We start from the raw sequence: 70,947 nt of genomic DNA, 5'->3' as shown, positions 1-70,947 counted from the left end.
TAAAAGGTTGTAAACAGAAAAGAAGCAACCAAAACTCCACTGCAGTCTATGCTTTCTCTTTCTGAGTAACCATCCACATATTTTGACCATTTTCTTGTGTACCTGAAAATTTTGGCGATTATTAAAGATACTCCGTATTATTTTTTCTATCAGTTTCACTATGATAATCATTGCAATGTATATCTTCGAAACTAAGTAGATTTCTTTTTGATTGACTAGAAAATACTAGAAAATAATAAATTGTCAGTTGTAAATTTTGTTTCTCTATAGATAAAATAATATTGACCTTTTCAAATCCATCAATTAGGTTTGCAAAACCTAATATTGTATTGACTTTTGTTTCTAACATTGTCAATTTGGAAAAATATTTTTTACTTATAAGTATTACATAGATCTTCTTTACTCATTTTTTAGTCACCCAAAATATGAAAATTATCCAAGTTTCATTAAAAGAAAATAGTTACAATAAGAAAAATAACATTTGGAATACACAAGGGTTAACATCTACTAGGAGGAAAAAAAACATTAAATGTAGATATTTTCAAAGTCAAAGGAAATAGTTGATGTTTCATCAATTTTGCCGATTTTGTCTTCAGTAAATTCAAATTAGTCACATCTAAATTTGTCATATGAGATAGATCAAATATATCACTATTCTGGTATGCAAATTTTGTTTCCATATTTTTCTCTTTTTTCTTCAGGAATGCTTGATAAAAATCAACTAAGTGTTTTGACGTACGACAGGTACGTGACCAATGTTAAGTTATTTTGCATCGGAAACATTTATTTTCAACACTTTTTAAACTCTTATCTTGTGGAGTTTTTCTTTTGTGATATTTCTTTTGAAATTTGAATGATTAGAACGACCACCACGAAAATAATAATTATTTCTTCCTCTGTTATGGTCATGACCTCGACGACGACCATGACTTCGACCACGATTATTATTAAAATTCACAACATTCACTTCAGTGAATGGTGTTGTCCCAATTTATCGAGATTCATGATTTTTCATTAATAACTCGTTGTTTTGTTTAGCCACGAGAAGACATGAAATTAGTTCAAAATATTGTTTAAAACTCCTATCTTGATATTACTGCAGGAGAATATTTGAGACATAAAATATAGAAAATGTCTTCTCTAATATATCAGGATCAGTAATTTTCTCTCCACATAACAACAGTTTCGAACCGATTTTAAATAATGCAAAATTGTAATCACTTACTAATTTGAAATCTTATAGCCTCACGTGCATCCACTCATAACAAGCTTTAGGAATAATAACTGTTTTTTTATGATCATATCTCTTTCAATTTTTTCTACAAGATACGAGAATCTTTTATTGTAAGATACTCTATTTTCAATCCCTCGTGGAGATGACGACGAAGGAAAATCATAACTTTTGCTTTGTCTTGATTGGATGTTGTATTTCCTTATTTAATAGTCTCTCTTGTTGAGTTTTATGCCCTAAAACTCGTAGATAGTTAATGTAATTAAATGACCCTTATTAACAAATAGTTATTAATGTTTTTCTCAATAAGTGTTATTGATGTTTTATTTAGTTTTTTCTTATTAATTCTAAAATCCAATAAACTAACATCCTGGGCTGTCTTATGAGTCTTGAACTGTTTGTAGAGACATATAGGGATAGTGTTAAAGATACAGTCTAAAGGGTCTATAGTATAGGGGTAAGGTTGGTATCTTATCCTGGTAACATTATGAATGCGACCCACTTTGTATTTGATAAAAACGCAGTGATCCAACGTGTTCATGTAGGAGACACGCGAGTGAGGGTATCCTAGACAATGAGTTTGCACAAGATCGGACCGCAAAATAATAACCACTAGATGTAACTCCGTTGACTAGTTAAGTCTTTATTTCAATAGGATGACCTAGGAACCTCAGTCTTACTCTTGAGTATATTATGAACTCCTGTTCATGAGGGAATTCCCTTTGATTTGTATGGGTGAGAGTGGCAAGTTCGCCAACTCAATATGCCTACCACTTTGGGATAAGACCGAGTGGGCAACTGGGAACATAATCATACAAGATGGATTTCACTCCTTCCCAACTTCAAGGTAAGTAGAGGAGTATTCCCTTAAGTGGTATCATCGGGACTTGAATAAAGGGTCCTACCCTCTCGGGCTCTACCTTCTCACTAGCCTAAGAGGGATTTCTATTTAATGGTTGGACCATAAACATGTAGTTCATTAGATGAGCACTAGTACTTAAGGATACAGAGGTAACCCAGGGGTAAAATAGTAATTTGACCCAGCTGGTGTTACAAAAACTCGTGAATAACTAACTTGCTATTATTAGTCTTTATCCGTGGACACAGAAATATATATGTAGTAAGAAGAGTGCAGTTGTGGGTCTTTAGTAGAGTGTACTCACAATTAACGAATATTGATTGGTTAATGAGTTTAGCCAATTAATCTCACATCGTTGGAGCTTTTGATCTGCAGGTCCATTAGGTCCTTTTTCTTAGCTTGTAAAGTGTATTGAGGTAATTTGTCATTAAAATAAATTTGAAATGTTCAAATTTAGAATTGGGAATTTTTTAATATATATTGATAAATTTTAATATAAAATTTAATTTTAGACTTTATTATTAATTTTGGATATGATTCAAAATTAATAAATTAGAAAACGAAATATTTGAAAGGAGTTCAAACATTAATTTAATATGAATAAAATTCATATTGAAAACTATAGGTTAAAAATAATGTGCATTGGATGTGCATTAAAACTATAGGTTAAATGAGAGAAATATATTTGAATATGATTCAAATGAGAAATTTAAATTAAATATGTGATATTTAATTGGATGATTAATTAATTATTTATTTTGTTTAATTGAGTTTTTGAATTTAATTAAATTCATTAAATCAAAACTATAGGTTAAAATTAATTCACATTAAATGCGCATTAACACTATAGGTTATGTGGGAGAGAACTATTTAAATATGATTTAAATAGTTATTTGTTTTTATTTATTTAATTTGATTTAATAGATAGTTTTATTTAATTTCAAATAAAATGCAATTCCCCGCGTAGGTGAGTTACTTGAGACGTAGGATGAATCTCACGTCTCCTCACTTTCACACACTCTCTCATTCTCTCTATATCAAAAACAAAAGAAAAAAAACAATGAAAATCAATTTGATCGATGAGAAAATTCTCTGCATTTTTTCTTCTTTTTTCCTCCCAATTCCAAAAAAAAAAAAAAAAAAAAAAGTGAATCCCACAATTCTCATCTTCTCAATTTCTCTACAAGAATAGGGAGGACTCCAAGTGGTGGTGTCCATTCCAAATTCGTCCGAATTCCAAGAAATTTCCAAAAGCTCTGTAATGTAAGGTTTTTTTTACCTATATAATTAGGTTTTTGGGAATTGCATGCTTAATTTATTTTTCCTGTTTTACTCCAATGCAAAATTGTTCTATTTTATTTAGCTTTAGATTTACAATTTTGATATGAATGTAAAGGCCCTTGTGTTTTTTTTGACATTATTGTTGTAAATGATTTCTCTAAGTCTGGATCTAGAATTAGGGTTCGTGTCGATGAAGATCGAGACCATTTTGGCAAAAAATCGCAGTTCTGCATCCCTGCACAATTTTGCAGAGAATTAGGGCTAGCAAAACGGGTTCAGTTCGACTACGGTTCAGTTGGTGGTCCGGCTCGATTGGGTTGGCTTGGTTTATAGATTGGTGTTCCGGTTTAGGCCCATTCAGGTTGGTCTGGTCCGGTTCTAGAACAACAGAAGAAATTTTAGGATAAAATTAGCTAAATTAGGTGTAATTTATTGCTTTATTTTATCCTCGGGCTAAAAATTGCAGGTTCATTTGCTATTTAAATGCTTTGTGGATGTCATTTAAATAAATTCCACCTTAGGTTAAGCATGTTCGCATTTTTTTGTATATTATAAGTGTTATAATGTATGATATGAAATACATGATTTATAATTTTAAGATTTATTTAATGTATGTGATATGTTAAATATATAAAATTAGAGAAGCTGTTTCATGACATTAATTAGAAAATATAATTAGTTATATTTATTAATGTATATGAATATGCTTGGTCGATTTTCAAAATATTATATAAGTGTTATATTTAATTGGAAATCAATATGCAATGAGCATGACATGTGAAATGCATGTAATATGGTTTAATTTTTTAATTAAAATATGATTGTTGATTAATTAAAACCATAGTGAGCATATCATAGGACTAATCATTAAAATTTGTAATAGTTATAAAAATTAATGATTAGCAACCATTAACCTATAACAAAGAGTTGCATGCAAACATAGGATCTTAAGAAAAATATTTTATTAATTTTAAATTATTTAAAATTAATCAGATCTAAGATCACTTTTCTAATTAGATTAGAATAATTACTTAGTTTCTTTTAAATCAGTTTAAATTTGACTAAGTAGAACAAATAGGATTAAGGTTATAAGGGAACTCAACCGATACAGTTCTGTCTAGATTGGAGGTATTTAAGTTGACGGTTTACGTAACACCTCCTAACTGGGAACTGGATCCTGCGTTGAATTAACTAAGGTCCTATTAGCATGAAATATCACTAGGTAAATTAAATGTTTTAATACACCTAGAACTTTAGTACAAAGACCTTATTATAAAAGTTATAAGAGGCATAGACTTAGATAGATTCATTAGTTTAAATTTAGCCAAGTACAAAAAAAATCCTAAAATAATTAGAACATTTTAGTGGGAGAAAAATGGTATATATTATATATTATTTTTAAGCTCTCACGTCCGTGAGAGTTCACATCGTGAGATCCATGTTCAGATTCGTGTCGCCCTAGGCGCGACCTCCCTTCGAAAACTGTTTGCATGGGTCAATATCAAGGTGAATAGGGGAAATGTTCATAGTAAGTGAGAGAATGACACGTGTAAACATATCTTATGGTCTCCTTCATTAGGTTGCATCTTGAGATTCTTATGATTCGTCTATACGTTGTCATAAAGCGACCGTCCCTTTGGAAGGCCTGATCATAGGTTAGAAACAACGAAAACTCCAGAAATGATAGGATTTCTTACGTTAATTTTTAACAGTTATCTTTTCTAATGGTAGCCTGTTGAAGTGTACCTCCGAAATTCAAAAATGAAAGAGTCACACTTACAGGATGAATTAAACGAGTTAATGAATCATTAACCAAACTAACGGTAGCTAAGAGCTATAGGAATAAAAGTTATTTTGGAATTAGTAATTAGCTGAGATAGTCTCAATTCAGAGGAGGGATAGCTGATCACCCTTCGGTGGTTGTTGTCCTAAACCTCTGAAGTATCGTTGCAAAAATCAAATAAATATTTTATATAGGATTCTATAATTGCTTGTTTTTTGCTTAACTGATTGGATATTTTTTATGATGGGTTAAGGCAAAGATAACTAAAACGGTCATTTGTTTGTTTATTTTTTCCAGTATGTCTTCCTCAATTATCGCACTAATTAAAAATGAAAAACTAACTGAAGAGAATTATGCGACGTGAAAATCTAACTTGAATACGATTCTAGTTATAGATGATCTACAGTTTGTCTTAACTGAGGAGTGTCCTCAAGTCCCCGCTTGTAATGCACCCCTAAATGTTAGGGATGCATATGACCGTTGGACAAAGGCCAATGAAAAGAGCCGAGTCTATATCTCGACGAGTCTGTCTGACGTACTCAACAAGAAACATGAGGCCATGCTCACTGCTCGTGAGATCATGAAGTCCCTCCAGGGTATATTTGGGCAACCGTCCATTCAGATCCAGTACGAGGGCCTCAAATACGTTTATAATGCATGTATGAAGGAAAGCCAATCAGATAGAGAACATGTTCTCGATCTGATGGTCCAGTTCAACGTGGCTGAAATGAACAGGGTGGTCATTTATGAGCAAAGTCAGGTGTCTTTTATTCTGGAATCTCTCCTAAAGAGCTTTCTTCAATTCCACAGCAATGCAGTTATGAATAAAATTCAGTACACCATAACGACTCTCTTGAATGAATTATAGACTGGTAGGGACCGGTAGAAGGAGAGGTAATGTTGTCAATTCCATAAAGTTTGATAAGGGTTCATCCTCAAGAATTAAGTTTGTGCCCTCATTTTCTGGTCTTAAAAAGGTCTAAAAGAAGAAATGAAGAAAGAGGAAGGCTCACTCTGTTGGGAAGAATAAGGGAAATACCAAGGCAACCGACAAGGGCAAGTGCGTTCGCTACAATGTGGAAGGTCACTAGAAGTCGAACTGCCCAATGTACCTTGCTGAGAAGAAGAAGAAAAAGGAAAGTAAATGTGATTTACTTGTTTTAGAAACATGTTTAGTGGAAAATGACCACAATGCCTAGATACATGATATAGGAGCCACTGATCATGTTTGTTCTTCTTTACAAGGAACTAGTTTCTTTCAGCACCTTACTGAGGGTGAAATGACGTTTAAGGTTGGAAATGGAGACGTCATTTCAGCTCGTGTAGTGGGAGCTGCTAGGTTATTTTTTTGGAAATAGATTTTTATTTTAGAAAATCTATATATAGTTCCAAAAATAAAGAAGAAGAAAGTATCCACTTCCTGTTTAATTGAATAGTTGTATTCCATAAAATTTTCATATAACGAAGTGTTCATTTTGAAAAATAGTGTACATATTTATTCAAAAAAACTAGAAAACAACTTGTGTGTATTAAGACCAACCGAAATAAAAGCACTTTTAAATCATGAGATGTTTAAAACTGCTAATGCTCAAACTAAAAGGCAAAGAATTTCTCTAAGTAACAATAATACTTATCTAACGAAACGAGAGGTGGTCTATTCTTCAATCCACAAGAAAATAAAGTGTTTTTATCGACCAACACTACATTATTGGAAGAAGACCATATGAGAGATCATAAATCATGAAGCAAATTAGTATTAAATGAAGCTACAGAAGAATCAACAAGAGTTGTTGATGATAATGTTGGTCCTTCATCAAGAGTTAATGAAGGAACTAGCACTTCAAGTCAGTCTCGTCCTTCTCAATCGTTGAGAGTGCTTCGACGCAGTGAGAGGGTTTGTGGTACCTGACTGTTACTTGGGTTTAACTGAAACTCAGGTTGTCATACCAGATGATGGTGTTGAGGATCCATTGTCTTATAGGCAGGCAATGAATGATGTAGACAAGAACCAATGGATTAAAGCCATGGACCTTGAAATGGAGTCGATATACTTCAATTCAGTATGGGATCTTGTAGATCCACCTGAAAGGGTTAAACCCATAGGGTGTAAATGGATCTACAAGAGAGAGATGTGACTGAGAAGGTACAGATCTTCAAAACTAGACTCATAGCAAACTTTTCCCCCTGTTGCTATGCTTAAATCTATACAAATTCTCTTGTCTATAACCACATATTATTATTGGGTTTTATGCCTTAAAACTCGTAGATAGTGAATGTAATTAAATGATCGTCATTAAAAATAGTTATTCATGTTTTTCTCAATAAGTGTTATTGATATTTTATTTACTTTTGTCTTATTAACGCTAAAATCTAATAAACTGACATCCTAGGTTTTCTTATTAGTCTTGAACTGTCTGTAGAGACATTAGGGATCAATGTTCAAGATACAACCTAAAAGGTCTATAGTATAGGGGTAAGATTGAGTACCTTATCCTGGTAACACTATGGATATAGTCCACTTTGTGTTTGATAAAAACGACACTATGGATACGGTCCACTTTATATTTGATACAAACGCAGTGATCTAATGCGTTCATGTAAGAGACACTCGAGTTGAGTTTGCACAAGACCGGACCGTGAAATAATAACCACTAAATGTAACTTCGTTGACTAGTTAGGTTTCTATTTCAATAGGATGACCTAGGCATCTTAGTCTTACTCCTGAGTATATTATGAACTCTTGTTCATGTGAGATTGTCATTTGATTTGTATGGGTGAGAGTGTTCAGTTCGCCGACTCAATATGCTTACCATTTTGGGGATAAGACCGAGTCAGTAGCTAAGAACATAATCATACAAGATGGATTTCACTCCTTCCTGACTACAGGGTAAGTAGATGAGTGTTCTCTTAAGTGGTATCTCTAGGACTTGAACAGAAGGTCCTACCTTTTCACTGGCCCGAGAGGGGTTTCTTTTAATGGTTGGACCACAAATTGTTCATTAAAAGAGCATTGGTACTTAAGGATGTAGAGATAACCTAGGGGTAAAACGGTAATTTGATCTAGCTAGTGTTACGAACACTCGTAAATGACTAACTTGTTGTTATTGGTCTATATCTGTGGACACAGAAACATATCTGTAGTGAGAAGAGTGCAGTTATGGGTCTTTAGTGGAGTATACTCATAGTTAACGAATATTGATTAATTTGGTTAATGAGTTTAGCCAATTAATTTCACATCGTTGAAGCTTCTGATTTGTAGGTTCATTAGGTCCCTTTTCTAGCTTGTAAAGGGTATTGAGGTAATTTGTCATTAAATTGAATTTGAAATGTTCAAATTCAGAATTAGGAATTTTTTAATATATGTTGATACATTTTAATATAAAGTTTAATTTCAGACTTTATTATTAATTTTGGATATGATTCAAAATTAATAAATGAGAAAACGTAATATTTGAAAAGAGTTCAAATATTAATTTAATATGAATAAGATTCATATTGAAAACTATAGGTTAAAAATAATGTGCATTTGATGCACATTAAAACTATAGATTAAAAATAATGTGCATTGGATGCACATTAAAACTATAGGTTAAATGACAGAATAATATTTGAATATGATTCAAATGAAAAACTTAAATTAAATATGTGATATTTAATTAGATGATTAATTACTTGGAGAATTAATTAATTATTTAATTTTATTAAATTAAGTTGATTAAATCCAAACTATAGGTTAAAATTAATGCATATTAGATGTGCATTAAAACTATAGGTTATATGAGAAGGAACCATTTAAATATCATTTAAATGGTTATTGTTTTTATTTATTTAATTAAATTAAATAATTAGTTTTATTTAATTAAATTAAATAAATAATTTTATTTAATCTTAATTAAATAAAATGTAACTCCCCAGTAGTCCCACGCCTCCTAACTTTCACTCTCTCTCATTCTTTCTGTATCAAAACAAAAGAAAAAAAAAGCAAAAAAGATCAATAGATCGATATTCAAATCTCTTTGCATTTTTTTGTCTTCCTTCTTCTTCCCAATTCCCAAAAAAACCAAACAAAAAAACCCACAATTCTCATCTTCTCAATTTCCCTGCAAGAATAGTGAGGACTCCAAGTGGTGGTGCCCAATCCCAATTCTTAATAGAGAAATTCTACTGTCAAAAGTTTTGCAAAGTAAGATTTCTTTCACTATATAATTATGTTTTTGAATTGCATGCTTAATCTTTTTTTTTTATTCTATTCTAATGAAAAATTGTTCTGTTTTAAATTCCAATTTTAAATACGTTTGGGTTCTGTGTTTTGGCTTACGTTGTGCCTTAGGGTTTTCATCCCTTCAATTATTACTATGAAATATGACAAATGAATTTCAAGACAGCCTTTCTGAATGGCAAAATAGATTTCAAAACAGCCTTTCTGAATGGCAATCTTGAAGAAAATATCTTTATGTCTTAGCTCGAAGGGTTTATAGCCAAAGGTCGGGAGCAAAAAGTTTGTAACCTAAATCGATCCACTTATGGGTTGAAACAAGCATCCAGATCTTGGAATATTAAGTTGATACTATGATCAAATATTTTGGCTTTGACCAAAGTGTTGATGAGCCTTATGCTTACAAGAAGATCATCAACGATAAAGTAGCTTTCTTAGTACTTTATGTGGACGATATCCTACTCATTGGGAATGATGTAGAATACCTTACTGATGTTAAAAAGTGGCTAGTAGCCAAATTTCAATTGAAAGATTTGGTAGAGGTACAATATGTTCTTGGGATCCAAATAATTAGGGATTGTAAGAACAAAACGCTGGCTATGTCTCAAGCAACTTATATTGACAAGATGTTGATTCGATATTCGATGCAAAACTCTAGGAAGGGTTTATTGCCTTTCAAGCATAGAATTCATTTGTCAAAGGAATAGTGTCCTAAGACACCTCAATAAGTTGAGGACATGAGACGCATTCCTTATGCCTCAGTTGTGTGCAGCTTAATGTATGTTAAACTCTGCACTAGGCCTGACATTTGTTATGTAGTGGGAATAGTCAGAAGGTACCAATCCAATCCAGGGTTAGACTACTGGACTGCGATTAAGAATATCCTCAATTATCTTAAGAAAACGAGGAACTATATGCTAGTATATAGAGCTAAGGATTTGATCCTTGCAGGATACACGGACTCTGATTTCTAAACTGATAAGGATTCTAGGAAATCCACGTCAAGATCAGTGATAACTTGTAGAAATACAAGTTATTTGTACCACTTCTTAGAATATGCGACAATAGATAGGAAGAAAATGCGCAAAGTTTTATAAAGATATCGCAAACACATCCACTGACTGCATTTCATAGGCAAAAGAATGTCAAAGTCTATATTTTGCAGGAAACAAGAATCATCGTATGCAATAATCCTTCAAAGAAAGATGCGAACAACGCATGTCTCGGGATTTTTGAAATCGTACAGCAGATACTCTGACGTACATCCTGATCGTTGACCATGATGCAGCGCTGACATTCTTACCCACCTCGACAAATGATAGCAACCAATCAGAGTGGGATTATCAAGGCAGAAAAGTGCATGGCTCTATAAATAGAGCCTCAGCACAGCAAAGTGACATATAGCGAGCAAGATCAGAAAACCTTACTTTTGCAAGGAACCTTCTATTCCAAAACTCTAAATCCCCATATAGAAGGCCACCGGAGAATTTACCTGAGAAGGAAGTTCACCAATCCACTCCACTAGTTGATGCTTAGTTTTATGAAGTATAAATGTGAATGATATGCGATGGTGAAATTGCATTGTGCACTCAAGTTTCCTCAGCAGAATCTAAGTATAAATTCCACTAAGTTTTCTGGTAAGTCCAGGGTCAAACACAAGGACTTGTGAAAACAGATTACATTGGTAATTTTTATGAAAGCCTTGCGGTAACCAAATAAATAATTGTTGATTTGTTATTAATTGCGTTAATGAAGAAAAATAAAAAATTGCGGCGGAGTTAGAAAGAGTTGGTAAACGGGAGATGCGATGAGTATGCGGTGAATGGGTTAAGAAGGATTTCGGCTAACACTTCTTAGAATGTGTTCATACTTTGCGATCATGCAACATGCATACAATAGTAAACCACCTCTCGATGCAAATGTTACGCCTTCTAAGACTAGAACGCATGTGATAAGTCTACAGAACCTACACATAAGCCTCTATTCTTATTTATGCAATGACATGATAACACACACACACAAATAAGGCGACCACATAATATCATTCCTATCTCTAGGATGCATGCGATGTAGATGGACAAACAAAGCTTATCTCTAAGTCCCTATCTCTTGTTTATGCAGTTCTAATCTTGCTTTTTCGAGTCCAGATTCTAACCTAGCTCTCTCGAGTAATTAGGTTCTTTCTTTAGACTCTCTCTCGAGTAACTCTAAAGGGTATTTTGCACAGCATAAAATAAGACAATCGCAAGCAATGAACTTCCTAGGTCATGTTAGCTTAGTTCTTCTCAACTCATTCGACTAGTTTGGCTACTCATGCATGCCAAAAGAGTGAACAGATGTAGAAATAGAACTTCCATTGTATAAATATAAAGATGAAGTACAAAATAACAATGCAAGTATAGAATAAAAGGGCCTGGTAGCAATCTCTTGCTGCCTAGGCTTTTACACTGTTTTCTACTCGTGCTCAAAAGATAATCTCGCTCTCGCGAGAGTCGGCCCACTCTCTGTTTCTTTGCCTCAAGGTTCTCTCTCGAGCTGCCCTGAGCAATCTCCGGCGTCACCACTCTTCTCTTGCTCTGCCTAAAATGAAAAGGAATACTATGGACAGAAGCGTGAACTTGGGGAACATGAACTCGTGAACCCTTTTTCTGAAGGCTGCCCTTGGTATTTATAGAACATCCATGGTGAAAGGCGGCTTCTCTCTCATGATTGTATAGATGGGATGGCTTTAATTCCTGACTGATGCGCCGAATATTTTTCACCGAAAAGCTAAATGTACTTGTGATCGTTATCGGTTGTCAACTTAATTCGGATTCAACTGTCATCAGCTTTCTGCCCCATCGTGATTAATTAGCCTTTAACCCAGATGCACCCACCATGTTGTACTGACCAAGTTGTGGCGATCTTTCTCGGGCGAATGTTTGCGAACACAATCATCGCAAAGCCTTGCGGTGAAGTTGCGACCGCAATACTATGAAATTGATGCTTGATGGACGCAAATTAACATATTTCATCAACGCAATCCAACATTGTTTAAGAACTTAGCACTATGATAATGTGTGTTTCTGCCCGTTATCACGCCCCCAAATTTAAACAAAACTTGTCCTTAAGCATAAGCTAAAGATTTCTTTAGGAAGTCAACCGCAATGTTCTTTTCCTAGATTTCTCAAGGATACTTCATTCAAATCCTATATACTAGAATTTCCTTAAGTCTTATTCAAGTATCTTCTTAAAATATTTCTAGTACCTAGGGACTGCAAGCTTACCCTTCAAAAAAACTTTACTAAATTCTGGAACATGATTTATTTCAAAAAGAAAATTTTCCACCGGGGTGTAAAATAATTTTATCCTTGCATAAATTTTTTTTTTCATTGATATTTTTTTCTGACCTTGCGCTGATCCAAGTGCCTTGCCTTCATTTTGGCTTGCCCCCACGGGTGTCATGTGGACATCCAACTACGAACAATGCACTTTTTCTCAGACTAAACTCATACCTATTTGGCAGTGAAGTTGCAGTCATTTATTTATACGTTGATCCTGGTGACTTACTTTCGTTTTGGCTTGCCTCCACGTGTGTCATGCAGACATCCAACTAAGAGTAAGTGCCTTTCACAACTCAACTCTTATCAACATGGGTTTCCCATTGCGTTGACAGTGGAGTTGTTATTTTCAAAAACAACATTTTTTTTTAAAATAGCAAAGACGAAAATAAATACCTCACCCCCAAATTTAAAATACGGCAATGTCCTCATTGCCAAAAGATTGAGATAAGTCATGCGATGTTCTTAGAAAGCTTCGTAAAGAGAGTTTGAAAGAAAGCTAGCAAACTCCTAACTTCTAGAAATATTTTATGAGGTGACTATCTTAAAGTTAAGTTAACTCTAGTATATACGAGAGAAATGGAAGCATATTTTTCATCATTGAAATCATACTTGGCAAAGAGATATCATGCGGCGATTTACTAAATTTATCTATGAAAGATGATTGCGGTAATCAAAGAGGATGCAGTGATAAGACTTTTAAAACTAAAATGCGATGTGATAGCGCAAATTTGAAATAAAGATAAGGAAGAATACGCCCCCAAATTTGCGTTGTCGCCCGCATTTGTGGATTGACGCATCCATCTTTGCGGCGATCTATCTTCTTTAGATTGTGGTGATGGAGTGAGATACGTTGCTTCTTCGCGTAACATCTCCACAATCTAGCACCTCGATCGTTGAAGAAAAACAGAGAGAGGGTCAAATTATTTTAAACAAAATAAAACTCGTTATCGCATTTTTTTTTTTGTTGAACTAGTGAAATAAGGATAGATAAAGACTGAAAAGATATAGTGAAAATTCCGAATAGTAGAGAAGAATTGAAGAATTGATGTTTCCCAAAACTTGTGTCCCTGCTGAATTGCGATCGTTTGATAACGTAGGAACCACTTACTTCCATCTTTATTCAAAGTTCTTTAGTTCCAGGGAGTCGACTTGGCGATGCCATCCTTCTCCATGATATGCCTTTACTCGCTGCCTATTAACTTTGAATATGTTGGTTTCGTCATCATTTGATAATTCCACCGCACCATGCTGGAATACTTGTCTAACTATGAACAGTCCGGACTAACGTAATTTTAGTTTTCCTGGGAAGAGTTGCAGACGTGAGTTAACAAGTAAGACCTTTTGCCCGACTTGGAGGTTCTTACCGCATATGCGTTTGTCATGCCAGCGCTTGGTGCGCTCTTTATAAATCTTCGCATTTTTATATGCGTTAATCCTCCATTCTTCTAGCTCGACCAGTTGCATTTTCTGCACTTCTCTTGCCTTTTTCAAATCAAAGTTCAGCTTCTTTACCGCCCACAGTGCCTTATATTCCAGCTTCAAAGGCAAATGACACGCTTTACCAAATACCAATGCATATGGGGATATACCTATGAGTGTTTTAAATGTGGTCCAGTATGTCCACAATGCATCGTCAAGCTTCGTTGCCCAATCTTTCCATGAAGGCTTTGCTACTTTCTCAAGTATCAGCTTAATTTCTCTATTGTACACCTCGGCCTGACCATTCATTTGCGAATGGTATGTGGTGGCACACTTTGTGGAGAATATTGTAATTGCGCAGCAGCTCCTGGATATTACGGTTGAAAAAGTGGGACCCTTCATCACTTATGATGCCATGGGGGGTGCCAAAACGAGTGAAAATATGTTTATTCAGGAACTAAGAGACTACCGTTGCATCACTTGTGGCGTATGCTATTGCCTCTACCCACGTGGAGACATAATCAACGACTAATAAAACGTAATGTTTACCATTCGAAGGAGGGAATGGTCCCATGAAATCAATCCCCCATACGTCGAATAATTCAAGCTCCAAGATAGTGTTCATTGGCATTGCATATTTCCATGAAATGTTACCTGTGCGTCGGCACCGATCACACTTCATTGCGTAGTCAGCCACATCCTTGAACAATGTAGGCCAAAAGAATCCACTCTACAAAACTTTGGATGTGGTGCGTTGCTTTCCAAAGTGCTCACCATATGGTGAGTCATGGCATTGCGATAATATGCGTTGTTGAGTAGCATTTGATACGCATAATCGAAAAGACTGGTTCGCACCTCTTTTATACAGATTCGGCTCATCCCAATAATAGTGTCTGCATTTATTTTTGAGCTTCTTCTGTTGGTGGTAGGTGTAATCTTCAGGAAATTGCTCACAAACCAAATAATTGACTATGTCTGCATACTAGGGCAATTCTTCTATATGGAACAGCTGCTCGTCCGGGAATACGGCACTCACCTCAGACTCATTGCGGTCAACCTCAAGATTTTCCAGTCTAGACAAGTGATCCGCAACTTGATTCTCTATCCCCTCCCGGTCAATTATTTCTATATCAAATTCTTGAAGGAGGAAAACCCATCTGATCAACCTTGGCTTTGCGTCCTTCTTTGTCATTAAGTATTTGATCGCCGAGTGATCAGTGTGGATGAGTACCTTTGTTCCCAACAGTTATGCCCAAAATTTTTCCAAAGCAAAAATTAACGCCAAAAGCTCTTTCTCTGTAGTGGTATAATTTGTCTGAGCAAGGTTTAATGTTTTACTCGCATATGCGATGAGATGCAAGATTGTTTCTCTTTTGCGCCAAAGCTGCCCCCATCGCATACCCGCTTGCATCGCACATTATTTCAAATGGAAGTGTCCAGTTCGGCGCAATCAATACGGGTGCGGTAATTAACGCATTCTTCAAAACTCAAAATGCGTCGAGGCAATTGTTGTCAAACTCAAATTTTCTGTCAGCCTTTAACAACGCACTCAATGGTCGTGCTATTTTAGAAAAGTCTTTGACAAATCGTCTGTAGAATTCAACATGCCCAAAGAAGCTTCGTACAGCCCTCACGCTAGTTGGAGGTGGAAGTTTTTCAATTGCTTCAATTTTTGCTTTGTCCACCTCCAACTCATCCCAGAAGACCTTATGTCCCAACACTATGCTCTCTTTCACCATGAAATGACATTTTTCCCAATTCAGTACCAGATTCGTCTCTTTGCATCTTTTCAGTATCTTCTCCAAATTAGCTAGACAAACTTCATAAGTGTCCCCATAAACAGAGAAGTCGTCCACAAAGATTTCCACAAAGTCCTCGAGATAATCTGAAAAGATGGCCATCATGCACTTTGGAACGTGTTTGGTGCATTGCAGAGGCCAAACGGCATGCGGCGAAAAGAAAATGTCCCATATGGGCAGGTGAATGTAGTCTTGTCTTGATCTTTTGGAGCTATCTTAATTTGGATGTATCCGGCATAACCATCCAGAAAGCAGTAAAAATCATTTCTAGTTAGACGGTCTAGCATTTGATCAATGAATGGCAGAGGGAAATGATCTTTCTTTGTGCCCGCATCTAGCCATTTAATGATCTCCTTCTTGACAACCTCCTTCATCATAGGGTTGAGTCTGCATTGATGTTCAATTGTTGCTTTGTGGTCATCTTCAATACGAATGCGGTGCATGCAGTACGCAGGGTTAATTCCTCTAATGTCGGTGAGCATCCAGCTAATTGCTCGCACATGCTTTCTTAGAATACTCATCGACGTATTCTTCTAGTTCTTGTTGAGCGCAGAGGAAATGATAACTGGCAACTTCTCATTCTGCCCCAAAAATGCATACTTTAAATGGGTTGGTAGGGTCTTTAATTCAAATGTTGTTGGTTCTATTAGGGAAGGTTGCGTTGTTTTTCTTTGATCTATTGGCTCTACTTCTTGCTTTGCGATTATTTCTTCTTCCTTGCTTGTTTTTGTTATGATCGCATTGCAGGCAGCAATGGATGCGTTGGCATCCTCTTCTTCATTCTCTTCATAACACTTTTCTTCTTCAATTGAATTCTGGTCATCATCTGAATCATGCAGGTCTTCTTCATCCAAAAATTTCATGTCACGAATTATGTTAAACTCGAGCTTCTGTCCGTTGATACTCAAAGAGATTTCCCCTTTATGCACATTAATTTGAGCACGACCCATTGATAGAAAAGGTCGCCCCAGAATGATGGGCACATATTTGTTGGCCTCCTAGTCTAAAATGATGAAGTCAGCTGGCAGGATAAATTTGTCAATGGTTATCGGCACATTCTTCACCTTTCCCTTTGGATGCACCAGAGATCTATCGGCCAGTTGGAGAGTCACTGTTGTAGGCACAAGTTGCCCAACATTCAATTGTCTAAAGATTGACAGAGGCATCAAATTTATGTTGGCTCCCAAGTCACACAGAGCTTGCCCGATGTATAGTCCTTCTATGGAGCATGGTATAATAAAGCTCCCAGGATCGCTCATCTTCAGTGGAAATATAGATTTTGAACTTTGCGTTAACGCTACCGTGGCAAATTTTCTAGCTCCCCTCTTCTTAGTTACCATATCCTTCAGAAACTTGGCGTAGGTAGGTATTTCCTCAATCGCTTCACTGAAAGGAATATTAACATGTAATTGCTATAACATAGATAGGAAACGTTGGTACTGTACCTCTTTGTTCTTTTTCTTCCTTAGTTTCTGTGGCAAAGAGGGTAACTGAACTTTCACGGTTCCCGTTTCAGTTGGCTTCGAGGTTGATGCAACCTCTGGTTCTACTGCTTATTTTTCTATTTCTTCTTCTTGCATCATCGCAATCTTAGGTTTAGCCGCAATGGAAGTGGTTTGACTAAGCGCTTTCTTTTCTCCCTCCACAGTCTTCCCACTGCGCAATGTCACAACTTGACATTGCTCTTTACCTGATCCACCTGAGTTGCATGTAAGTCCAGTTGAACTCGGCAAAGCCCCTTGCGGTCTATTCTTCAGTTCACTCACAATCTAGCCTATCTGTAATTCGAGATTGCGGATGGATGTAGCCTGACTTTGAAGCACGGTCTCGTTTTTCTCTATGTATTACTTCAATAGGCTCTCCAGAAAAGAGGATTGTGGTGGTTGTGAGCTACTTGCTTGGTTGCTTGCTTGACCATTGTTGCGTGGGAAGAATCCTAGTGGCCCTTCCTTCTACGCCACGGGTTGGTAATTTTGTTACTGATTCTTCCAAGCAAAATTGGGGTGGTTTCTCCACTCGGGGTTATAGGTATTCGAAAAGGGATTATTTTTTACAAAGTATACAGATTGTGGATTTTGCGGGCAATCTTCCATCGCATGCCCATCACCGCAAGTTGCACACCTTGCGGTGCTTTGACTGATTGCGTTGATTTGCCCGTTTTGCGGTGTGGGGTTGCTGATCGAAATTCCTTGGATTAAATTCATCATGCAGTCATCTGGTTTTGTAGTGAAACAATAGCACCATTACTTGTGTCATTGTCTTTGAGTTTCAATCTTTGGTCACTCTCTCTCCAATCTTCATGGTTCTTGGAGATGCGATCCAAGATATTCTTCACCTCGTCATACGTTTTATCAAGCAGACCATAGCTGCTGCCGCATTGACAACGATCTGCGAAGTAGGATTCAAACCATGATAGAAAATATCAATTTGAAGGCAGTCTAGCAACCCATTGTGTGAACAGTCCCGGACCAACCTCTTAAACCTCGCCCAGGCATCGCTGAGCGATTCGTCTATGTCTTGTTCAAAATTTGTGACAAGTTTCCTTCGTCTGGCATTCTCAGTAGGTGTAAAATACCTCTTCATAAACTTTTCCACGACCTGTTCCCAAGAAGTGATCTCTCCCGACTCAAGAGAATATACCAATTTTCTAGCCTGATCACAAAGAGAAAATGGGAACAACGTTAGTCGAACTTCTTCGACAGAGATGTTCGGGAATACAAAAGTATTACAGATTTCAATAAAGCTTCAGAGGTGAGCATGTGAGTCCTCGCCACGCCTTTCTTCGAATTGACCTGCAGTCTGGATCATCTGCAGCATCACCGGTTTCATTTCAAATCGGCTTCTGTCTAGGGTAGGCCTCATGATTCCTAGGGAGAAATCATAGAGGTTTAGCGATGCATAGTCCCTAATAGGTCTATTGCGATCGTTTGCCAACAGAATTGGATTCGTCATAACATTGTTATCATTTTGTGCTCATTTTCAGGTTGCTCCGCCATCTCTTCTTTATCTGACTGTGGTTGCTGTTGGCGGTCTCTCAGTCTCCGTCTAAACATTCTCTCAATCTCTGGATCATAAATTTTCAGAGATTGAGAGCCTGCAAAGAAACAAGAAAAATTACCGTTAGCACTCTATTTTGCCAAAGTCCCCGGCAACGGCGCCAAAAACTTGATTCTTAGTTTTATGAAGTGGAAATATGGATGATATGCTATGGTGAAATTGCGTTGTGCACTTAAGTTTCCTCAGCGAAATCCAAGTGTAAATTCTACTAAGTTTTCTGGTTAGTCCTGGGTCAAACACAGGGACTTGTGAAAACAGATTGCGTTAGTAATTTTTATGAAAGCCTTGCGGTAACCAAATAAATAATTGTTGGTTTGTTGTTGATTGCGTTAATGAAGAAAAATAACAATTGTGGCGGAGTTAGAAAGAGTTGGTAAACGGGAGATGCGATGAGTATGCAGTGAATGGGTTGAGAAGGGTTTCGGCTAACATTTCCTAGAATGCGTTTACGCTTTGCGATCATGCAACATGCATATAATAGTAAACCAACTCTCGATGCGAATGCTACGGCTTCTAAGGCTAGAACGCATGCGATATATGCGATAAGTCTACAAGACCTACACATAAGCCTCTATTCTTATTTATGCGATGACAGGATAACACCACACAAATAAGGCGACCACATAATATCATTCCTATCTCTAGGATGCATGCGATGCAGATTGACAAACAGAGCCTATCTCTAAGTCCCTATCTATTGTTTATACAATTCTAATCTCTCTCTTTCGAGTCCAAAATCTAACTTAGCTCTCTCGAGTCATTAGGTTCTTTCTTTAGACTCTCTCTCGAGTAACTCTAAAGGGTATTTTGCACAGCATAAAATAAGACAATCGCAAGCAATGAACTTCCTAGGTCATGTTAGCTTAGTTCTTCTCAACCCATTCGACTAGTTTAGCTACTCATGTGTGCCAAGAGAGTGAACAGATGTAGAAATAGAACTTTCATTGTATAAATATAAAGATGAAGTACAAAATAACAATGCAAGTATAGAATAAAAGGGCCTGGTAGCAATCTCTTGTTGCCCAGGCTTTTACACTGTTTTCTACTCGTGCTCAAAAGATAATCTCGCTCTCGCGAGAGTCGGCCCGCTCTCTGCTTCTTTGCCTCAAGGTTCTCTCTCGAGTTGCCCTGAGCAATCTCCGACGTCACCACTCTTCTCTTGCTCTACCTTAAAATGAAAAGGAAAACTATAGACAGAGGCGTGAACTTGGGAACAAAAAAAAGCTGAACTCGTGAACCCCTTTTCTGAAGGCTACCCTTGATATTTATAGAACATCCATGGTGAAAGACGACTTCTCTCTCATGATTGTACAGATGAGACAGCTTTAATTCCTGACTGATGCGCCGAATATTTATCACCGAAAAGCTGAATGTACTAGTGATCGTTATCGGCTGTCAACTTAATTCAGATTCGACTGTCATCAGCTTTCTGTCACATCGCGATTAATTAGCCTTTTACCCAGATACACCCACCATGTTGCGCTGACCAAGTTGCGGAGATCTTTCTCGAGCAAATGTTTGCGAACACAATCATCGAAAAGCCCTGCGGTGAAGTTGCATTCATCCAAAGATTTCCTATTATCGCAATTCTTGCATTGCGTCAACGCATATTCTGCACAAAAATACAAAATCAACTGTTCTAATGCAATGAACACATGCGACCGCAATATTATGAAATTGATGCTTAATGGACGCAAATTAACATATTTCATCAACATAATCCAACATTATTTAAGAACTTAGCACTATGATAACGTGCATTTCTGCCCGTTATCACTAGTCACATCACGCCGGCAAGATTTCACCATCACTCCTTTTTTTCAAGAGATTGACATTAATCTCGCAACCATTCCATTCTCTTTGTATTATTGTTTTGTAGAACATCGTTAACTAAGATATTAGTTAAATTTGTATCTGAACAATTTATTAATTCAATATTATCATCATGTTCATCTCCATTTTTATCCATGTTCATCCATCTTTCAATTCCTTGCTCATGAGTCACTAAACGGCCATGGTATGGGGGAAGGTTAATCGAATGTCTTGATCCATGCCGTGAGATGTTATCGAGTTTGCTTAACACAAGCTTAAAAGCATACTCACCTACGAAAGCAGAGTTGAGTATGATAATCAACTTCTCCGAATAGAAAGGTGATAGAACTTGTTAAACAAAACAAGAAGTACTTCTAGAGATAGAAATAACCTTGTGTTCAACACTTCCCTTTTTCACATCATAGAGATATGACTAGTGTGGTAACCACCGAAAGGTGTGAGCTAATGGGGAGTAAGAACCATGATCGCATCTTCTATATGGATTAATGGTTTCCAAATAGTCTTCCCCCCAACCCATTCATCTTCATAGATTCTGTTAAAAAACTTGCCGCATTACTCGTCCATTCATTTACTAAGTTTTCTAAGACATCATCTAAACTCATTTTTATTATTGCATTACCAACATCAACAATCATTATTTTCGCATGATTCATCACTTTACAATACCATCACATCAAATCCTCGTGTTCGACCTTAGGTCATCCTAAGACACTCGTTGCTAGGTTATACTTGACTTATCAACGAGAAAACTTGTGATCAGCGCATGACTCTTGAAACTATTTGCACCCAACCATTATTGCATACTCTCATTAACTACAAGAATAACGCATCCATTTACGACACAACAATCAACGTTCACCCTAAACAGGGGAGTTGTAATATGGCGTAGCATCAAGCAAGGATGTATTGCAGACTCAACATCAAGGATGAGTATGTAGCTACTTGTGAAGCAACAAATAAGGCAATTTGGCTAAGGAAGTTCCTAAGTGATTTGGAAGTTGTTCCAAACATGAACTTGTCGATCACCTTATACTGTTACAACAATGGGGTTGTGACCAACTCGAAAGAACCTTGTAGTCATAAATGAGGAAAGCACATTGAGAGGAAGTATCACCTGATATGAGAGATTGTGCAACAAGGAGATGTGATCGTCACAAAGATAGCTTCGGAGCACAACATTGCTAATCCATTTATGAAAGCTCTCTCGGTTAAAGTGCTCGATAGTCATCTATAGAATCTAAGTTTATGAGATATGTACATTGTGTAATCTAGGGCAAGTGGGAGATGTGTAATGAGTATGAAATGATAGAGTATGTAAACATGCAACGGAAGAAATCAAAATCAATAAGCATTCTAATTACACTGAATTTGGGTTTAAAAGCATGCATGAAGAAAGTTTTCAAAAGAGGGTTTCAAGTATATATTACCTTTGATGAAAACTCTTCCAATTATTGCTATTCTTGACGAATTTGCCCTTCAAATTGATAGTAGACCACCACAATGATCTTCTCTACTATCCTCTAACTTAGATTGTGTGGTGGAGACACAGAATTGAGCTCAATTTTGTGAGAGGAGTTTAAAGGGTTTAAGAGAAAGTGGAGAGTTTTTTAATTTCGTGAAATTCAATTTGCATCCATGCCTCAAGCTGAGAGATTGAACATTTTATGTGTTCAATTTATGCAAGCACTCAGCCTTAATACAATTTGACACTTCAAATTGCATTAAGACAATGGGCTTATATGTTTCAATTACTGGATTAATCCAACAAAAATTGGATTAATCCACTATGCCATTTTTTTTAATTTTCTTTTTTTAATTAATTTTAATTTCAGAAAAATCCAAATTAATAAAACTCAAATATGAATTTGAATTTTAAAAAATGAAAAATATTCAACTTAAATAATTAATTAAATAAATTTAAATAGTAATATAATATCAAATATTAAATAAATCAAACACCTAATTGATACATGAATTCTATTCATGTAATTCAATATTGAAATTGATATTTAAATATTCTAATCTCTTCGAGTTCGTTCAATTTAAAAAATTAAACGTCTTAATTATATCGAATATAATTAATCAAAATATAATTGAATTTGAACATTTCAAATTCAAAACCCTAATTTCGAATTTGTACATTTCAAATTTGCTTGATTCACTAATCCAATATTTAATTTAACGAGCTAGTAAAGGGATCTTATGGACCTACAGATTATAACCTCCAACCATGTGAAATTAATTGGCTAAATTCTTTAGACCAAATTAATCAATATTCGTTAACTACCGACACATACCACTATAGCTTGATAATTGCACTCTCCTTACTGTAGATATATTTCTGTCCACTTTAACCATAATCAGTAAGTTTATCCTTCACATGTCGTTCATATTTGCAGTTAGGTCAAAATTTCTGTTTTATCCTTGTAAATGCATATTGCTTCTTAAGCTTCCACTGATCATCTATTGAACAATTGGTTTATAGTCCAACTAATAAACCATGACCCTTTCAATTATGAGAGGGTGGGGCCCCGTTACTCAATAAAAAGAATCAATACTTAAGAGAACAACCTATCTATTAACCCTAAGTTGGGTAGGAGTGAATTTCATCTTGTTGAACTATGTCCCCAACTATCTATCCGGTCTTATCCCCGAAATGAGAGCCTTATTGAGCAATGTTGTTGAACTATTCTCACTTATACAGATCAAAGAATAATCCCGAATAAACAGAAGTTCATAGTTAACTCAGGATTAAGATCGAGTTACTCTATGCCATTGAATTTGAAATAGTCATTTTAACAGTAAACGATCGTTATAAAGAAAAAATAACTATTTCCAAGTCCGGTCTTATGCAAACATCCTTTACATAGGATGTCCCCCTCGCATGTCTCCACATGAATGATTTTGGGATCACATCATTAATAGTATACAAAGTGGGCCACATCCAATACTATCACCAGGACAAGGTACCCAATCTCATCCATATACTTATAGACCATTTTGGCTATATACTAAAATTTGGTCCACTTTTATGTCTCTACATAAAGTTAAAGTATTCATATTATAGCCACGGATTCATTTATTCGATTTTTATAATAGAATGCAATATCAGTAACAATTTATTGAATGAAATCCTCAATAATACTTTTATTGATAAATAGAATATGTTAACATTTACAAACTGCGAGTTTTAGGACATTCCTAACAAATGTCCTAGTTTATTGTATTTTGCTTTGTATTTGTAACATCTATGTTGTTTCGTGTAATGTACATCCCACTAACTAGACTTTTAGTTCAAGTGGGAGTTTGTTGGGTTATATACCCTAAAACACGTAGATAGTGAATGTAATTAAATGACCGTCATTAATAATTAGTTACTAATGTTTTTATCAATAAGTGTTATTGATGTTTTATTTAATTTTGTCTTATTAATCCTAAAATCCAATAAACTAACATCCTAGGCTGTCTTATAAGTCTTGAACTGTATGTAGAGATATATAGGGATCAATGTTCAAGATACAGCCTAAAGAGTCTATAGTATAGGGGTAAGGTTGGGTACTTTATCCTAGTAACACTATGGATATGATCCACTTTGTATTTGATACAAACGCAATGATCCGACGCGTTCGTGTAGTGGGGGTATCCTAGGCAATGAGTTTGCACAAGATCGGACCGCGAAATAGTAACCACTAAATGTAATTCCTTTGACTAGTTAAATTTCTATTTCAATAAAATGACCAAGGCAACTTAGTCTTACTCCTGAGTATATTATGAACTATTATTCACGAGGGATTTCCCTTTTATTTGTATGGGTGAGAGTGACCAATTTGTCGACTCAATATGCCTACCATTTTGGAATAAGACCGAGAAGGTAGCTGGGAACATAATCATACAAGATGAATTTCACTCATTCCCAAGTTTAGGGTAAGTAGATGAGTGTTCCCTTAAGTAGTGCCTCCGGGACCTGAACAAAGGGCCCACTGTCTCACTGACCCGAGAGGGTTTTTGTTTAATGGTTGAACCATAAACAGGTTGTTCATTGGAGGAGAGTTGGTACTTAAGGATGTATAGGTAACCCAGGGGTAAAACGGTAATTTGACCCAGCGGTGTTATGAAAACTCGTGACTCGCTGTTATTGGTCTATATCTGTAGACACAGAAACATATTTGTAGTGAGAAGAGTGCAGTTGTAGGTCCTTAATGGAGTGTATCCACAGTTAACGAATATTGATTAATTTGGTTAATGAGTTTAGTCAACTAATCTCACATCGTTGGAGCTTCTGATTGCAGGTCCATTAGATCCCCTTCCTAGCTTGTAAAGGGTATTGAGGTAATTTGTCATTAAATTGAATTTGAAATGTTCAAATTCATAATTGAGAATTTTTTAATATATGTTAATATATTTCAATATAAAGTTTAATTTTACCTTTTATTATTAATTTTGAATATGATTCAAAATTAATAAATGAGATAACAAAATATTTGAAAGGATTTCAAATATTACTTTAATATGAATAAGATTCATATTGAAAACTATAGGTTAAAAATAATGTGCATTGGATGTGCATTAAAACTATAGGTTAAATGAGAGAAATATATTTGTATATGATTCAAATGAGAAATTTAAATTAAATATGTGATATATAATTGGATGATTAATTAATTATTTAATTAAATTGAATTTTGAATTTAATTAAATTGAGTAAATCAAAACTATAGGTTAAAATTAATGTACATTAGAAGCACATTAACGGTTATATGAGGGAGAACCATTTAAATATGATTTAAATGGTTGTTGGATTTTATTAATTTAATTTAATAAATAGTTTTATTTAATTTTAATTAAATAAAATGCAACTCCCATGGAGTTACCATCTCTTCATTTTCATCTCTCTGGATCAATATCAAAAGAAAAGAAAAAATAGTGAAGATCAATTTGATCGATGAGAAAATTTTATGTTTTTTTTTCTTCTTTCCAATTCCAAAAAGAAAAAAAAAAAAAAGAATCCCATAATTTTCATCTTCTTCAATTTCCTTGTAAGAATAGGGAGGAATCCAAGTGGTGGTGCCCATTCCCAATTCGTACGAGTTCCACCGAATTCCCCAAATGTTTGTAATGTAAGGTTTTTTTTCTTGTATAATTAGGTTTTTGGGAATTGCATGCTTAATCTACTTTTTCCTGTTTTATTCCCAACGCAAAATTATTCTGTTTTAAATGTCAATTTTAAATATGTTTAAGTTTTATGTTTTGGTTTCCGTTGTGCCTAGGGTTTTCATCCCATCATTTACAAGATTCATAACATCCAAGTGGATTTCGGCATCAAGTACCCATGACAAATAATTACTATCGTTAATTATAAAGGCAACAAATTCTAATTTTGTTAGATTTTTCATGACAACACTATCATTGAATTTATATTAGGAATTTAATAGATATTAAATATGCAAGATAATATTAAATTTACTAATTATAATGAAGAGGGAAAACAACGTATTTTTAGGACCTACCTTTAATGGAAAAAATAATAGGAGTTTGTGCTGATAATGTATTGTAAATTTGAGGAGCACAACGACATACAATGAGAATACAAATATAAAGAAAATATAATCTAATGATAAAATAAATAAATATTAAAATAAATTAAACATAATATATAAATAAATAAAATAAGAAAATTTTCTAAATTCTCCACTTTCTCCAATTTCCATAGACTTGGCCCGATGTTGTCTTCCAAAACCCACCAAATGCCACTATTTATAGGCAATTTGGCAAGTAGGAACTAGATTACATGGACACTGTGTAATATTGAGATACATGGATAACACTTTGGAAAATAAGGATATGATACATGGTCAATGAATCATCATAATATTTATAATAAAAAGTATTATGGTAATATTTATAATAAAAAGTAACTATTATGGAGTTCAAAAATCCATTAAAATATTTATGAACAATGTTTTAAAAACTACAAGTAAAGCCCTGAAGACAAAAAGACTAAATCTGTAATTGAACTGGAAAAAAAAAACATGAATTTGAAAAGGTGTTGGGAGATGTAATGTAAATCAAATTTATTAATCTCAAGTAAATTATAACTACAACGGTTTGTTTGGTTGTCAATCTCAATTATTTTTTATGTTTTTATATTCACATAAATATGTGTTTGATAGATAATTTGAATTATGTTTCTAAAAACTATTTTCGATTTTTATAATTCAAACTGTGTAAATTCTAAAAAACAACATTTTTATATTTCATTGTATCCAGATTTTGAATTTTAAATTTTAATGTACGAAATTATATTAAATAAAGATAAAAACATTAAGAAATATAGTATATTAGCCTGTTAGGTTAGAAACTCAATTCATTTTTTAAAAATTAAATATGTATGATGTAATATATCATAAAATATATAATATTACAAAATAATAATTATACAAATTTTTTTTAACATAAAACATGATTGAGTTTTTTGTATGCATAACTCATTCACAAGTCCCTTTATGATTAATGATCCCTCAACAAACATATAAAATCTAACCTTTTACTCATGTTAGAGTGCATTACTGCATTTTATAATATATTATATTACTGATGACCTCTATCGTAGTCCTAACACGATGGCCATTTTTATCACGATTTTTATTTTTCTGTTGTATTTTCTCCATTTTTCTCATAATTTGTTGTTTTTTTTGAGAAAAATGAAGACCGCAATAGAGATAATCATCGTGTTAGGGCTATGATAAACATGATCATCCCTAATGTAATAGTGTGTTTTGACGTAATTAGAAAGTGAATAAATCAATAACAGTTTGTTGTCAACTATTAGTAACTATAAGTAGTTGTATTAAACAGATTTTATACATTTTATTTAAATTAAAATACACTTTGTATATGAATCTATTATGAAACAGATGTCTGAATTTTTTATTGATAGACAGATTTGTTTGTAAACTAAAAAGTAGTATGAAGAAGATGAGTTTCCACAGCCAACTAAGCATCCCATCAGAAATGATAAAACAGAGAGAGCATGGGGATGGGCGATGCCCTCCAAATTATTGCCTTCAACCCTAAACTAAACACACCATAAGCTTTTAGTTTTTTTACTGTCTTTTAGCCTCCCTATCCCTATATGCCTATTCTATTTCTTTCAACTCTAGTTAGGGTTAATTTTTATATCATACGGTATTAATTAGTAACTCAATATTGTAAAAAACACATTTAAGTTTTTACTTTATAACATTTTTTTTTAAATTCGTAAAAATAATTTTTCTCGATTCATCTCTGATGAGATTGATCACGAGATTTTAGTTAAAAAAATCAACTTTTTCCAACTTATCGATTGTTTGGAGTTTTCTCGGTATATCTCGTCAAATAATACATAGAGATTATGTAATCTGGGGCAAAATAATACCAAGATTCTATATATTTAAGTTTTTTTGGCGAAATCTTGGATATAATTAACACCGAAATTTATATATTTGAGCTTCCTCGGTGGAATCTCAAACTGCGAGATTCAGTATATATTCCAGGTATAATCTTATCCAATTTTTTGAAAATTTTGATCTTTCACAAAATTTAAAAATGTTGAATCAATTTAGAAAATCTATTTTGATAATTGAAAACCCCATTTGGAATTTGGAAATTCATATAATTGTAAGAACATAAATTATGCTAAAAATTTTAAAAACTACATAATAATTTGATACAATATTTAGTAAACATAACCAAATTTGGAGAAACTTTGAAAATAGTATAAGATTTTTTTATAAGATTGGGAAGATTACATAAAATTTAAAATTAAAAAAAAAAAAAAAAATCTTGGTGTGTAATTAGGCAAGATGTACCGAGAAAGTCCAAAATAATCGATAAGTTAGAAAAAAATTATTTTTAACTAATTCTTAGTGGCTGATCTCGCCCGAGATAGATCGAGAAAAACTATTTTTATAAATTTCCAAAAAAAAAAATGGTAGTTTTGTAAGGTAAAAACCTAAATGTGCTATTTTTGACAATTTCCCTGGTTATTATGTGTGTTTAGTTAATTTGAAATTATAATATTAAATTTTTATCAACATATCGATATTTCCACGTTTCTATGGGTTTGACGTTAGCATAAGGGGTAAATTAATATTTCAATTATATCGTATAAAAAATCCATGAAACAAAAAATAAGTATCAAAATGTCACTAATATAAATATAATATTAACAATAAACATGTTAACTTGTTTAAAAATTCATTTTAAAAAAAAAAAGTTTGAAAATCATAAAATGTCTATTTATTTAAATTTATTTATTGAATTTTTTTATTTTTATAATGTTTATAGAAATATCCATCGAAATCAACATTTTATCGATATTTCCATCGAAATTTACTTAAAATTAAAACTTTAATATTTTCATCGATATTGATATTTTAAATCTTTGTCGAGGCTATATTTTTTGGAGATAGACACAGGCGGTAGAGAGGTCCCCCACTTCGATTCCCGCCCCGTTAGCATCTCCGATCCGAGATAAGGGATTACTCCGTTAGGTCTTTTCGGTCCTCCGCCGGCCGGTAATGGACCTACTTACCTTGCTTGTGGACCAGCAGCTGGACATTTTATCCTGTTTAGGGGGAGGACTTTCTTGATCGCCGTAGAGAACCATCGGCCACATAAACTTCTATATTCCACCCGATTCGCCCCATACTGTCACTCGAAACCAAGCTGCTCAAACTAATGCTAGCTAGGATGTGAACTTTTAAGGGGTAGATAGCAATCCAAGCCAACTACCCTCACCTCAACCAATAGAAATGTTGCAAATAACTTGAGAAGTGCCCTAACATGTTTTACCACTCGAATTATACAAATTCGAGAGTATATTAACACTCCAACTAAAGTTGATCAACAAAATGAAGGTTATATAAAATTCAAAGTTTCTATACGCTACACATTTGATATAATGTTATAGTTGTAGAGGGGTATAATTGTAAACACCTTAAAAAGTCTAGGATTAAAGTTGCAATTTGTTTGGTGTTTGAAGGCACCGATCTTCCTAACCTTAAGGATTAAACAATCCCAACAAAAAGATTTTGTAGATTCATTTGGAAACATGTTTTGTTTTCAAAAGCTTCAAAAGAAGAAAAATTAGAAAAACGTACTATATGAATTAGAAATCAAATATTGATTGAAAAAGAAAAAAATACACATACATTAGAATGACGGTCCAAAGTTTAGGAGGAACAATGTCACAACGAGTCATTCGATCACAATTTTAAGAGGAATCGATTGGATCACAATTTTTCAAACAAGTCCCTTGTAATCTAACTAAATCCATTGTGTTGTGTTTGTGTAGACAAGGCAATGAAAAAGTGAAAAGTCCTTTTTTTTTTCTTTATCCTCTTTTCCCTTTTTTGGGGTTTTGGGATAATGCAATAAAGTTTTTGGAGGCTCAAAGAAATCTGCTGGATTTGACCTTTGCCTGCCCTTAGGGAAACTGACCCACCATTAATTAATACTTAAAAGAAATATATTACTCTCTCACCTCTCTTTCTCTCTCTAAAATAACATTTTTTTCAAACTCATCAATGCTCCAACTAATCATTGCCACGTGTCCTGATTAGTCTTATATGGGTTGTTGGGTCCTTAATTAATCCACTAATCACTCCCCCACAAACCCCATTTTCAAATCATTCTTCAAACTCAAATTTTCAAAACTTGTTTTTCAATTTACTTTTGAAATAGGGATCTTGTTTCCAAAATCTCTACCCATATTTTCAATTCAAGCTTTTGAGCATTCCATCAAGTTTTTTTTTTTTTTTTTTTTTTTTTTGGTAAAAATTGGTAATTTGATCAAATAGAATGATACATTGTGTTAAAAAAATAAAAAATAGATAATATGTTACACGAGTAATTTATTTTGTGACTTACTTATTTATTGGTTCATCAAATAATCTTGTGTTTCAAAATTAACTAATATTTAGTTAATAGACATGTTAAAACTTGGATTGAGTTAAACAAACAATATAGAGTTGTAATTATTTGAAAATCTTTAAATGTTAAAAAATTAAACACATAATGTATTATGAAAGATGAATGTATGAACTTTTCATTTTAGATCTCAATCACATTTTGAGGGAGAAGATTCAAACTTATGACATTTTGGTTGAAGATATATGTTTTAACGAGTTGAGATATGTTTAAATTGACATTTAATAACAAAAGTTTCATTTGATTAGGAAATTACATGAGGCTTCATTGTTTGTAATCAAGTTAAACATTAGTCAAAACTCAATAGATGTTTACTCACAATCCAACCCAAATATTGCTCACCACATTTGTTCATCACAACGGCAAAAGCTACCATCCACTTTCAATTTAAGGGAAAATTACTTTTTTGAGGTAGTTCTTAGGTTTTAAATGTTACATATTTAGTGCTTAAGTTTTGTTTTTAGCTTTTTAGTCCATAAATTTCAAAATTCTACAATTTTACATTTGACATTTGAATTTTATTTCAATTTGGTCCCTATGTTTCAAGATTTATACTTTTAACCTCAATTTTTTCACTAAATATTCATTTTTCATCTTTAGAGTTAATTTATGTTAATAAATTAAAATTCGTTAAAAGAATTATAATTAATTTAGTTTCACTATTTTTATCACTTTTAAAATTTCATTTCATAATTATTTTCAATTAGTTAATAGAAATTGATTAAAAATGAATATTTAATGAAAATTTGAGGTTAAAAATGTAAAATCTTGAAACCTATAGACTAAATTGAAAGTAAACTCAAATCTCATGAGTAAAATTGTAACATTTTGAAGCTTGGAGACTAAATTGAAACAAAAAAACTTAAAAACTAAATATGTAATATTTTAAAATCTAAAAACTAAATAAAAACTATAGCTAAAACTACGAGATCAAAAATATATTATTCTCTAAATTTTACATATGTCCGATTGAAACTATGAACACAATATGTGTTTGACATATACACGTGCATTATTATTATTCTCTGTGAGAATGGACAAAGAACCACCATTTTGTGTGGCATTGGATACCTTAGCTTGTTTGGTATTTTTATTAAATGAATTCTCCAATATTTGAAATTTTATTTTTATTATTTTAAAAAAAAAAAGAGAAAAAAAAAAAACAACTCAATTAAATGGAGGTATAAATTTCCCAACCAATGACCCTTCTAAATTCAGTTTGATTGAATTAAAATAGATGAGAGATGGTTCATTTCCCAAATACAAGGTAAAGGTTAAAATTTCAATCTAATTTTTAAATATAAAGTAATAAAAATTAAATTATAGATTTAATTCCTATAATTTAGAAAAAGTTAGAATATAAATTTCAAAATAAAAATTAGAATTCTTCCCTATAATCAAACCTCGATAAAGACTATTTATGAGCATTAAATCATATATACTATTAAGGAAGTTTTATCTAATCATAAGAATAAAATTTCAATTTTTATAATTGTATGATTTAAATTTGAAATTTTTTTAAATTATAAGGATCAAAACTATAACGACGTGAAATAATAATAATAATAATAATTAATAGTTTTTTTTTAATTGAACTTGATTTTTTTGGAGAAAATTTTTAGTGTCTCGTGTTGATGATTGCGATGAGCGATATGATCGAAAATTATCTAATTAACTATTAACAATCAAAGATTGTGATAACTTCTCATCAACACTTATTATTATTATTATGAAATAAATATAGAAAGTTACCAAAATGATTTGAATTGGTAAAAAGAAAAAGTAAGAAGACTAAATTATTTGTAATGATGCTTTGTTACACGATGTAATGATCATGCACGACCATGTATTAGTTATTATTGAAATTCAAGCTTTTGAGGAAAAAACAAATTATTTAAATTTTAGCTCATCTCCATCGAATTAATCAGTTCATAATAGTCCGATTGCACTTTTGCCAAAAAGAAAAATATGGATTTATTTGTGTTCTTTGAGGGTCTAAGTACTTAGGAGGTTGGGGAAAAGTGCCATCAATAAAACTCTTTGGACCATAGCCCATGATCAAATTAAGGAGTTGGTTTTTCCATAGCAGATAGTTCGAGTGTGTAAGTTTAACAGTAAGGAAAGTTAGCAACCAGTGATTGAGGAGAAGATAATGCTGAAAGAGGATTTGGTAGTTGACCATGGGGAAGGTTGGGGGCAAACTGTGGTATTTGGGGTGGATAGAGAAAGTTTAAGGGAGAGCCAGTGTACATTGGAGGATAAGGGTGTGGTGAAGGGCCATAGTTAAATGGAAAAGAGGAAGGTATTTGAGAAAAATCGGATTCTGAATAGATGACGATAGAATCTGTTGGGTTGCGGTGGGGTAAAGGACAGTGAAGATACAGAGAGAGTGATCGGTGGCAGAGTAGAAGATGTGGTACCTAGGAGAGTCGTTACTGGCTGGACATATTCTTCCTCTGATGTTCCTGAACTCGACACCATAAAAAAATTGACCTAAATCTTTGATACCATGTTAGAGCAAAAAACACAAAATGCTAATAGACAAATTCACAGAAGGTTCAACACTCAAACCAGAGACCCAAGCAGTAGTATTTAATTAATCATGGAGCACCACCTGGCATACAATGATAGAAAAATAAAATAAAGAAAAACAAAAGAAGAACAACAGAGAAAAGGGAATAATTGAGCGAAAGAAGGTGCAGAAAATGGAATGCAAAGATCAATTTATCAAAACCTATGTTCGGAAGTGATTTTGAAATGTTTAAACATTTTTTTAATCAAAAATTATTTTAAAACTTGTTTTTCGTTCTTTTTTCTGAAAATCATTTTTCATAGAAAGTTTAAAACTATAATAAATCAAATTTTATTTATTTACTCAGAGACATGGATAAAAAGTTTTTTTAATGTATAAAAGAAAATACATATAATAATTTTATTTTCTAACATGGGTACCTTGAACCTAATTTTAGTCATTGGTACATACTTTATTTCATTTTAGTTTCAATGAAATAATATTTTATTTTCAAACTTATTAAACCATATAATTTTTATTGATGAACTTTATATTAAGAAAAATAAAAGTTGTTAGCTTTATTTGAAGGAAAAAAAAACTCTCACATGATCCATTATTACACATGTGGCTTCAAATAATTTAATCATGTAGTTTGAGATGACTCTCAAAGGACAAATTTTTTTTCTTGAATAAAGTATTTTTTTCTTTTTCTATAAGTATTGTAAAAAAAAAAACTAATGAATCCAAATGGTCTAAAGTTAGAGTTACTATAAAGTGTTTTTAAATGGAACAAATAAGGGAAATCCATGCAGAACTCTAAAAAAAAAAAAAAAAAAAGTTTCTATTACGAACCCTAAATTAGTTATTAGTCTTATAAGAAAATATGAAAATAATTAATTAAACACTAATTAATTTAAATTATCAACTAAACTACATATTAACTAAAATATATTAATTATTTTCTGCATTTATATATTAGTCATTACTAGTAAACTTAAATTATGATTTTTTTTTATAAAAAAGAATTGACTTGAAAAATATTTCAAATTTCCCCTATTATAAGTTTTTGTTAAAAAATGGATCAAAAGAGATTAGGATTTTAAAACAATGTCATAGTGCATACAAATTCATATACTTTGAGAAAAAGGCATTGTTGTTAAATTTTAATTTTTGATAAAATTAGTGAGTAATTGATAAAGTTTTTTTTTTTTTTTTTTTTAATAGAGTGAGTTTTGACAAAGTTATTGCATCAATCAAATTAAAAATAAATTAATGAATTAGGAAAATTGTTACATTATTGTATTTTTCGTCAAATTAATATGTGAAATTTAGGAAAAAAAACTAGAATGGTAGATAAAAGTTACAAAGTTGATCGAATTCTAAGGTTTGAATACAATAAATTGATTAATAAACTTTAGTTTAAAATTAATTGTAACCTTACAATTTAAGGGTAAGAATTAAAATAGCTGGAAATAGTTTAAAGATCCATTATCAAGATTTAGGTAGTTAATATAAAATTAGATAAGGTATGAGTTAGAAAGAGAGATAAGAATGGAGTGAAAAATAAGATGGAAGATTATTAGGACAATGAAGAAGCATAATGATGGAGGAATGTAATTATGTACACTTCAACTGAGACAAAATAATGCATATAAGAGCCACAATCATCACATTACATGAAAATTTCCATATTCTTACAAAATTTACTTTCAAAAACATTTGAATTATGAAACTTCCCATAATATATATATATATTATATATATTATTCCACTTGATTTAGGGCCTGGGTGATGGATAGCTTCAATCATTGTTCATTATACATCAATGTAGCACTCTTCATTTAAACCCCTTTTTAATATAATAATAATATTAATGCATCACATAAAATTCCTATCCTTTAATTTTTATAAAACAATAAAAACTTGGATGGTTTTTCTTTAAATGGCAAAATTGCATGTAGTCTCCATCATATCCAAGGTTTACATAAACCTGCCTTCAAAACACTGATCTCAAGTTTTCTAAAACCCTTTCACTTAAGTTTAAGATGCCAAATGTAGTATCCAACTTAATACTCCATAAAGATTAGTACAATTTAATTAAGTTCTTCTCTAGTCCTTTAACAATACAAATATATCTAATTAGTTTATATTTTATACCATCACATTTAAGTAGAATTCAAATGAGATTAAATCATATATATCATTGATTAAAAGATCAGAAGTTCAAATCTTCATTTTTATACAATGAATGGAAATGGAAACAAAAATCCTATGAATTTCAGGATAAAATTTAAGTTTCGTTTCTTGGCTTCATCCTCTCATGATTGTTTTCTTAAATGCAATGAATAAGGTTCTCAATAATTCTTTTGCTAATGAATACGGATCATAATTCTCCCACCTTTTTTTTTTCGTTTTCTAAAAATAATGCAATATTTCATGTTTTGACTTCATCCACCTCCATGTATCTCTTTCAATGAAAAAAGTATTTTATAAAAGATTCTGTTTCAGAAAGAAAATTTTGTTAGTGGTAATTTGTGATTAAACACGTGACTAAATTATACAAATATATGTGTAGAAAAGAATATATGTAAGTGTGGTCTAGAATGCATTTAAATATAAAATAAAATTATAAGAAAAAAAAAAAAAAGAAGCTAAATATACTTTTTCTCTTCTTTCTAATCAAAAGTTTTGCAGTCTTTCTCTCTTATAAATTTGATTGATCCATTTAGAATCTTTTCCTTGTATATGTGTGTTTGAATGGAGTTGGGTTTGAGATTAGGAAATGATCAAAACCCTCCTCCTCCTCCTTCTTCTTCTTCACACCCAACACCTCTTCATTTTTCCCTTTCTTTTTCCTCCATTCTTCAACCATGTAATGAACATCAACCCCACAATCACAAACACCAAAACCACCTCCTTCCCCTTTCTCTTAATTCTTCTCCGCCGCCCGCCGCCACCTCCCGTCGATCTTCTCAAACCGGTATTACTTCCTACCTCCAATGGAAAACCAATTTTCCTTTTTAATTTTGGTTTTTTAGGCTCTGATACCATATTAATGATGTGATTGGGTGTATTGGTTAATGACAAGTAAATAGAAGGATCAGAAGGAGCAGGTGTCTTTACAGAGGTGATAAGCGGAGCAGCGGCGGACGACGAGGGTGGAGGAGAATTGGGAAGATCAAATGGAATAGTTTGGTCAATAAGAAATAATAGGGAAGAAAGAGAGGAGGAAGAAGATGAAGAAGAAGAAGAAACGAATTTGGGTAGCAGAAAAAAATTGAGGCTTACAAGACAACAATCGGCGTTTCTTGAAGAAAGCTTCAAACAACACCATACGCTTTACCCTGTAACTTTCTCTCACATCTTCTCCTTCTTTCATTAACTACTACTTCAATCAATATCAATCTCACTTTTTTTTTTTTTCTAATTTTTCTATAAATTTATTAATATGTTATGCAAAATTTAAACTAAAATAGTACGGTTGTGATTTAGAACAAAAATACTATTATATCCATTTTAAGTCTCATTTTTTAACCTTTTTTTTTGAAATTTTTAGAAACAGAAAATAAGAAAGTAAAGTAATTAAAAACAAAATTTTATTGTTTTGTGTTTAATTAACTATGAGTAAATGATCATGGGATTGAAATTGCAGAAGCAAAAGCTAGAAGTTGCAAGAAGACTGAATCTTCGTCCTCGTCAAGTAGAAGTTTGGTTTCAAAACAGACGAGCAAGGTAAAAAATAAATAAAAATAAATAACCCACCAACCTGCTCACACTCTTAATTTCATGATTTTCTTTGAGGCAATCGTTAGAATATAACTCTTCTAATTATTTATTATTACATTATTATTATTTCATGTTTGGACTATCAATTTTGTATTTTCTTAGTGAAAATCCTAGCCACGATTAACATTAATAAATAAATAAATAAAAAACAAATGATCTTATTTCAAATCTTTTGACTTTTATGTTGGACGCGGTAAAAGTGAGAGTGTTTGGTCACTAACTTCAAGTGAGTGTATAGTTCATCCATGTTTATAATTATTAGAGTTTTTAATTAAAATATTACTATTTTAAATTCTTTTTTGTTACAATATTTACTATATTCTATTCATCCTCTATTTTCTTTTTCTTTTTATCTAAATAATATTTGATAATTTCTATTCACACTCAAATAGTCTGCATTTTAAATACAAACTATTATAATCTATAGACTATAATAACCAATTCAGCATCCTAAACACTCACTAAATTTTGATATTATAATTTAGGTTCATTGTTTCTTTGTTGGTATTTATTCTGGTCATGATTTTCATCGAGAAAACACAAAATTGGTAGTCCGAACATGCGATAAAAAATAAATTAAGGCTGAGATGGTATCAATACTATCTATTAAAAAAATAGCAAAAAATTATGGTGTTATTTGTGAAAGGTGATTGAACTTTTTGTGCTATTTCTTAGCTTCTTTTTTTTTTTTTTTTTTTTTCTTTTGGGGGCAGAACGAAGCTGAAGCAAACAGAAGTAGAGTGTGAATACTTGAAGAAATATTGCGCAACATTGACCCAACAAAACACAAAGCTTCAAAAGGAACTTCAAGATTTGAGAGCTTTAAAAACTACCCATTCTCTCTTCATGCACTCTCCCGCCACCACTCTCACCTTGTGCGCGTCTTGTGAACGCGCCGCCGCAACCCCAAACTCCCGCTGAATAACACTTCCACCCCCTTCCATTTTCACCAACTCACTAATTAATTAGTATCCCATTATTAATATTTTTTCCCTATTATTTTTCTCGATGAATTCTGAAGACTTGAACTTTTTTTTCTTTAATTATTATGTTGATGACATTTTGTTTATTTGATTTTAATTGCTGTAGTTTTTCACGGATAGGAATTAGAGGGAACCGAGAAAAAAAATGATTTTCATTACAGGGTCAATTACTCAGCATATTACGTATATTATTTAATAATTATTTATATGTTTTTTTTTTTCTTTTTTAGTTATTAAAAGTATATGTTTTAATTAATCGGATGATTCTTTTTTTTCCCCCCCTTAAATTATGAATGTCAAGGTTTGAAACTCACAAGCCAATCTTGGATATAACTCATCCATGTAGAGGCATTTTCTTTACAACTGGGTCAATAGTTTTACAAACTTGTGTATCTGGGAAGAGTCACATTTGGGTTGAATTTGAAATTTGATTGTGAAGAAAGAGCTTTTAGTCTCTTAAGGAACTTGTCTATGAAATGACTTGAATCAGCAGGATCGAACATGGCGCCATTGATGTTCACGACTCCTGGATTCTGACTATTATACACAGAGAAACTTATGGCAGGCTCGTAACCTGAATTCAAACAGAAGTGCAACAATCCTTTTGGAAATACAATCACATCGCCTGCTTTTAGAATAGTCTGAAACAGTTGGTTCCTGGTGTCAATGAATCCAGCTAAAACAATACCTGTGAATCATAGATCCCAAAAGATATGAGAGCAAACACGGGACGTCCGACTCTGAAATCGTGTTAGATCACCACTGGACCTAAAAGTTTGAGTTGATGGGTTTCAGCGTATTGAATCTTATTTAAGTATTTTGAGCATACCTACCTTGGTTCAGAAAGAACATCTCGGTGGCTCTCGGGTGTGAGTGAGGAGAAATGATCGCGTCTGTACCCAAATCAGTTCTAGAAATAGAAAGCCCCAATGTATTCAGACCAGGGAAATCAGCAGCAGTGACGATCTTCACCAACAAGTTGAACTGATCATCGGAGTTGATCGGTCCGGTTAACTTTGCTGAGTTGAAGTCGGAAGTTGTAACAAGGGTGGGGCTTTTGCAATGGTAGCCATTGATGAACTCAATTCTGTCTGTGGCTGTTGGACAAGTGTCAAAGACATTATTAGAATCTGCTACTGAGATTCCAAGACAAGCAAACAACACAAACAGGAGAAGGAAAATTAAGGAAGAAGCTGATGATGGGTTCTTCATTGTGTTATGTGTGTGTTGAATTGAGAATTTTGGATGAGACATATAAATATCCTTGAGTTGCAAGGCTTTTGAGGTTGCCGACAATGGAAGAAATTAGTTTCCCAATTCTTGGAGTTTACTACTGGATTTTCTATTGATTATGCACTAAGAGAACTTCATTGCTTAAAGCAAAATTTGACAAGAAATTTAGTTGTGTTATATTCATTTAGTAGAGAGAAATTGTTAATACGAAATTATTGTCTGACCTTTGAACCATTTTATGATTAGTTTAACCACTCTATTATCCCATGCTATAATTATAGTTAATTGGTATTTGTTATTAATTCTACGACTTGATGTGTATTATAAACCATTTTGTACCATTTTTGTCCTTTTTTTTTTTTTGCTCTATTTTCGAAAACTATACCTATTTCCTAATATTTTTCTTTGGGTTCTAGTTCACTATGAAAAGATACGTTGAATCTAAAATGAGGATAGTTTGATTGACATAAAACTTGTACTATCGACTTCGAGATTAGATATTTGATTTTCTTACCTCCCATATTGTTTATATATATTTCCATGTTGAAATAATATCTAGATTTCAAAAATTGAAAGAGTAGCTTCTGAAAAAGAATTCTTTTTCTATTTTTAAATTTTAAACTTTTTGTCAAAAAGTAAAAAATTACACTTTAAAGTTGAGTACTCTCTTAAGAGAGAGAAAACTCTCAAACCGAGCTTGTATTTCTTGTAGGCCAATTAGTGTAAGTACTCAATTGATAAACTAATGAATATCTTTTTTAGTACAACAATTATAAGGATAGATTGAATATCTTATTTCAAGGGAAGGAGTAAATGTCAATTATAAGTTTACTTTGACAACATAACTTGTTTACTTTGACAACATAACTTAATTGACACATAGATGTACTACGAATTAAGAAATTTGTTATACTTAAAAAATTATAATAATAGTTGGGTGGGGAGAAAAATGCATGAATGTATAGCCATTAGTTTTAAAAGTTAAGGCCCCATTTGGTAATCATTTGATTTTTTGTTTTTGTTTTTGAAAATTAAGTTTATTTCATCCACATTTCTTATAATGATTTGTATCTTTCTTAAGTACAAAAATTGAAGCCTTAACCAAATTCCAAAAACAAAAACAATTTTTTTTAGTTCTCAAAAATTGACTTGGTTTTTTAAATCATCAGTAAAAAATAGATAAGAAAAAAAGAAATTTGGAGGTAGAAGTATTTTAATAGGCTTAAATTTTAAAAATAAAAAATAAAATAAATAAAATTGTTATCAAATGAGGTCTAAACTTTTTAATCGGATGAACTAAAAGAAATAAAGAAGAATACTATCTATTAAAAAACATCATAAGTTTGTATCTTCTTAAATAAATAAATAAATAAATAAACTGTTGTTTAAAACCATCATTTTGTAATGCAAATTTCTCAATCATTTTACTTGCAAAAGTACTCTACTTCATGGCTACTTCTAAAGCACAACTAAAAAAAATTGTCTTAATATGCTCACAGAATGGATCACAAAAATATTTATTTATTATTATTATTATTATTTTATTTTGTTAATTTTCAATTTTGGAAAAGAGGACTGGAAAATTTGAAAGAGACAACCTTACTCTTTGCTAAATATATGGTTGGAAAATTAGAAGGAATGACTATATATATATATACATACATACATACACCCTCGTTCTAATGAAATTTGGTCAAATCGAAATTTAGGTTTAAATTCGACTGATCTTTTTTCTTTTTTCTTTTACCCTTGTTTTGATCTTTCAACCTTTTCATTTCTTACCTTTTAAATTTTTTTTTCTTATTCTAGTTTCACGATTATGACTAAAGTGATCTATTTAATCTTGAAATTTATTGAAAGTTGTTGGTCTAAAATTAAAATTCTAAAAACTAATTAAAATTATGAAAAAATACATTTTTGGTCCCTAGGTTTTGAGTATAGTTTCTATTTAGTCTTTAGGATTCAAAATGTTACACATTTGGTCCTTAAATTTTGAGTTTGGTTTTAATTTAGTCCCTAGGCTTCAAAATGTTACAATTTTAGGCTTAACATTTGAATTTTGCTTCAATTTGGTCTCTATGTCTCGAGGTTTACACTTTTAACCTCAATTTGTCATTAAATACTCACTTTTTCGTATTTTGGAGTTTATTTATGTTAATAAATTAAAAAATGTTAAAAGAATTATAATTAATTATTTATTTTTAATTTAAAAATGTAAAATTGATGTTAAAAATGTAAAATCTTAAAATCTATGGACTAAATTGAAACAAAATTCAAATCTCAAGAGTAAAATTGTAACATTTTGAAATTTATGGACTAAATTGAAACAAAATTCAAAATTTAAAGACTAAATGTTTAATATTTTAAAATCTAGAGACGAAATAAAGACTAGAGTCAATCGTTAAAAAAAAAAAATAATAATAATAATAGTGATATCCCCTTAAAATTACATGAAAACATGTTGAGAAAATATTAGAAGGTGATAATATCTGCTACATTTTCCAAGAAAGGTCTTGGAATTTCATCATCAAGCCCCTTTGGGACTTGGGAGCAAGCAATTTGCAATGTGTACCATATCATTCATGGTTATTAATGTATTGTCAAAGGACACAAGAGAGCAAACAATTATATTCACTTTACACAAAGGGCCTACTCATTGTGTAGTTTTCTTTCTAAACCTTGGAAAAATGGAACAGTTTTGTTATGTTATTTCAAACAAAATAAAAGAATATCTAATATCTTCAAATTTAGTTGTCATTTATTTTATTGTCATCATTAATTATTATTTACACGAATAATACAACTAACTACAAAATTACATCACGAGATTTAAGAAGCACAAACCAATTGAGATAAGGTGTATGACGCAGAGAAAGAATCTTTTCTCTCAATACCTTGGAGAAAAGAGACATCACCCAACTGTTGCATCGTAGCCAACTCTTTTTTTATTGAAAAAGAGACTTTAGTAATGTCCAGCAGGTTAATGACCTCCAGATAGTCGAATTCAACCCAAACATGATGAATAATGAGGAAAATAATACTATGATGACCATCACAAATAGCTATTTCTTCAAGAATCTTGAATTTGTTGCATCTTGATATATATTTAAATGTAGCATGTCGAACTTTGCCTAGATGGTCTAGAAGTACCCACCCTAACCCTGTTGCCTTTCTCTAAGGTCCCAAGTTACATTATATTTAGCTTCCCAATGTTTATCGAAAGTGGGTGCCATCCACTAAGGGTAGAGTGTAGACAGACGAGGTACTAAGCAATTCTCCACAGGTATTTTTTCATTAATATCCATGCAAAAATGACTTTTGTCATCTAGGATATACATTTTTATTAAAACACTAATGGAATCCATAAGAGTTGGCACTTTTTGGAACGACAAATTATTTCTAGCTTCCTAAATCTGTTACGCAATGACCATAATCATATCAAAATTCTTGACAGAGACACGATCAGAGATCCAAGACCAATGAACCTGATTACTCTATCGCTTCCTGTCATCGTACACGATTTCCACGTTAGAAGATAGAAATTAAAGTCATATTTCTTTTGTTTTACCTGACATTTCCACATAAGATAAGTAGATGTCAAATTAACTTCTCTTGAAGAACTAAATTTACTCTCTTTTTCTTTTTAAAGAGAATTAACTTCTCTTAAACGTGTTCATAATTAGGAAAAACACCTTATCCTAATCTTATGAAAAAAAAAAAAAAAAAGTTAATTCTGAGTCATTCTAAGTCTATAGGAGATAACCTCAATTTTCATATGAACTTCAATTTAAAAAACATAAAACAAAATTCATGCTGTTCTGCCTTAAAGAATTTTGTGTCAACCATTTGTTGTTTAGATAGTTGCTTTATAAACAGATCCATTTTTTTTTTTTTTAAAAAAAAAATAGAACTTTAAAAAGAAAAAAGGTAATTTCTTTTTAAAATATAGTTAAATTACAAAGAAGTAATCATTTTTTAAAAACAGTTCCAATTTAAAAAAAAATAGTCAAAAAGAAAAATATCAATTTACACCCTTGAAGATGATTGTTTCAATTTAAATCATATACTAATAATTGTATCAATTTAAACCTTAAATTTCATAAGTGTATCAATTTAAACCTCAGACTAATAATTATATCAATTTAAAACCGAAACTTTCATAAGTATATCAATTTAAACCCTACACTATGTTTTATTTAGATAAATTTATGAAAGTTTAAAGTTTAAATTGATGAATTTATGAAAGTTCAAAGTTTAAATTGATACAATCACTAATTTAAGATTTAAATTAATACTACTCCAAAATTCAGAATTTAAATTGATACAACATTAGATTAGATTTAAATTGGGATATAAATTAATATTTGACCTTTATAATTTAACCTTAACAATAACAAATTAGAAATATGGTAATTGCAAGTGCACAATAATTAACATCTCTGCACTTCAAAAGTGACTTTAAGCACTTTTCTTGTTCATCTTCTTTGTTAAATTATGACACTAGTTACTTGAATTTGGTATATTTCCAAACAGTTTCCTAAATGTTAAATTTTTTAATAATGCTAATAATTTCCAAAGAACACATAACAAAACAAACTTTGCTTACTACCTTGTGAAGATTGAGATTCAGACATCTAAAAATAAAACTCAGTGATTCCTTTCAACAACAGAAGTTGAACTTCAAGAAGCCCAAGAAAAAGTAATGGAGATAGGTACAAAAAAAAAGGGAAAAATATGTGATTTACTTCTCAATGTCCTCCATTTCTAACCTCAGTAAATGACTTGATTTTCTTAACCTGATTCAGACCATATTATACAATTACAAATTGTCAAAAAGGAACTGATAGGAAGACAAGAATTACTAATATCTAATCAAATATCTATCTGGTGCACCTACATATAATCCTCGGTGCTTCCGTTGAATGTTTCTTGAGTTCATCTGTAGTTGGGGAAGAATGATTTGGACAAAAGTCCACAGTGAATTTTGAGGGCGAGGATTCCAGGATGCATATTCAGCTTCCAGTAACATTATCCGTCCGCAACTGCTCAACTGGAGGAGGAAGGAGAAGAGCGAGCCTGGTTTTGTATCTTTCAATACGTTGCAACCGTTCTTCTCTCAATCTGTAGGAATTATACGAACAGAAAGCAACAAAACTATCTTGAATGTGAGAATGTACAGATATCCAACGTCATAACTTTGTAAGAGAGCAATAGGATACAATTTGAATCAAACTGACCAAATATCATCCGGATTTGCTGAACTACAGAGATGAAAGAATAATAGAAATTAAACTGGGAAAATAACACGCACCGTGATCGGACTTTCTTTGCACGTCTAACATGTCTTTTCAATAACTCCTGCGTTGACAAGTGCTCAATGGATCCCTCATCCTACAAAGCAGAAACACAGGTAAAGATATGTCCAATAGTTCTTGCAGAACTTGGATAAAAATGCTTCTGAGAAGAATTTAGTTTGTTGATAACCTAGAGGATTTGGTTAAGAGTGCAGACAAGAAACAACCCAGAGAACCATAACAAATGGTGATATTTAAGTACGATTTTAAGTCAAGGGCTTGAGGTCCTATATTTATGCTAGCAAGCAAGCAGTCCCACCCCCTCTGGCCTCTTGACAATGGTACAAAGTGGATGTATATACCTTTCATCGTTACGGTTTATGTGATTTCTCCCCTCAAAATGTATGGGTTCGTCAAGTAAATGTCTTGCATTGCATCAAATTCATTATCCGAGAAAAAATAATTGAAATTCATCAAAAAACTTATTGCATATAACTACATACCCTTCATTATATCTGGATCTATTGTCAAGACCCAGAGATCAATAATACAACTAAATGATTGCGAACAATAGAAAAACCTTTAAATTATGAAGAAAACATAAAATCAAAAGAACATGCTTCTCACCAATGATTTGCATTGATATTTTATAGACGTCTGAGCTTAATCTATGAGTGCAAACTGGACTGTACTATTTCCCCACTGTAATTTTTATTCATCAATTTATTTTGATTTCAATACCAAATCTTAAATTCACTGCACAAAAACCAACCTTATCTTCCTCATCAACTTCTTCTTCGACAACTTCCTTCTTCTGTGATGGAACAGCACCAGCCGCAGCAATGGGCAGTGGTCTCGGAAGTGACCTCAAAAAATTTCCATACTGTGGCTGCCAATAGAAAAAGTTATCAGCAAGCATTTTTGAAATAAAAAAAAATAATAATAATAGCAAGCATATGTTCCTTTGTGTGAATATATTACAAAGAGCAACAGCAGAAAAAGGAGAGGAGATCTTATCAGCTAATATTGCCTTTTAAGAACAGAAAATAGGAGGGTGTATACAGCAAAGAGTAAGAGCAATGGTTTTTAATATACTTAAAGTTTCTATTGGAATGGGAACTCTCCACAGAAAGGGAATGCACCAAACGATAAAGAAAAGAACTTTGTCTAGCAGAAAGAATGTATCGAAACATACCATTACTAGTTAAGCAGGAGAAGATTAAGTAACCATTGAAAATAAGGGCATAAAAAAGACATAGGACTTGATGAATAAATTTGCATGCAACTAATGAAAGAACAGGGGAAAAGATCGAAGCAGGATAATATACACTCTTCATCAAGATTGTTTAACATTTTAAAACCAAAGATAAAGTTTCCCCGTCTACTTCTACTCAAGTTATTGACTCATCTATACCAGAGATTATATGAAAGAATACGGAGGCACGCAAAAATATTTGCCCACAAAAAGGAGCACCCAAAAGAAAGGGACTTCAATCGAGCAATATAAGACTAAATGAATAATTACAAAAGGAACTCATAACGGACCTCCAAAGAGAGACATTAAATCTCACAAGGGACCTAACATCGAAAGAACCCCACCCCCGCCCACCAAAACACACCCTAGCTTTCCATTAAAAAAAAACTTTCCCTCCAACACAAGATAAAATAGAAAGGCCCAACAAAAGACGGTAACTTCCTCAGTAGTCTATCCGAAGCATTGATTCTTCCGGACAAAAAACTTCACCTTATTTGGGATTTTCATCTTCCAGAGACTAAAAATAAAATAAAATAAAGGGACTCCCTAGCAAGGGAGGGGCCACCAAATGAAGAAAAAAGGATCTACAAGAAAAGCCCTTGGAGGGACCAAGACTGCAAAGTCGAAGGACTCTTCTCCCCTGCCTAAACTCGAAATCACCCAATAGAGAAAGGAGATCCATAATCCAACAGACAACAGAGCTTGAACGAATGAGAAAGTGAGCTCCCTGACTGTATCATAATATCAGGAACATTACAATTTTTCATAGCATATAAATGGTAAAGGTTAGAAAACATATTGCATATCTATCCCGCAACCACCTATCCACCCAAAAGAGAGTACACTTTCTATCACCTACCATACATTGAATCAGATCAAAAAGAAAGAAAGCTCATTAGAAATTTCTTTCTACATGTTTATGAATATGCCTTTAACACCATTCGAAATCCAGTCAAAAGTATGAGACTGTACTTGGTCACGGTAATCCTATATCACAGGGAAGAGGACTCGAGGGAAACACACCATAACCATTTGGTTGATAATGCTTTGTCATGAGGCCTTAAATTCCGTAACTCCAAACCTCCCAAGTACATAGGCTTCTTGAAAATTGCCCAATCCACCAAATGTCCACCTTTACCTTCCTCCACTCCTTCCCACACAAAAGTCCCTCATGAGTTTCTCCACTCTTTTACACACCAGGCTTAAAGAATTTAAATAAACCAAATTTTGCATCAATGATGATGAAGAATCCAATATTGATATGTGCAAAATATGAATGAGAAAGATACACATAAAGGCCAATCCACTGTAGCGTTGACACTTAATCATAAATCTAATCCTATAAGGATCTGACAAATAGTATGTTGTCATATTAAAAGGACCAAAGTGCAGTTAAAATCCACCCAAAGGAAAGATCAATCAGAACTGACACAGACCTGGCTTTCTTCTTGAGAACCATTCCTCAGCCATGATCGACAAAGTGCATAAAGGGAAGCCCCATCAGTTATTCGAACCTAACAATAGTTACTATATTAGTATGCCATGAAATGGTATTTGCTACATTTATAAAAACAAAGTGGTAATCCTAAGCAAGTATTTATCAAACGGAATTGAGTATCTGATCATACAGAATGCAAATCCATCTTCAGCAATCAAGCACATAAATATTGAATAAAAATGAAGAAGACGCCCTTTATTTCATACAAAAAAACATATAAAACATCTACCATCACAGTCAAATTGATCCCTCCCTCCGTTCACTAAGTCACATTTTCCCCAACTTATGAATCAAATGAATCACTAGGTCCTTGGTAGAAGAATAAATATGTCAAAATTTTCAATTTTATAAAAAGAATTAAACAAAACTTATCCACAAAATGACTGAAGCTCCAAAAAGGCAAACTATTTTACACATCATACTCGAAATGTAAGTTCAACCTGAAACTAGCAGTAAAACAAGGTAAGGAAGATTTGCAAACATCAAAATCACATATATAAGTGATCATCATTCAAACAGAAATGAACCTAGGAACTTTTCCGCGCCACAAATCTTTGGAAAAAAGAAAAAGGAACAAACTTCAGAATTTTAGAGCTTACTTTTCGATCTCTAACCACGCAAAGAGCATCGTCTCTAACTCTGTCCCCAGACAAAAAGCACAATGTCACAAGTTTAGAAAATCATGAATGAAAGATATGTAACATAAGGAGCAACCCGTTACCTCATTTCTTTACACCCATTTGACTCGCAGATTGTTGATGGAGAAAAAACCTAGAAAGAATGATAAAATGAATTTAAGCTATGAAAAAGATCTAGGGAAGAGCGTGGGGGACACAAAAAACTCATGGGGTTCGATAAAAGGGCAACAGGATCGATTAAAAGAGATTTGGGAATTCAAAAAATGATATGAAAGAACCGACCAATTGAAAAAAACAATAACTCCACAAAACATAATTGAAAAACCACATGTTGGTTAAACTGATAACATGTAATTACTATCCCAATAGTTAGAACAGAAACAAGTCTACAACTACAAGCATCCAACGGTCACACAATCTCAAGTTCAAATGTCAACTCAGCTGTTCAAGACTTCAAGTCACTATTCAACAGAAGAAATAGAAATTGATGGGCAAAAAGCCAGAGAACCAACTGAAAAGCAGATTTCAATCTCGCAATTCTTGTAGCTAACGAGCCAAAACCTGAACTCTTTTAACCCATCAAACTAACGCCTCAAAAGCTAAATCAAATTACTACCCAACTAACCTTTGGATCAGAGGAATTGGGGACACCTTTAATCGAACCCGAAATGGAGGACCCAGAAAAGGGAATAAGCTGCTGCTGCTGCTGCAAGTTGGGAGGTCGAGCCATGTGCATTGGATGGCTCATGGAGTCTAAATGAAGCGACCCAATCGGCCGATGGGGGAAAGTGACGACGGGGCGATATGCGTAGCCGCCAGGGTTAGCCAGCGTGACGGTCTGATCGGCGGGAAGGGGCCGAATGGGGCGAGGAACGAAGCCGCGGCCAGAGGAAGCGACAGGGTAAAGAATTGCCTGAGATGCATCCTGATGAAGCTTCGGCAATTGGTTGTTGGGAGTTCGAACGGGGATGGACTGCGCCGCGTAGAGGGCTTGAGGAGGGTAGTGGAGATGGTGGGTTTGAGGAATTGAAGAAATGGGTCTGGATGGCGCTTGATTCGCAAGCGGACGAGCAATGGCGGCAACGGCAGCGGCGGCGGTAGTGGTGGCTGCAGCTGTAGTTAGAGTGAAGGAAATCGGAGTGACGGTGGTGGTGGAGGGGGCGGCGGCCGTCGTATTGGTGGGGATGAGAGGGGAGTCGACGGGCATGGTGGCGGGGAATTTGGGAGTTTGTGGTTTGATTGTTTGAATATCAAATTCGCCAAATAAAACTTGAATTTCTGTGAATTGACAGGATTGGGGGTTTGGACTCGTGGGGGCCGTTGAAAGGAATCAATTCAATTTTAAATTATTGTTTTGATTTTTTTTTTACTTCACTTAAATTATTTTTATTACTTCAAATATATACTTTGTTGAGTTTTGTACTTTATTGCTTTCATTCTGATCTTGAATTCTTTTGAAATTTGTGTTTTAGTTTATGTGCTTTTGTGATTGTGTTTAAGAAAGACAAAGACTTTGAAGATATTTTAATACTTGTCTTTCTGAATTAAGTCGATAGGTTCATCATGGAAGACGGTTAATAGATCAATATAGAATTTATTCTAGATATTTGGAAAGTGAAATTTCTTGAAATTATGACGATATGCTCTTGTCTTGAGAACATGTTTTCCATCCATGTATTCGAATATAGTGGTTGAATCGGATTGCTTTGAGGTCATAAATTTGTTCAATGATGGAGTTGTTGATTTGATTGAAGTCTCCTTCGTTAGTGAGGAGACTAAGGATAAGGGAGTTGATTTGAGAGTTGTCTTATTCTCTCATATTCGTCGGGGTCAGAATGTGCTATCACGTTATGTTGTGCATAAAGCTTTGGAGTATTGTGTCTTCAACTCTTTAGTCTTCTTATCCTTAGTAGTTTACATTGTCTTTATCGCATGATTTTCTTGTATAGTTGTTTGGTTGTATTGTATCATTTCTTTTTTTTTTTTTTTTAAAAAAAAAAACTTACTTTATATAATATACATCCTTAAAAACCTACATACGTAGATATTTTATATTTATGAAAGCGAAACATGGTTGAAGAGTGTTTGAAAAATATTCGAATTAGATAATTAAAAATGGAGAATGTGTTACGATTTGGATATATCTATAATCATATATAATGAAAAAAATTTAACTCATTTTTCTATATGAATAATGGTAAGGTGGGATGAGTATGAGTAGAAGAATGATAATCTACTTTGTTGTATTGGATTTGAAGTTTATTAGACTTATTCCTATCAAACAATAATGAGAGATCCAAAAGGCAAAGATAATGATGAAAGTAGTGAGATAGGTGAAATTAGAGAAGGGTAGAGGGAAACTTAGGTCGATGGAGTATTGATGTTGAGAAAATTGTAGGAATGACCCATTTGACACAAGGCCAGAGCGAAATTTGACTCACTTTTTAAACTTTAATTTTATAACTTTTTACTTGTATCATCACGAAGTGAATTGTGTACATGTGTGACTCTCACTTTTGTTTCTTAATTCTTGGTATCATTACTAGTTGACTTTTCTTTTATTCATTTTTCTTTTTTTGACATTTTTCAAGTTGTTATTCCTTTAAACATATTGACTAGTGGAGTATTGAGTAACAATCATTTAAAAAAAATGAAAGAGGAAAATAAAATTATAATAATGAATCACAAAAGGAAGAAAATAAAATTATGAAAATAGTGAGCAGTGAGTGGTGAGAATTGAGAGCAAGAGTCAACTTTTTGTACGAGGTTGATTCTGGAAATGTTATTTACAAAAGGTAGGTTAGATTTCATTTGGGTTTTAATGAAAAAAGCCATGACTATACAATATTTTTTTTAGAATGAAAAACAACGTATAAAGAATTACATCTTCACATAATAAAAAAGAAAACCACTCCTAGATAAGCGGAGGACAACCAACTTAGAGGAAATTTCATCGTTCAAGGCCTTGGTTGCCAGCTTATGAGCTAAAACATTATGTGACCTTTGAACATATGATTACACTTATGGCAATTGACTATAGTGATGACGTTTTTTTGATAATGAGTTTTTTTTTTTTTTTTTTTTTTGATAATATGTAGAGTGAATTAAAATTCAAATGTCAAGATTGATAATATAAATTCATGTTAATTAACATTCACTCATGTTTGGCATTTTTCAAGTGATGTTAATGGTGTTTTTTAGTCATAATTTTATTAATTATTTAAGTTTGGGGCTAAGGATGAAACTAAAATTTTAATACAGAATTTGGACTGATTACCTTGGTATGGTATGAACATGATTTTAAAGCAAAGAAAACCCCCTGAAAACCCATTTTTCCTCTCAAACAAACCATATCATATTCCATAATTTCCATTGATTGGTTCCTTCTCCTTGCAAATTTCCCCTTCTACTATTCTTCTCTCCCCCCCTGTGTTCCTTCATCTCTCATCTTCTTCTAGCTTCCATACAAGAACCATGATTTTCGTCGATGGAGCACCCTTCACCGTCGAATCATCTTCATCAAATAAGGTACCTTCCCACCTGAATCTTCACTGTATTGCATTTTCTTCTCTCCCCAATTTTCACTTGAAACTCCTATTTCAAACATTCTGATGAACCCTTCTAGCTTATCTTTACAGTCTCCCGTTTTCCCATCTCTATATTTGGTTTTTTTGTGAAAAACGATTCGGAATTCCCGCACTTTCTTGTTTAACGATGTGGGTGTTTTCAATCTCTTCATGGGAACATGGATTTTGAGCTATTCAATAATATAAGTTTGCTATTGTCTGCTCTCTGATTGTATTTTCCACGATCAAGTCTCTGTACACACTGTTTGACTGTCAGTGTTTTAACTTCTGTTAAGGGTGTTAAAGTTTGTAATGATTCATCTGCTCATATTTGAATTTATCTGGAGGAAAATTCCTGAAACGTAAGTCTGTTTGCCCTTGATCATTATCATGTTCTTGATCTTTTGATCTTGTGAACGACATTTTTTACTGATTAATTTTCTGGATATGACTATATGAATGGCTTGTGATAAGGAAATAAGTGGCAATGAATTGAGCTAGAGCTAAAAGATTTTAAGAAGGATTAAATGCTTGCTTCCAAGCTAAGTTTTCAAGTCAAAGTGAAAGAGTTGCAACTTTTCATCCATCAAAAGCCACTCTTTCATCCAAGAGTCACTATGAATCTAAAAATCCAGATTCATCCACGTGTTTAATGAATATTTGATGTATTCAAGTGATCTGTCTTGTTTGTGGAGTGCTTTGAAGATCAAGGATTGATGAGAGTTTCAAAGCTTTGTCCAATCCTTGGTTTATTAGATCATCTAAGTAATTTGTTATCTAGCTTATCTTAGAAGTTGAGATCAAATTGGTTTTGAGGTCTGTTGGGGTTGAGTTCTTTGGGTCTCATTTTTCAACATGTTCTTAGATCCGACAATCAAGGTTCCTTAACACTTGGAGAAGATATTCTGTATGTATGATTGACATATTAGCATCTTATGTTTTTCCTTTTAAATTAGATCACAAGTTTTTAGGTGTCCAAAACCATGCTTGGAAAAAGTTGTACGTTGTTTAATCATTAAGAGAGAAATGCTTTTTCTGAACAGGGAGCTGATGTCCTGTATGCTTTAATGGAGTGCCATTACCTTGTCAATGCCACAAATTCATTCAAGGGTACTCCAGAGATGAGGTTCACAGTTTCTGAACAGTCTGGCGTGGAGAGATCAACTATGAGTAAATGGATTTATGTGTTTCAGAAAGAATATGCCATTGTAGATCCTGCATTAGTGGATGTGATTTTTTTTTCCCTCTCCCTTTCTTTGGTTAAGCTGCTCACTCATGAATTTCAATTATGTCCTTTCCTAATTCTCTTACTGGATAATTGATATGAATAGCTGCAGAGTAACTGAAATATCTTTTAACAGCTATACTGAAGTCAGCTATTGGATTAAATGGCTCAAAGATTGAATGATCTGTTTTCCTGCATTTTTATGCTTCAAAACCTAGTTGTGTTTCCAAGACTTTATTGTGGCCAAACATCTAATTGCTCTTGTGTCACAACCACGACCTTGCTTAAACAGGATCAACTTTATAGGTTGTACAACTATATCATTGGGTTCTAAAATATATGATTCTTATGTGTCCCATGAGATGTCAATAATACTCTGAAGATTAGGTTTTTGAGATCGTGAAAATCCTCTGAAAAATGCCAAAAGATTATGATATTTATCCTTAGGACTTCAACAAAGAACCAAAAGCAAATTTGTTCCCTTATTCAACCATAAGTATTTTCAATTGCATTCCGAATAGAAGTTGATGCTTACAGAGTAAGAAGGTATTGGACCCTCATGTAGAAGTGTGCACTTTTAATAAATCTATTAAAGTAAATAGTCTACTTCTCTAGAATGCAGATTGCTGTTCTTGTCTAACTGTGTCTTTATACCCCATAATGCATAACTAAAGTTTGTTGGCACTGATGAAGCAACAACTTGTGTGGGCATAGCTATTCGGAATCGAAAAAATGGAATGTAAGAATTAATTCTGAAAAATTATATATATTCTTCTGCTAATCTTGCTATTAGGTCACACTTATTGTCAACTTATGCATCCTAACCCCATTTCCTGGATTTCAGGACATCTGTTGCACATATGGATTTCCCAGACATCATCAAAATTGCTCTCTCGCAGATGTTATCCCTAGTTGTTGATCCCGCTTCTGATGTTGAGTTAGATGTAATTTCAGGATGTCAATCCCCCTTATCTAACAAACTAATTGCTCTTAGAAAATGCTTGAGGACTGATTTTGAATCTATTACCAATGCAGGTTCATTTAGTTGGAGGTTTTGAAGATGTTCTACTCGAAGTCTGTCCCAGGACCCATAACTTTGTGATTGATTTCCAAGGATGCTATCCACAAAATCAGTTGAATTGAATCGAATGAATTGGGCTTTGATGCAGGAAAATAATAATATCACCCGGACAGGAGATCATAAAAAGATGGAGGGTTATTCATTTCCACTGTGTAACAAAATTATCGAGAGTTTGTGGACAAGACCAGAGAAATTTCATCTTCAGACTCTTTGTATTCTTAGGCATAACACTCGCCGAGACTCTGAAGGGAATGCTTACCCTATCTTCAACGGATTCGTGGTCAGCCTTCGCTCCATCCAGTTTCATGTTCTGTTTATTTGTTCTCTTTTTGGGTTCAGTTATTATTATCATCACAATTTATGAGCAGATTTACAAACTATACAATTTAACAATAAACATGCCAAGAAGATCAGCAGTGTTTGAGTGTGTTTGGGAAAACCTTTTTCTACCTTTAGAACAAATATTTAATTAAATATGCTCGATTAACTACTTTTAACTTTCATTTCCTTTTATACTGTTTCACTGGTTACTTTTCTTCGTTCCAAAATCATGTGTTTGTGAATAGTCATTTTAAGCATATTTGGAGATGAAAATTGTACTTTTCTGGATTTAATGCAGAAGTGGATGTTTTTCTTATCCTAGTGCTAATTTCATTTTGCATAATGTGATTTTCTTTTTGCTAGTTCAGGTGAAAACTTCTGATGGATCTGTGTTCCCTGCTAGCTTTGATAGTACTTCAAGATGTCCAGATGAAGTTGTTCGGAGAATTCGACTATCATCTTCGTACGAGGATCCAAGTTGGGAGGGCAGACTGTTGGAGACCTATGAAACTCAAACTGATCAGTTCAAAATCGAACCATGCCGCTGGTAAACTGTCAACCTTTAACTGGAAATTCTCCCCCTGATCTCTTTTTCCCTTTTCAAATTGTGAATGTTTTGTTACAATTTACTCAGCTCGACAGCGAATGATGTTCTTGTGATATAATAGGTCGCCATGGAAACAACGCATTGCTTTGTCTCTACAATGCCTTTCCGATTCCGAAATCCTTCAGTCATGTTCTACCTCCCCTTCTGCAGAAGGACCGGACTTCGTGGAGAGTGCTAGAAGGTATCACATGTCAAGTACACTCCAAATAAGATACATTTACATGCTATATCATCTGCAATCACCTAAATTTCGAAACATTCTTCCATCGAATTATATACTTCCTTCCTCCAAGAATGTTTCAAGAGATTTTTTTCTCGTATAATTCGATTTATAATAACCAAATACCGCTCGTAACGTATATGTGGAAATGAATATTCTCTCCCTCTCTAACAGGCAGTGGGCTTATTTAGTCGAACACCCAGATTGGAGAGAGACCTTCCCAAAGAAAAAGCCAAGAATTTTTAGAAGGGCTGCTGATGGAAAATGGGAAAGGAACTTTAACTGACTTCTTCTGTGCTGATTTCTTTGTATTAATCCCCTATAGTTATCCTTTTAATGATCTGTGACATTGTTGAATATATTTCCATTTCTTTTTCCATTTTAAATAATGAGAGAGTATATTGTTATCTTCACCCAAATAAATTTGAGTTTATGAGTTTTTAGTCCATTCACTGTTTTTTTTTTTAACTAACCAATCCACAAAACATAAAATTGAATTGTCTTCAGTTTTTGTCCAATAACTTTGGAAATTTTGAGAAGTGCCCATTGATCCACCTATGAGATTCAAAAATGAATTTATTGGACACAATTTAAAATTTAAAGACTTCTCATTTTTAAAGGTTACAAACCTCTTAAACAAGAAAAAAAAATCTATTTAAACATTTTTAATGTTTTGAGACTATTTGACTGAAACTTAAAAGTTTAAGGATTGAACGAAAACTTTTAAAAATAGTAGCAACTGGCATTACATATTGTTGAAGAAATGACGATTATTTTATTGTTATATGAATGCTTGCATTGCTAATCACTATGATAAATGCATAAATTTTTTTTAAAGTATTTTTTCCTGTATTTTTATATAGATTGCCCTTTAAAAAAGTGTTGTTTTTAAAAAAAAAAAAAATGAACCAACTTATTTACAAATATAGCAAAATATTATCGAAAAAGTATTGACAAAAATAGGGTAGCAAAATTGTGTACCCGATACACGATTTTTATGTCAGCTAACGGGGGTCCACGAGTTCCATATTTTTATTATTTTTTTTATTGCTTTTTGATTTAAGTGGATATAAGGCGGAACAAATCTATTTGAATAATCTATGTGAAAAAATAGATTTGATTTATTCGTGGCTAGAAATTTGATTCAATTTTTATTTTACAGGCCTTTAAAAATTTGAACTTCACAATAAAAAATTCTACAAAAATACAAAAAAAAAAGACAGAAGTTGGGAAAAATGAAAAAAAAAATAGATTTAGTCTTAATTCATGGGTAGAAATTTGATTCAATTTAATTTTTATTTTAGCCTATAAGAATTTGAATTTCACAATAAAAGATTCTCCAAAAATGCAAAAAAAAAAAAAATACTAAAAAAATAAAATAAGAAGATGGAAAAATAAAAGAAGAAGACAAAATTTGGAAGAAATGTGAAAAAAAAAATTAGTCGTGACTTGAAATTTGATTCAATTTTTATTTTACCGTAGGCTTTTAAGAATTTAAATTTCACATTAAAAGATTCTCCGAAAATGCAAAACAAAAAACACTAACAAATAAAAGAAAAGATAGAAGTTGGGAAAAATGTGAAAAAAACCGATTTAGAATTAATTCGTGACTAGAAATTTGATTTAATTTTTATTTTACTGTACCTTTGAAAATTTGAATTTCACAGTAAAAGATTATCCGAATATGTAAAAACGCAAAAAATATCGTGGACGGGTACACGATTTATGTGCTGAGTCAAAACTCATGGACCTCGTTCACGATTTCACAACTCTATTTTTGTCAAAAATTTCAAACCAACCCTATTTTTGTTAATAAATATTAAAATAACGTTATTTTCTAAAAAAAAATCAATATTTTACTATATTTTAAAATATTTATAACAATTTTATCCTTAATAACAATTATCTTTAAAAAATCTATTTTTATGTCGATATTATGAGGTTTGTCGTTGTCGTTTTCAGGCAATTGCGCGTCAACTATGAATCGAAACAAAATGGCCATCTTCTGTGCCATGTAAGTATTTCAAGCTCAGAATTACGAATATACCCTTATATAAACGTACGAATTCAACTCTAATTGAGTCGACCAAAAGGGTAATATTCTAACTTCCTCATTTCAAATGTTTTGATCATCATCTAAACTCTTGCTTGAATTATTCATTTACAAAATAGTTAAAAGTTGACCTTGAATGACAAAAGGAGAAAATAAGGTTGTGTTGCAACTTTATGCATATATTTCATATTGAAAGGTGTCACACCATTCTTCTCATAACGTAATATTATTTTTTGTTGAATTTTAGGAGTTGATCATATCTTCGTAGGAGTCGAGGATAGCACCTTAAAGCATCACTAATAAATGCTAAAAGTTGCTGGATGTTGCAAAACTAAAGGTCCTAGAATTCTTACAAACATTCACAATTTATGATCAATTTAACTTCGTTTGAAGATGAGTAACTATTAACTCCAACATAAAATCTATAATGGTCACTTTAACATTCTAAGACGGCTCTCCTAGAATTAGATTGATCAAGACTAATTTAATGAATCGATTTAACTTCAAATCTAAACAAAGATTTGAAAAAGGCTACACCAAGTGTTGAAGACACTTATGTTTTAAGATAACAATAAGTTGCCATTAGCAAAGTATTATAAGCCATTTTAAAGGTTAAATGGACCAAGAATACAAAAGTATTTTGAAAGCAAACAAATGAAAATTTGAGAAAATAAGATCTAGGAAATGAAAATTCAATTGCACATCAATTGAGACGTTTAAATGCAGAAGGAAAAAAACATGGCAACACTCCAAATCGCCTTAAATATCTATTCTAGAAGACGCTAGGTTTGATGAGCACTTCTGACAACATCATGAATTTCCATGAGATACAATCTGACTGACACCCCTATATAAAATTTCTGCATGGTTTTCTTATCCATCATGTCACCTTTCAAACTATAAACATTTTCCATGTCATCTTCATTTTATTCTCTTCTTGATTTGTTGCATTAACATTATAAATAAATATGGACTAAAAGATTTATATCTTCTTTTGCATTAGCTAGCCTTTAAAGATGTAGCGTGAAAGCTTTATGAATTTTCTTTGTCTTGCATCTTGTAATAGCTTCTTCTGATACATAGAATGAATCAATGGTTGAATTCACATCAATCACAAATGAATATAATATTCTCATAGTTATGTGAACTTTGCTCAATTAGCCAACTTAATTGGATTAATAATATTTAAGTTTATATTGATAAATTAAAACGCTATATTCTTACTTACAAAAGACAACTTTCCAACCAAGAACCTATGGAAATCGGGGCTACCCCTCCTGAAATGCAGTTTCTAACTCGGAGCAGAATCTTTCAGTGCCATAACCTTCACGTTAACTGACGCTGCAATGGAAAGCTTCTGGGGAAGCTTTTCTTATGGCCTTCACCTCTTTGGGATGCTCACTACAACCTAGCTTCGAAGCCCTCTCCTACTTGCATCGTCAAGTTGGATTTTGTATCATAGGTAAGGTTCTCCTCTCGTGTCGATCCGTGTCTTGTCCCTTTGTAAGTATCCTATAAGCCATGAGATTTTCCTCTGGAAGTCTCTAGTGGCTACATTTATGTTAAGTCTGATCACTCGGGCCTGATTCTACTGTGTTTTTTGCACTTGGTTGGGTGGACATTCGAGTAGCTAAATTGAGCCTCGTGTCTCCATCGACTTTAAGGTAGAATCGTATGACGGCTGGAAAGAAAGATGACTTGTTAAATTAAAAAGGTTGTCATGGGTCAGTATATAAGAATTACACAACAAAGAAAATGAAAGTACATATACTACAATATTGGAAAAATGAGGTTAAAATATCATTTTAGTCCTTGTACTTTGGATTCTATTTTATTTTAATCTTTGTACTTTCGATGATCTAAAATTAGTCCTTATACTTCCAATAAATTTCAAATTTAGTTCTTTAAAATTAGTTTTTATCGAAACTGGTTAAATAATAATTATAATTTATGAAAAAAAAAATATGTGAATATATTTTCAAAATTTATAAATGGATGTTGAATGTTAATACATACTTAAAAGAAAAACCAACAACAAACTTATAACATAGACTAAATTTGAGATTTATAAAAATTACATAGATTAAATTTGGATAAATGAAAGTACTAGAATTAAAGTACAAAAAAGATCCAAATGGTATTTACTCAGAAACAAAATACAAAAACTAAAAATTCTAATATGACTTTTTAAATGAATTTTTTGTATGAATGACATATTACAGTGAAATTTGACGAGTAGTTGTTGATCAGATTGACCACCTCCCTAAAATCATATTCAACCTTAATAGAAGAGGAAGGGGAGATCAATTACAAAAAAAAACTTTAATCCCTAGATAATTTAGCTTTTAGGTAAACTTTCCTAAAACCAACACCCGATTAGAGATTTACTCACATTCATAGGGCTTCTCTTTGTTTCACCGACCATTGTCTAAACTCAAAAGAGAAATATAAACAAATATTTGACTTGCATACATAAGAGGGCAAGCTCGGCGAACTGATTTGTTCATTGAATCAAACGAAGGCGAATCCATTCCAATTGTTTGATTTTCATCCCCAATTTCGAACAATTTCATCTTCATCACATTACTATGAAAGCTTCCATCATCTTCCGCGATGATCAAAACCCTATTTTCAGAGCCAAAATTCCTCTTAATTTCTTCGGCTTCCCCTTCCGTTCCGCCATTCATCTTGCAGAAGCCGACAATCTCTCCTTCACCTTCGCCACTTTCTTCAGATCCGGCCCTTCCTTCAACCTCTCTTACCATCCCAATCATTCTCTCAACCCCTTCTCTCTCGCCGTCAAGGCCGGAATCGGACTCTTCGGCTCGCCTATTGACTCTCCCATGACTGTCACTGCCGAATTCAACCTTCCAGGTAACCAACCCCCTCGATTCTTCCTTCACTTCAAGCCTCAACTCGGCGATTTCACTCTCCGCAGATCTCTCCAATCGCACATCGCGAATTTCAATTTGCCCTATCGAAACTCGATTTCGCAAGTCGATTATCATGTTGCTGCTCTGAGTAGAGGTAAATCAGTCGATGGCGGCGAAACTAGTGACCTACGGCTAGGGCTTGGAAATGCGGTTCTCTCCAGCCAGAGAATCGATTGCTCCGAGGTATGGAATCGTGTCGATGATGTGCTCTCCACCGTGGAGATTAATGCGAGATCGACGTTTAAGTTAAGAGACTCGGCGGCGGTGAAGTTCCGATGGAGCATGAGGTTTCCGACGAGCATGAAGAAGGAAGACTTCTTGGCCAAGATTCCGCCCTCCAAAATGCCATATCTAGCATTAGGAAAGATCAAAATCGAACGCGCGATGGCAAGCGACAGCGAACGAGAAAGCAATGAGGCTGGCGGAGCCGGAGAGTTTTTAGCTTTGAAGAAGCATTTGGACGATTTATGGACAGAAAGCCGGTGGTTGAAGAAGAACATAGAGGAACTTCAGTCGGAGATCGGTGACCAGAAGGCTGCACCGGCGACTCCGCCGGTTGAAACAAGGAAGAAAAAGTGAGCTTGAAAAAAGTGTAAACAGAGTCCACTTTTTTGTGGGCTGAAAACGGAAGTCGCGTGATCTGGCCCAGGCCCGTGATTGTTGGCCCATTGGGCTTTCCGATGGCGATAAATGAGGCCTGTGACTATGAGGGACCGTTAAGCAATAATTGAAGTGCCAAGGGTGGAGTTGTAAATTCCTTTTTCTAAAAAATAAAAAAGAAAGTTACTTTGGACAAATTGCAATATTATGCCTTTTTTTTTCTTTTTTGGGAAAAGTTTTAATTAATTTAAAATTCAAATATTTGTACTGTATTTGTAACTCTTTTTCCAGGTAAAGAATCTTTTGAGGAGCTAATTATATAACTATATAAACAAAATGTTATTTAAAAAATGATGGTTAAATTGTCGTTTTAGTTGGGATGATTTGAACTTCCATCTCTATAGTTTTAAATGTTTGATTGGGTCCCAACGTTTTGTTAAATTTCTCCTAACATCCTAATATCTTTTGTTTAAATATAACAATTAAGGTAAATTAGAAAGAACCGTGAGAATTAAATTGCAGTAGTGCTTTCATTAAATTTGACCCATTTTTTATCTCCTCCTCTTCCTTTGGAATGAATTACTTAGATAGATTTTATAGCTATAAATCACTAACAATGTGTCAAAATTGATTTATATTGATTCCATCGTTAATTTGAAGTTTTAATTGATAACTCCCGAAATAATATATTGACCTTAAATTGATTGATTGTACTACGTTTTTTTTTTCTTTTTTTCTGTACACAATAATGAAGATGAAGATCAAATCTTAGAGAGGGAATTATATCATGCATATCAATTATCGTTGAGCTACCTTGACTTGGGTGGTTGGTTATATTTAGTTTAGTTTTGGAATAAAGAGAAATGATTGGTTGTATAGGGTCATGTAGAATTTAATATTTAATAATTTTTTATATACTCAAATGTTGTGGAGTTAGATAAATTGGCTCGAAAAATTAGTTGAGGTGCACATTGTCTAGATACTCACCAACATTTTTAAAATAATCATAAATTGTGAAAAACAATTAAAACATGAGTCTTGGAGACTAGAGTTTATCGATGTTAGCAAAGCCAAACTACTAGAATTATAACTCAAAATTACTTGTGAAAGTTGATACAATTTTATAATTTTGTGCTACTCTCTTTTTCTATATATATATATATAAAAGAACTTTGTACAAATTGTACTAATTCTTCCCATCAAAAGACAAAAACTTTGTACTGTGGGGAAAAGAAACCATAAGAAAGAAGAATAAAATTTTAGAAATAGTACTCCATGACAACACTATGTCCTTACCATTACAAGAAAGTGGATCAAACAGCCTCACATATAAACATTTAGTTGCTTTGCATTTGCTTGTATTCCTTCATATGATTATGCTATGAACTTGATGATGAATGACAACAATGGGTTTTATCCACTCTCTTATTTGGATTCCCCATTTCATGATTTCTATGTCTTTGAAGGATATCAAACTTTTCCAGAAACAGAGTCTTCATTTGCATCCTCCAACACTAATGATCATCACTTTCATATTTCATCTTCTTCTTTTCATTCACTAAACCCTCAAGAAGATCAACATCAATCAAGCTATTCCCAAGAGTCCAATGGTGACCACTGTTCTTTGTCATGTGAGGAGTTGATGCAATGTGATAACAAAAAGGTCAGTCTTAACAGTACTTTGCTTGCTTTTCATTCAAAAAATTTTGTATATTGATAAAAGCTCATCTTTTTTTCCTTTTGTTTAAATACTACTTACTTTGGACGAAAGTACTTTTAGTTCAGGTACATTTTAGTTTCAAAATGTCCATTTTGGTTTATGTTTGCGACCATTTTGATCCATGTTTTGCAAAAAATTAGAGAAAAACAAGACAAAAGTAAAGATAAAATGACTAAAATGGTCATTTTTCAAAAATACAGAAACGGAAATGTACATTTTGAAATTACTGAAACCAAATTGAACCGAAAGTACCAAGACCAAAATAGTATTTAAACCTTTCTTGATTCTTGTTCTCGTATAGTCAAAATCAAGAATCGTTTTTAAGACATGAATAAAATGAAATTTTAAAAGTACAGGTATTAAATTGAACCTAAGGTAAAAATTCAAGGATCAAAGTAGTATTTAAATTTTTTTTTGTTTCAAAAGCATAGAAACAATAATGTAAATTTTAAAAGTAGAGACACCAAATCGAATTAAAAGTAAAATTACTGGAATCAAAGTAGTATTTAAACCTATTTCGGTCCTTGTTGTCATGCAGTCAAAATCAAGAATCGTTTCTAAGACACGAATTAAATGGAGTAAAGAACTTCACCAAAAGTTCATCGATTGCGTCGACCAGCTCGGAGGCGCTCAAAGTAAGTAACGTATATGGTAAATAATCAGGATATGGCCATCTGAGAATTAGTAATTCTGTGTTTGTTGCAAAAGTGCAGAAGCCACACCAAAGCAACTCTTTCACTTGATGAAAACTAAAGGATTGACTCTTATCCATATAAAAAGCCACTTGCAGGTTTGTTATGCAGAAAAAGCTAACAAATTTTCACTCTCAGATTGTGAATCTTTTGATTTAGTTTTTGACCAAATGTTTTTCCATTTCAGAAATATCGCATTTTTCAACATATTCAAGAATTTTCAAAAGGTGTAAGTTCTTATCTTTATCCTAAACTCTATCAACCTAGAAATGTAAGTTAACATAAACTCTCAACTAAACCAAAATTTGTTTGTGAAGCAGGGAAAGCTGAGAGAAAAACTAACAAGAAAGAACTGATGCAGAGTAACCAAAACATGTAAGTTTGTGTACTTGGTTTGCATTAACATTAATCACAACAAAGAAAATGTTACAAACTTTGATCATATCCAAGCAGAGGGAAGCAGCTGATGGAAGCAGTGAGACAACAACTTGATACTCAGAGTAGTTTGAATGAACAATTGGAGGTCTGATAATCCCATTCCAGAATTTATTGATTTTAATGTTTTTTTTTTTTTTTTTTTTTCAACTGTGTTATCTTCCCATCTATTTATATAATGAAATTCTTTAAAAAAAAAAAAAAAAGAAAAAGAAAATGGAGAGGATGGTTCTTATCTCTCTAAGGAGGTATTTGAGGTAAGAAGTGGAATTGTGAACTTAAAGAGTTATGAACTCCTAAAACCTGTCGTGTAAAGAGTTAATAAGACATAAATTTGATATTAATTAGTTGTGGGGCTCATAAACTCTTTGACCCAAACAAGGAGTAAAGTTTCACTTTCCGCAACTCATTCGGTCAAACACCTCCACCTCCTAAGTAGTTAAGTAAATCAATTTCAACTTCAGCAGTGTGTTTAGGCCACAAGTTTAGAAAGCTTGTAATTGTCATTTGGAGATGCAAAGTCTTGATTTGTAAGGGGTTTAGATTGTGTGAAGAAATGAGTTTTAGAAGTCAAGATTTAAGTTTAGCTTATATCTCGTTTGTAGGTTTAAAATTCATAAAGAGGTGGTGCATAATTTAAGAGGTAGGGTTCACATGTTAAAGTTTACAAAACTTAGGTTTCATATTTTGTTTTTATATTTAGGAGTGTTTGAAATTACTTATATGTATCCTGAACATTTAAGTATTTTTACCAGACAATCATGAGTCTACTATATGTAGTTGTCAAAAAAACTGTTTAGATATTAAATCCTATGTATATGATCCATTATAGTTTGAGAACTAATTTCATTGCTAGGTTTTATATAGCAATTGAAACTAACAAACCCGTGACCTACGATAATTGAACTAACATGCTAAATGTTTCATTAATGCCAAAGATGCATTTGAAGTTTTAATTTCCTCCAAACATACTGCCATTGATGCTTGCTTTCTGGGTACAGGTTCAGAAGAACTTGATCTCAGCCATTGAAGAACAAATGAAGCAACTAAGAGGAGTTTTAGAACAAAGAAGGAAGCCTATTGTGTTTAGAAATGACTAATAGAGAAAATAAAATGGACTTGGATTGGATCAAAAAAGTGTGTTCTTGTTTCTACAGCCATCTTTTCCTGGGAATATCTCTTCAACCTGATTTTGCATCTCAGTTTTGTGTAAACAAATCTTAAGCAGACTTTATTTATATATCTATTCTTCCATTTTGAATCTTAAACAAAAATAACTCACATTTAAACACATAAATAAAGGGTATAGCAGAGATTCAAACAGAAATTCATGAGAGATAATCACACAGAGATGGTATACAAAAATGGTTTCAAGTCCGATGTTTGGTAAAAATGGTAACTTATTATATCATATTAGACCAAAAACAAGCAACAGATGCAGAAGTACCACCATATAACTTGATCTTATAAACCACAACCACAAATACACATATATAATGGATTTTAATGAAAACATCTCTATCAGTATTACTCTTTCAAGCCGACCGCAAATTTGTATCCTTTTTGGAAAGTATTGCCACGAAACAAAAAACTCCACGCAAAGATCACGTTCAGCTTCCTACCATGGCTGGAACTAGAAACCAGCCCAACCAGCAGGTTGTGAAGATATGTCATTGTTTTTTGGTTCACCACCAGTGCGTTGTTGTGAACTATTCCTTTCACCAGCTAATCCAGATGTGTTAGAACTTCCAGCAGACACAGCTGTGAAACTCTCTGCTCCAAAGCCCCAGCTTTCGAATCCAGCGTCTTCTGGAGAAGCCTGCTTTCTCTGGAGGCTTCTAGTTCTCACAGATTTGACACCCTTCTCGGGTGAGACAGACTGCTGATTTGGGGATTCTTCTGCAAAGGCCTGCCATGGCTTTGCATCAGGGCTAGGAGTACTCAAATCGGCCTTTTGTAGCTGAAAGATGAAATTAACAGAAATCATTTTACATTACATAATGATGGTGGTTTTCCTTGTAAATATAATGCAGAAAACCAAGTCCACAGGATGAAAAAGAAAGTGAAGGAATACCCGAGGAACGGCTGAAGATTGGACGTCCTGTGAATTATGATTTTTTATTTCAGGTTTGTTTGGTGATGGACTCCTAGCAGCAAGTGCTTGCTTGAGCTCCTGTATCTCTTGCCTCTGAGAACGGCAGATAGCAGACAGCTTTTCAAATTTGGATGTGATTTCGGCTCTCTCCAAATTTGCTTGCTTGAGTTGCTCCTTCAACTTCTCCACCTCGGCCTCCAATGCTATTTTCTTTCCCGGTCTGTTGTTAGTGGCCTCAGAACTGAATTTGGCGGTATCAAACTCAGCAACAAAATTGTTAAAAGCTTTGTCCTGGAAAGTCGCACTCTCAGTTTTTGATGCTTTTGATCCACCAGAGCCATGTTCTGCTTCATTCTGGAAAAATGATAATTCGAAGTCTCTGAATGAACCACTATCTGTCACAGTCTTGTTTGGCTTTTGGTTTACATCCCCAGGACTAGCATTCTTGTGCGCAGAATGATTATTTGGATTAATCCGATCTTGTTTTGATGTACTACGAGAAGTTGATTCTTCATCAAACCTAATTCTATTTGTATCCTCGTTGACTGTGTCACTGGCATGTTGAGTAGACCAGAAAGCACCCAGCGGTCCTCCACCTCCACCTCCACCTCCCCCTGCTGCCTTAGGCATATGTGACGTTGCTTGTGACGAACTTTTAACTGATGGAGGTGGGGGCGGACTTCTACGAGGCATAGGAGACGACTTGTTCATAGGGTTTGAAGTGCCTGGTAAGATATCATTCATATCAACAAAATTCAACAGCAAATCATAATTTAAAACCTTTGCACATTCATCCAACTAGAGATATAAACTAAATCTATTTTTTCTCAATGAACTAGATAACATATAACATGTAAATGCTCCTAAAGAGTAAGATTTTATTTGATGCCATCATGTATCCTATCTGAGACATCCATTAAAGTTCCTTTAGAGAAAGAGATCTAATCGTACAAGTGAACGCTAAAGCCCCTCACCCTCACCTTCCTGTTTGTCTGCAGAGGGCATGTCAGGTGGCTGATCAGGTAATGACTTCTGTGATCCAACAGGTAGCAAGTTATTAGCACGAAACCAAACCTGTAACAGCACAAACAAACCCCAAGATTAGGAAGAAATTATGAGAATCCCGACACCTACTATTGTCATGGACATGAGCAATCTAAACTAACCTAAATTCATGGAGATGAATGGCCAATCAAGCAAAGCGCTTGCCTGCGTGATGTCTGGTCTGTCATTTGGGGAAGCTTGGAGCATATCTCTGATTAGGTCTGTAATCGATGAGCTATATTTTGGTAACTCCGGAATCCTATAGTTCCCATTTAAAATTTGAAGTTTTGACTCTCCATCAAAAGCACTTTTGAAGTAACATATGCGGAAGAGAAGACAGCCAAGAGCCTGTCATGTAATAAAATTTAATTCTCAATTACGAAGAAACATCAAACATCTAAATGTGTATAGAATTTTTGGGATAGATAAATTGTCTCAAAATTTAGCTTAGATATTAATCTTGAGTGATTTGTTAAAATTTTTAAGAGTAGATGTCTTGTGCAAAAATGGTATGCATTGTCTATCTTCCTCACTTCAAGATCAATAGTTAACATGGTAAGCCACTTTGTATTATGAAAAATCAAAGTTGAGTTCATGAGTGAAGGAGAGTGCTAAGAATTAATATAACCGCAGACATAAATTCTATATCACAATTTAAAAATATCAGTGCATCTTGATGTTTTGAATAAAGAGGAAGACTTCACATACCCATATGTCAACTTTCTCATTTATAAGCTCTCTCCGGAATAGATCCCACATCTGTTCCATAACGGTAAATAGATAAAAATAAGTAACATATTGACAACCAGATATCACAACTGCAAGTTGCTTTATAGGATATAGATCTTTTGATACCTCAGGGGCTCTATAAGCAGGTGTAGTGTACTTCCTGATGTTATCTTCTTCAATTCCCATTTCCTCAGGCTTCTCAAAACGCTTGTGATTTGTAGAAGTGCTTCCAAAATCACATAACTTCCAGATGCCATCTGAGCCTAACAAAAGATTTTCAGCTTTCAAATCTCTGAAAATTGCACAAAGGAAAATCATTAATTAACAATGCTACAAAAGAACAGCAATAGAAAAAACATTCAAGATTTAGTTACGCAATTAGACTCATTAACAAGAAACATGGATCATACCATCATTAGACAAAAACCATACACCAGTGACAACTGTTTCTAAACATGGTTGGATTAGATCAGCTGAAACTATATACCACAAAAAGTAGTGTAGACATGACTCCAAAGCTATTGAATAGATATCTTTTTTCTCCCTGAATGAGAAAAACTACTAGTTCTAGCTACAAAAATTATGCTGGTTCATTAACTCTAGTCATGGAAAATGACAATCAAGAATTTGAAAACCAGTATAGCTTAAAAGATCATCATATTGCTGGATATAGATAACTAGCTACCATGTTTACCTGTGAGCAATTGGCGGGGAATGGCAATGCATTGCAAATACAGCATTACAAATGTCTCTGAAAATTAAGAGAACTTGATTTTCATCGAAGTATCCAGCTCCTCTACTCTCCAGGACATTGACCAAAGACTTGTCACAAAATTCCATCACAAGTAGAGCTTCCTTTGTGCGCCCCATATCTATGATAGTATGAGCATAAAGTGTAACAACATTGGGGTGGCCTCGGAGTGATTTCATGACAGAAACCTCCTTCAACACCAATTCAAGAGATTCCTCATCATTGCATATAATGTGCTTCAAAGCATATTGCTTTGAAATGTGTACGGCATCCTTGGCTAAGTACACACAAGAGAATCCTCCTTCAGCAATGACGTTTCTTACATGAATCTTAAGATTGCCAACATCGATCGAGCGACCCTCGAGACCGGATGGTTCTTTGTGCATGAAAGGCTTGAACCTCCACATGGTTTATAAATATACAAAGAAACTGATAGGGAAACGTACAAATGAAACCATTAAAAATATTACAATACAAAAAGTCCCTTTTTTGCGGATTTAAAAGGGAAAATAGGAGCTGAATCACCCTTCTTAAATGAACAACAAAAAACCATTCACAATCGATTCCTCCATCACACTGTAAACTAAACCCTAAAACCTCAATCTAAAGCAGTTCAAGAAAAAAAAAAATAGCATTCACATTCACTCATAAAGCAGATCCAACGCTAGTTAACGAATAGCAATGCCACTACTTTATGGATCTTAAGGTACAAAACAAAAATATACATAAAAACTCACGATCCAATCCAAACACCCTAAAGATCACACTAGGCAAGTCCAATCCAAACAACCCAACAAAGCCCTGGGATCTGGGAGTGCAGGGCACCCAATAACCAGAGGGGCGACAAAGAAAAACTAAACCGTAAATCCAGCCTCAAACATCACTAAAATGGGGAAATAACAACCCAATTCGATTCCATATGCAAAACAGAATTACAAGGAAAGATAATAATCTGTAATCAGCGGGACTTTGAAACAACAAGTGGGGATGGGGAAGCTTACCTTACCTTGAAGGGGGGAGTTGTGGGAGAGCAAGGAAGGGATCAGAATCCGATGGAATTTAAGAAGGAGGAGATGAGTGGCGATTAAGATCTGGGAGTTTGCTTGTGGATCCAGAAAAATGAAGAGATGAAATCTGAAGCTATATCTCACCACCTGACGCAGACGGGAAATAGAAAAGGGTGAAAAAAAAGATGGAAAGCCCTCTCTCAAGATTGTTTAAATGTTTATATACATACAATTAAAACAAACTTTTTAGGTCCTATGATTATAGAGGTTAAAAAAATATTTTTTTTTTCTCAATTAAAATAAGGGTGAGAAGATTCAAAATACATATGTATTAGTCAATAATAAAAACGGTATATCTTATCAATTGAACTCAATTTGATAACCGTGTATTATATTGACCAATAAGTAGACACAATCGTATAACATGACATATTTTGGATAAAATATACTTTTAGTTGTTGATGAATTTTGGAAGTTGTATTTTTTGAACCCTAAAGATTGAAAAATGGTTTTAAATAGTCGCTCAATTAATTTGATCATTACTTGACTAACGAAAAATGTGTGGCATTTTGAGGTGACGTATTTAAAATTAGGTGGATTTTTTAGTACAACATTTATAAGGATGAAGACTCAAATCTCCGACCCATAACGAGAATGCATACTAAGTATCTAAGCTCACCTTAAAAAGTATTTAGTTTTTTTTTAAAAAAAAAATTGTCGATACCATGTACTCAAAAGTTTAGAGAGAATGATAATTCTTATTCACTTAATCAAGCTAAAGAGATTCGATTCGGAACTATTATATGTCTAAGGTCCAATAGGTAATTAAGAAACCCTAATCTAGGAGATATGAAATTACAATAAAGGACACCTAATCATATTTACAATATAAATACAAATCATAACAGACACATCAATAAATGATATATTATTTTATTTCATAAGTCTCACACACTTCATAAATACTTATTTTATGTTAAACAAGGATTGAAGGTACTATATCCCTCTCTAATCACATATACAAGATAATAATAATATTGATAATATTTTAAGAAAAATATAGTAAAAATTTGTCACATAACAAATAATGATTAAACAATTTAATAATTTAGTAAGATGCACGCGGATAAATGTAACCTATAATGAACCTCTAAGTATTTTTCATTTCACATTACCTTTTTTAACATTATATGGCTTGCTTTATGTTCTTTTTACTTTCTTCATCCTTTTCACTTTCTTCCTACCTCTTCCTCTCTCCCATACCTCTATTTTCTTCATTTTGGAAAATTTCTAATTTTAACACAAATGGTTTTTGGTATTTCAAAATTGACCAATTTTAAAGCACTAGGTTAGCTTATTGGGAAATTGGAATAATGGGTCCTTAACCCTTTTCCTTTTTTTATTTACTAAATCTCTATGTAAATCTTCTAGATTTTCTATCTGACATTTTTAAATTTATAATTTATTTTTCTTATTTTATCTAAATGTATATTTTCTTCAATTTGGTCATCATTTCACAATAAGCATGTCCCTATTTGAAATGCACAATAATAAAATGGTGAAGGAAACAAAGAAGTGGTGTGGTAGGAGATCTCTATCAAGGTTAAGTATGGAGAAAATTGTCTTTAATCAGGTGTTGAATCAAAATAAAAGATCCAGTGTTCGTAGTGTCATAGTATATATGTAATTAGGGAAATTTATTACTCTTTTGTCCTTTATTGCATAATTTACTATTCTTAATATAGAGTTTCTATATATGTCTATATATTGAACTCATATAGAATGATAATGAGTTCAATCATATTAAGTCTGACATTATTATGGTATCGAAGCAGGAAATCCTGTGTTCAAGCCACTACAATCCTCAATTAATATTAATTTCTATTTATTGAGTCTTTT

At 33.2% G+C, this 70,947-nt stretch overlaps 7 protein-coding genes across 10 annotated transcripts; 4 read left to right on the top strand and 3 right to left on the bottom strand.

Annotated features, from left to right (window-relative positions):
• The first annotated feature begins 36,039 nt into the window (after positions 1-36,039).
• LOC120091640 (homeobox-leucine zipper protein HOX11-like) lies at positions 36,040-38,009 on the top strand. Its single transcript, XM_039049743.1, has 4 exons — positions 36,040-36,262; positions 36,378-36,628; positions 36,935-37,014; positions 37,782-38,009. Exons 1-4 carry the CDS (start codon positions 36,040-36,042, stop codon positions 37,987-37,989), a joined length of 762 nt encoding a protein of 253 aa, XP_038905671.1. The 3' UTR covers positions 37,990-38,009.
• A 293-nt stretch (positions 38,010-38,302) lies between these two features.
• On the bottom strand, positions 38,303-39,328 carry LOC120091639 (germin-like protein subfamily 3 member 4). Its single transcript, XM_039049742.1, has 2 exons — positions 38,885-39,328; positions 38,303-38,739 (listed from the first exon to the last, which is right to left on the bottom strand). Exons 1-2 carry the CDS (start codon positions 39,303-39,305, stop codon positions 38,429-38,431), a joined length of 732 nt encoding a protein of 243 aa, XP_038905670.1. The 5' UTR covers positions 39,306-39,328; the 3' UTR covers positions 38,303-38,428.
• Positions 39,329-43,868: 4,540 nt separating this feature from the next.
• Positions 43,869-49,259, bottom strand: LOC120089997. The gene is made up of 7 exons (XM_039047459.1): positions 48,595-49,259; positions 48,053-48,102; positions 47,931-47,970; positions 47,270-47,347; positions 45,351-45,467; positions 44,596-44,675; positions 43,869-44,405 (listed from the first exon to the last, which is right to left on the bottom strand). The coding sequence occupies exons 1-7, from the start codon at positions 49,174-49,176 to the stop codon at positions 44,297-44,299; spliced, it is 1,056 nt and encodes a 351-aa protein (XP_038903387.1). The 5' UTR covers positions 49,177-49,259; the 3' UTR covers positions 43,869-44,296.
• A 1,987-nt stretch (positions 49,260-51,246) lies between these two features.
• LOC120091993 (protein N-terminal asparagine amidohydrolase) lies at positions 51,247-55,427 on the top strand. Its single transcript, XM_039050178.1, has 9 exons — positions 51,247-51,497; positions 52,579-52,764; positions 53,435-53,499; positions 53,605-53,704; positions 53,796-53,834; positions 53,930-54,121; positions 54,531-54,709; positions 54,831-54,950; positions 55,164-55,427. The coding sequence occupies exons 1-9, from the start codon at positions 51,444-51,446 to the stop codon at positions 55,273-55,275; spliced, it is 1,047 nt and encodes a 348-aa protein (XP_038906106.1). The 5' UTR covers positions 51,247-51,443; the 3' UTR covers positions 55,276-55,427.
• Positions 55,428-59,630: 4,203 nt separating this feature from the next.
• On the top strand, positions 59,631-60,554 carry LOC120090696. The gene has a single exon (XM_039048415.1). It carries the CDS (start codon positions 59,631-59,633, stop codon positions 60,552-60,554), a length of 924 nt encoding a protein of 307 aa, XP_038904343.1.
• A 1,396-nt stretch (positions 60,555-61,950) lies between these two features.
• Positions 61,951-64,675, top strand: LOC120091041 (myb family transcription factor PHL5-like). 2 transcript variants are annotated; one of them, XM_039048841.1, is made up of 7 exons: positions 61,951-62,238; positions 62,834-62,930; positions 63,009-63,085; positions 63,175-63,214; positions 63,305-63,362; positions 63,441-63,510; positions 64,424-64,675. In XM_039048841.1, the coding sequence occupies exons 1-7, from the start codon at positions 61,957-61,959 to the stop codon at positions 64,520-64,522; spliced, it is 723 nt and encodes a 240-aa protein (XP_038904769.1). In that variant the 5' UTR covers positions 61,951-61,956; the 3' UTR covers positions 64,523-64,675. The 2 variants fall into 2 exon arrangements, with proteins under 2 accessions (XP_038904769.1, XP_038904770.1); XM_039048842.1 differs by having other exon boundaries at positions 63,308-63,362; positions 64,424-64,666.
• A 129-nt stretch (positions 64,676-64,804) lies between these two features.
• On the bottom strand, positions 64,805-69,249 carry LOC120091040 (probable serine/threonine-protein kinase DDB_G0276461). Of its 3 annotated transcripts, none has more exons than XM_039048838.1 (8): positions 69,043-69,249; positions 67,985-68,470; positions 67,417-67,582; positions 67,270-67,320; positions 66,727-66,909; positions 66,498-66,591; positions 65,497-66,242; positions 64,805-65,382 (listed from the first exon to the last, which is right to left on the bottom strand). In XM_039048838.1, the coding sequence occupies exons 2-8, from the start codon at positions 68,446-68,448 to the stop codon at positions 65,056-65,058; spliced, it is 2,031 nt and encodes a 676-aa protein (XP_038904766.1). In that variant the 5' UTR covers positions 68,449-68,470; positions 69,043-69,249; the 3' UTR covers positions 64,805-65,055. The 3 variants fall into 3 exon arrangements, with proteins under 3 accessions (XP_038904766.1, XP_038904768.1, XP_038904767.1); XM_039048840.1 differs by having other exon boundaries at positions 69,048-69,249; XM_039048839.1 differs by having other exon boundaries at positions 67,985-69,249.
• Between the last annotated feature and the right edge of the window lie 1,698 nt (positions 69,250-70,947).

The sequence above is a fragment of the Benincasa hispida genome, chromosome 11 (genome assembly GCF_009727055.1).
Source record: "Benincasa hispida cultivar B227 chromosome 11, ASM972705v1, whole genome shotgun sequence".
Lineage (NCBI taxonomy): Eukaryota > Viridiplantae > Streptophyta > Magnoliopsida > Cucurbitales > Cucurbitaceae > Benincasa > Benincasa hispida.
The sequence above is the reverse complement of the archived record's forward strand: the minus strand, read 5'-3'. Positions and strand labels throughout refer to the sequence as shown.

What these genes read in the sequence shown, in the direction of transcription:
- LOC120091639 (XM_039049742.1), bottom strand. Translation starts at nt 39,305, where the DNA reads ATGTCTCATCCAAAATTCTCAATTCAACACACACATAACACAATGAAG. An exon ending in GATGTTCTTTCTGAACCAAG is followed by an intron (nt 38,740 to 38,884) that starts GTAGGTATGCTC and finishes TATGATTCACAG; the next exon opens with GTATTGTTTTAGCTGGATTC.
- LOC120091993 (XM_039050178.1), top strand. Translation starts at nt 51,444, where the DNA reads ATGATTTTCGTCGATGGAGCACCCTTCACCGTCGAATCATCTTCATCA. An exon ending in TAGATCCTGCATTAGTGGAT is followed by an intron (nt 52,765 to 53,434) that starts GTGATTTTTTTT and finishes GCATAACTAAAG; the next exon opens with TTTGTTGGCACTGATGAAGC. An exon ending in CTTCTGATGTTGAGTTAGAT is followed by an intron (nt 53,705 to 53,795) that starts GTAATTTCAGGA and finishes TTACCAATGCAG; the next exon opens with GTTCATTTAGTTGGAGGTTT.
- LOC120089997 (XM_039047459.1), bottom strand. Translation starts at nt 49,176, where the DNA reads ATGCCCGTCGACTCCCCTCTCATCCCCACCAATACGACGGCCGCCGCC. An exon ending in GTTCTCAAGAAGAAAGCCAG is followed by an intron (nt 45,468 to 47,269) that starts GTCTGTGTCAGT and finishes TTCTATTGGCAG; the next exon opens with CCACAGTATGGAAATTTTTT. An exon ending in GCAAAGAAAGTCCGATCACG is followed by an intron (nt 44,406 to 44,595) that starts GTGCGTGTTATT and finishes TAATTCCTACAG; the next exon opens with ATTGAGAGAAGAACGGTTGC.
- LOC120091040 (XM_039048839.1), bottom strand. Translation starts at nt 68,448, where the DNA reads ATGTGGAGGTTCAAGCCTTTCATGCACAAAGAACCATCCGGTCTCGAG. An exon ending in TCCCCGCCAATTGCTCACAG is followed by an intron (nt 67,583 to 67,984) that starts GTAAACATGGTA and finishes TGCAATTTTCAG; the next exon opens with AGATTTGAAAGCTGAAAATC. An exon ending in AATCTTCAGCCGTTCCTCGG is followed by an intron (nt 65,383 to 65,496) that starts GTATTCCTTCAC and finishes TTCATCTTTCAG; the next exon opens with CTACAAAAGGCCGATTTGAG.
- LOC120090696 (XM_039048415.1), top strand. Translation starts at nt 59,631, where the DNA reads ATGAAAGCTTCCATCATCTTCCGCGATGATCAAAACCCTATTTTCAGA.
- LOC120091041 (XM_039048841.1), top strand. Translation starts at nt 61,957, where the DNA reads ATGAACTTGATGATGAATGACAACAATGGGTTTTATCCACTCTCTTAT. An exon ending in CCAGCTCGGAGGCGCTCAAA is followed by an intron (nt 62,931 to 63,008) that starts GTAAGTAACGTA and finishes GCAAAAGTGCAG; the next exon opens with AAGCCACACCAAAGCAACTC. An exon ending in TATTCAAGAATTTTCAAAAG is followed by an intron (nt 63,215 to 63,304) that starts GTGTAAGTTCTT and finishes TTGTTTGTGAAG; the next exon opens with CAGGGAAAGCTGAGAGAAAA.
- LOC120091640 (XM_039049743.1), top strand. Translation starts at nt 36,040, where the DNA reads ATGGAGTTGGGTTTGAGATTAGGAAATGATCAAAACCCTCCTCCTCCT. An exon ending in CCGTCGATCTTCTCAAACCG is followed by an intron (nt 36,263 to 36,377) that starts GTATTACTTCCT and finishes ACAAGTAAATAG; the next exon opens with AAGGATCAGAAGGAGCAGGT. An exon ending in TTTCAAAACAGACGAGCAAG is followed by an intron (nt 37,015 to 37,781) that starts GTAAAAAATAAA and finishes TTTTGGGGGCAG; the next exon opens with AACGAAGCTGAAGCAAACAG.